The following is a 72,089-nucleotide window of genomic DNA, read 5'->3' as shown; positions in this document are numbered from 1 at the left end:
TGCGTACGTGGTTCTCAAAGTACTAGCTTCAAATTAGAAAAACTAGCTAGCTAGTATTCGGAAACGACTATATAGCAGCCAACACCTTTATGTGTATTGCGACTCTATAATTGATCATCCTTAGTCATTTCAAGGTCAAAACTCATGTCTTAATCTTAACAGAAAATAATTAATGCTGAGACCTACTTGTCCCCATCATGCATGCATGCGTGCGTGCGTGCGTTTTACGCCTGTTACTCAGGACGTTATAAAAACATAGACTTATCTCCGAGCCTTTTCCATGACTTCACGATTTCAATTTAATTTTGCAATAAAATTAACACGAAATAATGAAACAAAATCAGATCGATCGAGGGCCAGAAATGATATCGGGAATTAATTAAGGACGTACGTACGTACCATAAAGGTATCACCAATGTTTATGACTAGGGCATCTGGACGAGGTCGAATTGCTTGCCATCTGTTGTTTGCAAAAACCTCAAGGCCTCCGACTTGGTCCTGATGAAGTATGGTCAAGGAGGTTGGGTCGCAATGAGGACCGGTGCCGAGGGTGAGGCCAGATTTTTTGCAAGGGGGATAGTTGTTACACCTCATTATTGAGCTTCCATCTTCAAAAAACTTTCTGTAGTGTAAACGATCAACACCCAAGCTAACTGCCAAGAGCTCCATAATCACTAGAGAAACTTCCTTCATGGCTTCACAGTATCTTTGGTAAACCCAACTGTAACAAATTAAACACAGTTCATGCTCTCCGTTAGATCATATATATATATATATATAGAGAGAGAGAGAGAGAGAGAGAGAGAGAGAGCTATTTTCAAACTGGAACAAGCTTTATTTTTTTAGCAGTCCGGCCTACTATATATCAAGTCAAAAGGTCGGGCTTTAGTAATTTATTTATATTAATTCGATCGAAGCATCGAGGGAAAAAATGAAAGTCCATGCAAATCCATCAACAGAAGTACTAGTACTACTGGTTTTTGTTCTTAATAATAATAATAATAAGGGTAGTAATTCTAGAAAATGAAATTGCTAGCTAGATTGAACTTGCTAAAAGCTAGGCATGGAACTTAATTATAAAACAGTGCATCACTGTCGATGTCTGGAGTATTAATTAGCTACGTAATCGTCTATGATTATCTCACCCTGTCTGTTCAAAATCTTCTCCTAAGACAGACTTGAAATAGTTAAATACGATGGGCTCGGACTCGTTCCCATGGTACCCAAAAGAAAATGTCTCCTTCCATGGCAACTTAGACGAGTAGCGATCTGCATGGGCGCCGGAATACCCTGAGATGCAGCCGGGCTTCTTGTAAAGGCTGAGCTTCTTGCCGAGAGGCATCTTGAAAATGGCATCGATCTCCTCATATGCGGCACGAATGAGACTGGCATCAACACCATGGTTGGTCACTTGGAAGAAACCATGGTTCAAGCAAGCCGCCCTCACGAGCTCAACTGCGCGAGCAGTTGCCGCATTGTCACCTCGAATGAACCCACCCAGGTCTATCAGAGGTTCTTTAAGCTCTTCTTCATGAGTGTGTACCAAGTCTCGCAGTGGCCAGATAAACGCACTGGGCAAATTTGATTGTTTCTGAAGCAGGGCAGAGTCAAAAACCAAAGTTCCATTCTCATCTTTAAGCTCCATTAATGGACACAGAGGAATGGGTGAAGTGCTAGAGTCCAATGTGAGAGACATTTTAAAGGGCTCTGGAGTAGATGAATTAGCTAGCTGTATATAATTTATAGAGCACAAGGACAGAGAGAGCTATATATAGAACAAAACTGAGAGTATAAATAAATGAATGAGCTAGAGAGCTTAAATTATAAAGAGAGTACTGTATTAGTAAGAGGAAATTAAAGATATATATAGACGAGAGGGGTGAGAAGGAAAAGGCCAAAGGCCGTCCATTGGAAAGGTCGTAGCAAATTTAAGGTTTGGAAGGTTGTAAAGGTGCCAACAACTGAGACGAGTGGGCGTCCTTTAACCCTTTAATCACTTTCTTCAATAAATTAAAATCACTAAAATCTCGCAGCTTCTATTGTCTGTTATAATTTATGGGAAGTAAGTTTAAATGGCTGGATTTAGAGACAAAGATCGATGATATCTGAATTTAGTTCTTTAAATTCCAAATATCTTGTTTAATCTGGTTATATATTAAAATTTGGATTTGCAACTAATTAAGTTTTTATTAAGATTTCCAATTATATTAAAAGGAATGAATTTGAAATCACGTAGTTTTAATTATATCTACTTTTGAAATCTATAAATTCCAACCCAGTTCTTTCTATCCAAACAGTTGTCTAAATTTATTTTGCAAGAGGAAACCAATCAATCCCAAAACCCCACGGATAAGATTAGGTAAATATTTTAACCATAAAAAGATCTCATAAAAGTAAATTTATAACCTAACGTGATTTTAAGTGTTACGCTAGATTGTAAATCTATTTTTATTACAAAATAGATCTAACGTGATTCTAAGTGTTACGCTAGATTGAACTAATAATTACTAGCTGGAATTTTCAAGATTTGTAGGACTCCAGGATATTCTATAATTCGAATTAGTGTATACACACACATATATTTCAAGGTCCCACAAAATAAATCAAATGAAAACTTAGGGTTGGAATATGCATGCATGACATATTTATAGAAGAGTAGTTTTTTTTTTTTTTTTTTGAATAATAGAAGAGTAGTGTTAAATACAAGTTCCGAGCATATATACGGTCTATCATAAAAAATTAGATTAATTTCTTAGATAGATTTTGCTTCTTATCAAAATACTTGTATTAAACTTGAATGCCATAAGCTTGCACAAATCTGCATTAATTTTCCTTAATAAAATATTATATTTCATATATATAATATGGTACAGTCGTGGATCATTTCTCATCTGATCTGATCTTAACACTGATAGCAGTACCATTGCCTATATACATACTATACTCTCTCGGATGTCAGTAAGACATGAAGGGTATCGATTGAATTAATTCAATTTCCAAATTCCAATGTTTTGTCCAGAGCATATATAAGATCAAGACATATTGTCCCCCCCTGATCTCTTTGTCATACAATTGGCCCAAGACAAAAGTCACACACCTCTTTATCTAGCTATTTCCCCCTTACCTTAAACGTATGAAATGGCGATGGTGCCACCGATCGAGTTCCAACTTTTTCTTTCTTTCTTTCTTTCTCAAACACCTCCACCTATAGTACTCGAACTTCCTCTACATTACGAGGACAATGAGATTGTAGATGCCGCATGATAAATCCAAAGAAAAAGCAACCTTATTAACATTGTTTACTATTAATATTGTTATGGATAAGATCAATATTGTTAGTAATATCTTATAGTTGTGAGCTGATGATCATCATCAAAATATTCATTGGATGTATCGATGATTGTGACTTTAGTAAATAGTTGTTTTCTACATTATTATTATATCTAAAGTAGCACTGATCGCCATATTATATATAAAAAATCTTAATTTATATGAACATTATCAATCGGAAATACGAAAAGGAAAGAGATCGATCGAGGTGAATTTGCATTATATCATGTGAAAGCTGCCAATCAAGGAATAACACATTACTGGATGATGCACGAGGAAGAATATTTTGCTAGAGTTAGCATATATACAGTCGATGATCAATATATCATGCATGTTAAATATATCATTTGGGTAAATTAAGAACATGAGTCTATATTATATATATATGCATGTAGGGTATTATATATAGAGTAAACAAGTCCTAAATGTATACGCTTAATTTGTACAAGCTTTTTTGTAAAAATATTTTTGTTTGTTTTTTTTTATTTTTAAAGAGCTTGCGAAAGACTTGAGCTTATGAAAAACTTGAGTTTGTCCAAGTCATGTGTGGTCGTAATATTTGAATCTTTAATAATCCAAGCTTTCTAAGTTTGAACTTTGAAAAAAAGAGAGTTAAATGTTGTGGGGCCCGGCTAATGTTCCCAAAACCTCGTGAAAGTTTGGGTATATGTAAGTAGTACAGACTATAGAGTCCAATACTTTGAATAATTTTTAATTAAGATGAGGTGGTCATGTAAAGTTATAAGGGTTTGATCAACTTATAACATCTACGTATTTTGATATTATTGAAATCGCCTAATCTTAAAAGTTTAAACTTATACTCAGAATATCGTGGAGATTTAATTATTTATAGAATACTTGAAAAAATGCAAACTTTGAGCTTAAATTTGTGATTCCCAAGGTCATGAGGCTACTACGTCCAATCGAACAAGCTAGCTGCGGAAAGAGAGAGAGAGAGAGAGAGAGAGAGAGAGAGAGAGAGAGAGACTAGAGAGGTTAATCCCGTGAAGCATCTAAAATATTTGGTGTAAATGACCCCTTCGAACTCAGGTATAGTCCAATTGTCCCCACCGGTTAGCTAGCTAGGCATGGAAATGGTGAAAGGACATGTGCCATGCATGTCAATACGGTTGAGATCAAGTGGGCCTCAGCCGATCGATTGAGGGCATCTCTCTCTCTCTCTCTCTCTCTATATATATATATATATATATTGATGACAGAAATGTCGTGGTCGTGGACACGTGATGATCACAATGTTTTGGAAGTATTTCATACAGATCGATCGATATCAAGCCTTTTTCTCAACTCTCGAATTCGTTAGTTTGTCACCAAAAACATATCAATCTCAAAGTTGTCAAATTAATTAAGAACGTTGTCATATATAATAGATCAATAACACATGACGCATTAATTGCATGCTTTCATCATTCTTCGCTATCGTCCATGCCGTACTACTTTAACTACCAATTAATAAAGATCGCAATGATATTCGATGAAAGCTGATCATCATTACTGTTTTGCAAAATAATTAACGGGCATATGAAAAATGCTAACTGTACTTAAAAGAAAACTTTACAAATTAAAACTTAAATTTTTAATACACGTGAATTATTGATATATCGAAAATTATAAAATTTAAAATTTAAAATTTAAATTTCAAAAGAAAACTGACAAAATATACTTTGTACATAAAATTATAAGTAAAATTAAAAGTACATGTTATTACTATTTTGCATGATAATTAACATGTTAATTCATGATCACTAAATTAACGGTGTTAACATGCTTCTCTCTCTCTCTCTCTATATATATATATATTGATATGGACTGTCATGACATCATTTGCCGTACAACTCGGCATGCATGGTAAGAAAGCTTCATTAATGCCATCCAAATCAATAATTTGTGGAACGGAAATTCCAGTTTAGAATCTAAAAATAGAGACTGATCCGGAGTTCTGTAGTTGCAGCTGTGGTATCACTTTCATGAACAAACTCGATCGTCTATCAACATCGGATCTCTAGCGGTAGCATCACCATTAATGAGCTCATTAATAATATCTCAATCCATAGATTATGATCGATCAATGAATTATAAGGATCATGACCATGGTAATTTTGTACGTGCATGTGAGAATATTGAAACGATATTTACTTTAATGCATTGTAATCTCTCTCTCTCTTTCTCTCTCTCTCTCTAGAATAACGATGAGTCATACAGTTATAACAATTCTAGCTCTGATATCATTTCTCATTATTGATATCAGATCATTTCAGGTATATTCTTCTTATATACTAAATGTTTAGCTCATTACTTTAGGCATGGCCTGAGCCCTTTTAATGGGCCTGGATTAGGCCCGTGACTTGTACCGGGAAAGCTTAAGGCCTTTCTCGAAATGGTACCAGCCTACCAAATATGAAATTAGGGCGGCCCTTTTTTGTCCATTGCTTGGCCTAGTTCTTTCATTGGAAAGAGTCGAACGACTATACGAGTTCATTATCATTCAAGTTATAATATTTCTTTTACAAATATATATATATATAATATATATTCTTTGATCATGTTATGATAAATGTTAAATTTGAAAAAGAAATATACTATCACAGTAACTAGGGGTGGAAAAAAACTGATAAACTGGACCGGACCGAATTGGTGGGTTTGGTTCGGTCCGATCCGGTACTGGTTACATTTTTCTCAAAACCAGTCAAAATCGATTCGGTTCTGATTTTTCTTTTTTTAACACCAGACCAGACCGGTTCATATATATATATATATATTTTTTATATTGTATAAAATATTTTTTATATGATTTTTATATTATATATAATTATTTTATATATAATATGTATAATTATATATAAAATAATTTTTTATTAGATGATAAATTACTAATTAATATAATTTTAAATTTTAAAATCTTATATAAATAACTATATATTATCATTATAGTCTATTGTATTAGTAGTTATACTACTACTATATCAATATATATTATAATATACTATAATATATCACTATATTATATATTATAATACATCACTATATCCTATAATACAATTATAATATATATTATAATACACTACAATATATCATCACTATTTTATTATATACTATAATATATATACTGTATTATATATAATATATTGAAAAAACCAAACTGAACAAGTAAAACTGAAAGTACCAATTTAGAAATGTAACCGGTGTGGTATCGGTTTTTCAAATTTCAAAACCAGTTCTACCAGTTCAGTTATAAAATATGTATAAAATCAGACCGAATCGAACCGATTACATCCCTAACAATAAGTACTGTTGAATTGTCATTAATCCTCTTGCTAATGAGCCTATGTGCATCCCAAAATTGTAAATCATTTTACTATGCATCCTCTTCAAAAATCTAACAATTCGCAAAATAAATCGCACGACACAATCTTAACATGAGTCGAATCTTAAAGTTAATATATAATAACTTTTTTATAACTCAAGGTGCATGTTATAACCTTTTTTATCATTTGGGATCCGTATAACAGAAATTAAATAGATAATAATTTAGAATGAAAAATGTACTTCCCCATTATTTTTTTCTCATTAAGAGTTTGAGATATTAAAAAGAAAAAAAATTACTATACTTAATTTAGATTTTAGCTACACTTTTGTTATGGAAATATGCCATCCGGAAGAATATTAATTTGGGCGATCCAACGATTATGTCACCGTGGATTTTCTTCTATTGTCTCGTTCTAGTCTAATCTAGTCGAAATTAACCCAATTAAAATTATAAAAAATATAATATCAATATAAAAGAATAGAAATAAGATACTACAAGTCAAGTGTGCCAACCCATTATTTGTTGAATAATGCTTTTATGGCGTCTTATTTTGTCCTCTTATTTTAACTTCTCATATATTTATTTTTTTTTAATTTTTTTCTTTTATTTACTTATTAAGAAAATGACTATTAGTATATTAATGTATTTTTTAAATATGTTTAAAAAATATAAAATAAAAAAATAAAAAGTAAAATTTGTATTAGGAGACATGCTCAGCTGTCAAAGTTGAGCGGCACACTAGCACTTTTTGTTGAGACTCGATATAATTTGATAAAAAAAAAAAATATTCATATTTTTTAATCAATGCATGTGTATTCAATATTGCACCTTCAAAGTATAATTTCTTTCTATAACAAGTAACATGTTATAAATAGATTATTTTATGTCGCTTTTCCAATAATAAATCTAAACTGTCACCGGCACGGCGACGGCAACGGCAAAGTAATCAGTGTGAGCGCATCTGATTGCAGCCCACGTAAAAGTCCTTGATTTTATTTTTCACGTACAAGCGAGAGTTTTGACTGAGCTGTACAAAGTTGACAAGTGCACGCGATAGACGACTACACCAGAAGCCAACGAATGAATAAGATTAAAATAATAATAAAAAAAAAAGACTTGACCCCGAGGGGGATGGAAAAGCCAGCGACTTCACGTCAAATCCCAAAACGTCCACCCTTCAAAGTCACTCTTTTGAAGAGGAACAAGCAAAGCTGTGTTTACGAAACTCTAGAATTAATTTTGAATCTTCTTTCGTCTTGCTCTTTCTCTCCATATTGTTACAGGTATGATTCTCGCTCTCTCTGTTTCTCTTTTAACTTTGTACCTGTTGGAATTTCAGTTCCTGTTTTGAAGTATTGTTAGTTTGATTGCAATTTTTTGCTACTGAAACTGGGCTTGTCAAATCTTTTGTGACGTGCGTCCTAATTTGTAAATTGTGGGTACCTTGAGTTCGATGTTATGGATAAGTTTATATGCTTTCTGGGAAAACTGACAACATTTTGATAAGATATTACATTTATGAGTTACGGGTTTGGAGAAAACTGGTCATCGATCACCATGTGAAACCAAGAATTTGTTAGAATATTTGTTTGCTGGAAACTGGATCATTCTATCAGCATTCAGCATAATGCTCCCTCTGTTCATGAAGAATTCGGTTGAATCGTATAAAAATCTGAGTGTTGACTTTATTTTTTTACATGGATGCGCTTATCTGATGGGAGAAATCGGATGATATAAATAATGCTAACTTTCAATAGTTAATGGTTGGGAATCAACTTACATTTCTGTTTAAGAATTTAGAGGTTATCTCCTGGAAGTAGAAACTATTCATATCTGTTCAGCCCTTTGAGCTACGCTAAGTTTGTCACCTCAGTGGTGCAGGGTTTAGTCTTCGGCTTGGTTAAGGTGTCTTAATTTGGGCCACAACTTCGAACTTTGTGTAGGGTCTAGTAAGTCTTATCCTTACTTATTGCTCTGGGAATTTTAATTACTCTCAATACTATCAAGGTTGCTGATATGCATTACTTTCTAGTATCAGTTACCAGGAATACAATAAAGCATGCAAGGCTGTGATCTTTGAGAAAACATATATGCTTATATATATCGTTCCTGACAAAAACAATTCACAGCAGATGCTCCATAATTTGTTGGAAAATGCTGTTCGTTGCACTTCTAAGCTAGTTTCTTTACTTTAATGTACTTTATGTATTTTAGAACCTTTTTCAGAAGAAACCCATCTGCCTTGTTGTATTAAGGTAATACTTTTCTTGATATAGGTCGGTGATATCCAGATATGGGAAACGGGGAATCAACATATGATGATTCTCATGATGAATATCAGCGGCATCCACCTTCTTTTGTAGGAAGTTCAATGAATACTTACAATCAACCACATGATGATCCTCGTGATGACTTTCAGCATCATCCAACTCATGTGGGAAGTTCAATGGATACTTACCATCGACATAAGCAGCACCCTACACACATAGCTGATAATTTCAACTCTTTAGAGAAGGTCTACACTGTTACTTGACTTGTTGATGGATTTGTGACATTATTGACTACCGATTTTTTTGAGGGTGTTTGTTCATTAGTATCTGAGTGCTTTTCTTTTTTATGACAAACATATAAGGTGCCACTTTACTTATTGACCAACATGGAGCATCATACAATTCAAATAAGATAACTAGTATCATTGTGGAAGCAGGGCAACCATCTGAAACAATGACAGTCAACTCAGTAGGATCATTGATATTGACTATCCAGTTAGATGAAAAAATATTTTGAAATTGTTTGGTTCTTATTTTCTTCTATATGTACTACTAATAAAGATCTTATTTTCTTCTTTTCTCTATTACTAATAAAGCAAATCCTCCAAGAGTTTTACATCGTAAGTCTGCAGGGAATGTCTTGAAAAGTATACCCTTTTTATTAACAAAGCCAAACACTAAGACTAATGTAACTTGGTTGTCAACAAAATGATCATAACCTCTTTCTTAACTGACTCGAATCCCATGTTACTCACTCTTTCCCTCTCTCCTTTCTGCTATCAATTTCTTCACTCGTTGGTCCAATCTACCTACATTTTCTCTTTCCTTTTTCTCAACAAAACCTTGAAGATGCATGTAGTCATTCGCAAAGAGGCTATTACAAATCTAAGCTGACAACCAAACAAGCATTACCACCAAAGCATTACACTATGGAATGTAACTTTCTTTCTTTTTTTTTTATTGTTTTTTGTTTTATTTACAGAATGCAGCTTGTTTCAGGTTAAATTGGCTTAATCAAACCCAGCTTGCTCCTTGTTTTTCAAGTGCCTTGAACCTGTCCCGTCTTAAGCAATAAACCTAGACCAAGTGACCCAATCCCAGTTTTAACTAAAAACAAGTGTACAATGGGCAATCTCTCGAATTGTACAAAAAAACTCGTCTGGTCTGAGGAGATGTAATCCATGAGTCTAAATAACTGGAATTTAAAAATAATATTGATGATGCACTTGCTCTTTTCAGCTGTGAGTTTTTATCAGCATGACATATCCTTGATTTCTTGTATATCCTCCTTCACCAAATGACGAATATGCCAGTCAATTTATAAGATTACAACAAATAACCAATAATGTGATTGAGCCTTCAAAAATAATGTATGCTCTTAATGCTAGAGGGTACAAGTCTAAATTAGTTAAGAAACACTTGGTTTAAGTATGTTAGTCCTCCTACACACTTTCTTGAGTTCTTCAGTCCTCTATATCAGTGGCTAATAGGTGGAATTGTAAGTGTTAAAGTCCTTTGGAATCAAACTGGGAGGCTTATCAGTCTTATCCAGTGAAATGGAAATTTATTTTATTACAAGGATGGCACTTTCCAATGTACATAGGTTTTGTTTGGCAATCGGCTGAGAATGTTTTAATGAAAAAGATTGGTATACGAAGAGTTAGTCTGACCTTTATGATGATGCAAAGATGGGGATTTCTGGAACTCGATTTGCAGTTCTGTATGATAGAGTGATCCTGAATGAGGAGTTTATAAAGCTTGGAATGCAAATCCTGTGATGGACTTCATTGATTCAAACTGCTTCATTTAGTATGGTTGGGTTGCTGTTTTTCTTCTTATTTTTTTCTAGTCTCATAGGCATTGGTGGCAGAAGAAAATTCAAAAGTTATTCTACCATTGTATTTGCAATTCAGCTGTCTTCTAAGAAAAGCAGCTCTATATATTTTAAGTGGCTATCATTCTACTTGAGAAAAAGATATAATATAGTAATTGAAAATGAAGAGTAGAGCAATTATCTTTATAAAAAAACACTTGCTCATATTTTTTTCCCAAATAGCTAGCCTGGAGATGGGTTTTGTACGTGTCAATAATCATGCTTATTATTTGAAAATGAAGAGTAGAGCAATTATCTTTATCAAAAAACACTTGCTCATATTTTTTTCCCAAATAGCTAGCCTGGAGATGGGTTTTGTACGTGTCAATAATCATGCTTATTATTATGTCCAAATGGAAGTGGCACAATAATGTGGTGTGGCACCCAAATTTTCAGGTTATCTCTTCATTAAGAGAAGCTGGCCTTGAATCATCAAATTTGATACTTGGTATTGACTTCACAAAGAGCAATGAGTGGACAGGTGATTTTTTTTTTTTTTAAATGTTATCTGTGCTGTTAATATTCTAAGTCAATGTAAAAGTCACATTCAATGATCGCAGGCAAGTATTCATTCAACAGGAAAAGCCTTCATGCAATCAGTAGCACACCTAATCCCTACGAGCAAGCAATCTCTATAATTGGCCGCACTTTGTCTCCTTTCGATGAAGATAATTTGATACCTTGTTTTGGGTTTGGCGACGGTTAGTATCTATTTATCTCTGCTTTTAGTAGAAGATGTAAAGATATTTCTCCATGGACAAGTTGTTCTGATTTTGTCTCTATCTCTCTTTTTTTTAAAGCAACAACACATGATAGACATGTGTTCAGCTTTTATCCTGATCATCGACAGTGTAATGGTTTTGAGGAAGCTCTTGCACGTTATAGACAGATTGTTCCGCACTTAAAGCTGGCAGGTATTTTTAATGAGCTTTCCCTTCTGACTTCTTTTTTGTATTTTCTTTTGCCTTTCAGCCAATGAAGTTTTGTTCATGCATATCTTTTTCCTCTCATCTAGTCTGCTGAATAGATGTTTTCTTTCACATCTTAATTTTCGTTCTTTCTGGCTGCTAATACAAAACACCTCATGCAAAAGTAGTTTTGATGGTGAGAGATGGATGATTCCTTATTGAGAATTCAGGAATTTTGTTTTTAGTTTTTCCAGGATCAAGTTTTTTTTTTTTTTTTTTTCTTTTTCGTAATCAAGAAAAGTATTTTCTTGGTAAATTTTCTGCCTTCCTCTACAAACAAATCTCCTTTTACTCCCTCATATTACTTATAGGCTACATTGATATTAAGCAAATTCCAACACATTTTGGCTTTCCATTTAATCAGTGACCTCGTCTTCCATGACGTACTTATAAGGTGAAGAAGTGTAGCCCATTACAACACAAGTTTAATTTGAATGTTCTCAATTGAGATGTACACGTGTGAATCAAAAGTAGGGGTTGAATAAAATTAAAATGTTTCAAGATAATAGAAACCTCATTTGGAGAGAGAGGGGGGGGGGGGGGGGGGGGAGGAGTTTCCTATCTCTGATTATGATAGTTTCCCCTGCTCTTGTTTATAGGTCCAACCTCATTTGCCCCAATAATTGATGCGGCAATTGACATTGTGGAGAGAACCAATGGGCAATATCATGTTCTAGTCATTGTTGCAGATGGACAGGTCTGTGAAACATGTTTTTATCCCGTGTGTTATTTATTCTTATCTGAGGTTCTATTTTCTTCTTTTAATTTGCTTACGGTCTGGGATTTTACATAGGTGACCAGAAGTCCTGATACACCACCTGGAAGGTTCAGTCCACAAGAAAAAGCTACTGTAGAATCCATAGTTGCTGCTAGGTAAGGCAATTCCATTTGTATTCTTGATTTCTTATGTTGTGTTGTTCTTGTTTAAAGTGGAATTCTCATAAACAGCCAATATCCTCTCTCAATTATTTTGGTTGGAGTTGGGGATGGACCCTGGGATGCAATGCAGCAATTCGATGATAACATTCCTCAGCGCACATTTGACAATTTCCAGGTATTTGGTAAATGTACGATTACATGTTGATTTTTGCTTTCCTTATATGTATCTTTACAACTAGGTCAGCTCTGGCCAAAGGATTGAATTGTGATGGGTGGTTAGATACTTGGATATATAGTGAATTTGTTTAACCAATGAAGCACGGTTCCTTTCCTGTCCTTCTTTTCCTGCCTTCATCTTGTGTAAGCTTTGACTATAAAAAGGTTGAAAAGTAAACTCATCAAAGACAGCATGCATGCTCAAAGTTAACTATAAAATTGGTCGCTGGTCATTAAATTGTTGCTAAGTCCTTGTTCAGACTTGTCGGATCGTTCTGCTGCATGTTGGAGCCCTCCTTTTTAGTTAAGTTGGGGGGTACAGTCAGTGGATGCTGTCTTTTGAACTCTTTACATTTTTGTCAGTTTTGATCCTCACAAGGATATTATTTGTTGGGACTCTCTAAAAGTAAGGAGATTCAGTTTAGATCTTTTTGTAAGGCATTTTGAGCAACTACAGATGGTATATTCCCTTGGGAGAGTAATTTGCCTGTGCTGCTCCTTGCAAGGTGGTTTGGACTGCGGCTTTAAGTTGTGTTATATGAGAATTTTATGATGTGAAGAAGGCACTTACATTGGCTTGTGTCACATGTGTACGAGGATGGTGAGACTTAGATTTGGTCAACTCTTATGCTTTAAGGTTCCAAGAGAGGCCTGCCCTTTATTTACTTATTTCGGATGTTTTTGGCTATGCCTAATTCAGTGGTTTGTCTTGTTGCCTGTTTGGAAAGGAGCTTATCAAGTTGCTACTTCAGATTTACAAATTTTGTACTGTAGTCTCACTAATAAAGAGAGGTTATGAAGACAATCAAGAGGGATTGAACCTGGTATTTGGGATTGTTAGAAATCAGTGGAAGTTTTGAGGTTCACGGTAAAGAAATTCAGTGATATATCCACAATATGAAAAATATTGAACCCAAAGATGCTCTTCTATAAGGATCGAGATATTTTGGCTAATACCTGGGCCACAAGATTCTTTTTTTAAGTTTTTTTTACCTTTTTTTTGTGAACTTCTTCCATGTCTTTGTTAATTACTTCAAGTACTTGCTAATATGTTGAAAAGAGAGAGCACAATCTGAATGGCTTCACTGAATTTATTTATTTTTTTCTTTATCTTGTGGTTATATATGGTAGTTCATGTCCCATACATAGAAAGAAGAAGTGTCCAAAAACTTGGTTGAAAAATTAAATCTTCTATCCCTTACTATCCTTTATTTCTATATTAGGAAAACTAAATTTTAATAATAATTAGTAATCCAATTAAATAAACTAACTTTTGTTTAATACTTTATTTTATTAGGCATTTAATAGGACATACTAATATTTATTTTACAAGTTTAACTTAATGATATATTATTTAATTTTATTTGATGATAACACAAATGAGTGGATAATGTGGTTTTATAATAGTAGTTGTCATTTAATATTAATATAGTGGGATAGTTGATGATATGATTCCATAGGAACAAAGATTCATTCTTTGAAATTATATGGGATAGAGATTTTTAATAGGAGCAAAGCTCTATTCTTTTGAAAATTATATTGTATATAGTTTTTTCAAACTTGATTTAATATTATTATTACTCAAGTCAAACATTATGCGTTTTACTTTGCATTTTATCTATGGTGTAACATACGGGTCCAATTCCGGGCTTAAAACTAGTATTATATATTTTTTATTTATTTTATTTATTTTGACTTTTATTATCATCTTAGGAAATATGCTAACAGATAGATTAAATTAGTGATTCCTTCCCTATCAAAACCTTCGTATAGTTTATCCATTAGGTTCCCATAGTAGATTTGGTTCCTAGTTTGAGATTAACTCCAACTCAAACTCTTCAAAAAACCCCCTCCTTAATCCATATCCTCGTAGGAATAATTTCCTAAGTGTAGCCAACTTCAAACACTAGCATACCTCCTGAGGACTCATGCCACTCCCCTCCCCTCCCCATCATCTATAAAATCCCACGAAAACCCTCTGTTTTAAACACACAAAAAAAAATATGAAGAACTCCCTTTCGCATAAGCCATATATACTCTGCCCAGCCACCGCCTACCACCCTAGGACGTCAGAGCACTACCCCAGCTGCCCAGAAATTGCCGACCAGCCCAACCCCATTGAACCCACTCCTTTCCAGTAAGTCCCCGACGGGATCTCTCTCTCTCCCCGTGATTTTCACTTCTCGGTCTAACTCTCTCACTCTCTCTCTCCTGCATTGCACCACTGCCTAGAGGACCCAATCACGTCGCCGGTCGCTTCCAACCACCCCAGAGTCGTCGTCGCCTCAGCCTCCTTCTCTCGGTGAGCATCGTACAACCACTCCCTTTGTTCTTAGTCTTGCCCCTCTGTTACGCAATGAGAGCCTTTCCATCGTAAGTTTATATCTTCCTTTATATCCAGTTTTCCCAAAATACCCATGCCCATTAGGATGATTTCCCAAAATACCCTTAAAACGATAGCTGGTTTTATAGGCTTCTGTAAACCCTCTTGATGAAACCTTGTTCTTTTAAAGTGGATTGTTTTCCCCAATTGGCCTTGGGCCTTCCTATATTTTAATACAATTATTAAGTTATATTATGGGTCTTGAATAATATTAATATGTAGTAATTTTTAATTGAATATGTATTATATTATCTCTACGGTATGATTTTAAGTAGTTAGAACACTAGACTAGTTCACTAAGAAATTAGTAACATTTAGTACCTCGTATAGGTAACGCGCTACAAGTTGGAAATCAGGAAGCAGCGCTAAGAGGTAAATAGTATGATTATATAAATGCATGCATACTGTGAATATTATTGTTTTGTATGAAAATATGATGTGCTTATGATGGTTATCTACGCTACGCTAAGAGACAAGTCAAGGTTAGGTTCCTTTCACGATCTTTGATGAAATATGAGATTATGCTTAACTGAATGAATTTGTTGTTTGATTGATTGAATGTTAACTAAAATCATATGAAAGCCATGGGATGTTCATGTAGTAATTCAAGTCAAGTATGCCATGTAATAGAATAGCCAGATTATGCAAGCCATGTTCATGTAGTATTTAGATTATGTATGCCATGTTCATGTAGTACTTAGATCATGCATGCCTTGTTCATGTAGTACTTAGATCATGTATGCCATGGAATGTCATAAAATGTTCAGATCATGTTATGTTATGTCATGTTATTCTATGCCATGTACAAGAAAATGTCATGTTAGGCTATGCCATGTACAAGAATATGAATATGTCATGTTATGTTTTGTCATGAACAAGAATATGCCATGTTAGAAAAGTTTATGAAGCCTAATAAATTCTCATGCATTAAGAAAGATAAGAAGTTTTAAGACAGTGCCACGGACTCAAGCGTGGTGAACCACAAGTTAAGTGAAACATGGACTCAAGCGTGTTTCACTCCAGGTTATGCAAGTTAGGTGAAATACAGACTTAAGCGTATTTCACTTCATGTTATGCCAATTAGGTGAAACACGGACTCAAGCGTGTTTCACTCCATGTTATGCAAGATAAGTGAAACACAGACTCTAGCGTATTTCACTCCATGTTATGCCAGTTAAGTGAAACACAGACTCATGCGTGTTTCACTCCATGTAATGCCAGTTAAGTGAAACACTGACTCAAGTGTGTTTCACTCCATGTTAAAACAAGATAAACAAGTTATTATGCATTCACGTTATATGTTTGTCATGATTATGTATGTTTCCGCTCATGTTAATGATGAATACGTATGCTATATGAATCAATGACGATATATGTAAGTAAAGTTTTTTTCAGAAAGTTATGTTACATGTATGATTGTAAATCTGTGATGCTGTATGTATGTTATGAAGAGTCTTCAGAAATTAAGTCCATGCTAGGCCAAATTATATTTTACGGTATGATGTGCTATTTACTGAGTATTCGACTCATTTTTGTTTGTCTTCTTGTTTTCTTCCATGTTTAATTCTCTTAGATGGTGATTATGATGATGCCGAGCTGAATGGCCAGGAATAGATCTAGTGATATTCACACAAGAATTAGATTTCTTTTATGTCATTCATAAGATTAGTTTATGTTCTTTTATTTTATGTTCAGTTTTCGAAACAATCATGTTCAATTCAGTTTTAATATTTTGATGCTTTTTAATAAATGAGGTATTTCAAGATATGAATCTCTTTACCGGGCATTATGTTAGTAATATCTCTATCCTACAGGAAGGGGGTGTTACAATTTGTCACCTTGCATTTGGGTTAAAGAGATCTAGGAGATACAACTAAAAAACAGTCATGCTGTATGAAGACTTTGGTTTGAGATGGTCTCTTTTGGGGTTGAGATAGTCTCTTTTGGGGTTTAGAGGATGACTGACTTACCGACTTCAGTATCCTTTTAGAAGAAAAATCATTTCATTGGCATGTCAGTTGGTTATTACCAACTCTAAACTCAACTGCCTTAATCCTACCTTGTATGAAACTAACACCGCAAAAGCTTTTCACATGCAGAGTACTCCCTCTGGAGAATGGATATTGGATTCCATTTTGCCTATTGAATTATTCCTTTTTCATTGTGGACAAAAATATGACACCTTCTTTTTTTCAATTTTATTTTTTACTCCCTCGTGCAGTTTGTCGACTTCACAAAAGTCATGTCTGAAAACACAGACGCATTAAAAAAGGAAGCAGCCTTTGCACTTGCTGCCCTCATGGAAATTCCATTTCAGTTCAGGGCAACCCAAAGACTAGTCAAGTAAGGCCAAGAGTTGTAGTCTTTAGTAAGTATCATCCAATTTAGGCATTTTTGAAAATATCAAGAAATTCAACTTTGCAGTCGAGAATCAGGAGCTGCTCCACGTACAAGACCTCTTCCGCCCCCACGTAATGTGATTGACCATGATAATGCAGTCAAATCAGTCCCACCTGTGACAGACTTTAAAACAGTTGAGGCAACAGCTCAAGTGGAACTGGTAATTCCTATCCCCCCTGATTCTACCTCTTCACATTCATGTTTAAATCAGAATGGTTTTGAGAATATGTTTTCTTGTTCAAGGTCTGCCCTATTTGCCTGACAAACCCTAAGGACATGGCTTTTGGATGCGGTCATTTGGTAAGTTCAAGCAAATTGTGTTTTCTTGTGTGGTATGAATATTGCAGTATGGTCTAGCATGTGAATTTGCTTTCCTGTGGTAAATTTCTGAAATTTTTTTTAGCAAGGCATGGAAAATAATTTTAGCTTTTATTTGGGTTTCTTAGCATTGGGAAGTCACAAAATGTTGCTTTTATACTATTTTCTCTTAATCACAGAAAAAGAAAGTATAAGGAGGGATTATGGAGAAGAAGATAATCATCCATAATACCCCCTCCCCCCTTTGTTAAACCGAAGAGAAGTCATACTGTACCCTTTCATATAAAATTATTATTTGCATGAAAATCTTGTAAAAATCAAACTCTGTAGTGTGTTTAGTCGTACAATTAGCAAAATGGAGTGATCCTCACTGGTGACTTTACATTTCTTTACCCAAGGCCATTGTCAAATCTTTCTTTTTTCTTTGTTAAAGTGAATTTAACAATGCACAGTTTTAGCCATGTGAGTCTGACCTGCCTTCCAACATTTGCCTCGTATTTATCCTATTGTTTTTTCTTGCTCAAGATGTGCAAGGATTGCAGTGCGAACCTAACATCGTGTCCTATCTGCCGGGAGCCGATAACAACACGCCTGAGACTCTATTGCTGATCATCGCATCCTCAATATTAAGAACTTTATGAGGACTTAATCAGAGTTCAAAAGCAGCATTACCATTGTTCTATGATTCATATTATGCCAATATAAATTTTTTCTATGTTCAAATAGACAAGGAACAATCTGTACAAAAGGTTATCTGTTAGTGGGCTTTAATTTTGTACATATCTTAATAATTCTTGCCTAGATGTTATCTGTTAATGTGTGCAAGTATTTCGTTAATGTTTGAAGGTGAGGAGTATAATGTTTCTCTAACTATGTGAAAGAGTTGTAGCACAGCCGGTGCTTTGCAGTTGATAGGAAGATGTAATGTGGATAGAAAGATGGCTAACTTTTTTGATATGTTGATTCTTAGCAAGTACAATATTGGTCTTGTTGCTGTAGTTTCCTTGCTTGTTGAAGCTTCAGCTCTGAGCAAAGACATTTAGGCATTTATTACCAACAAAAAAGAGGGCCTTTTCCTTCAACTTTTGTTAGGAGCTTCGGATCCTCCCTTCCCTCTACTCCAACAGTCTCCTCAAATGTCGATGATTTTTTCAGCTCTCTCTATCTTGTCCAATAACACATTCTTGTACCTAAATGCTCCACGTGTTTCTCATCTCGCCCTCTCTTATCCCGTCGATCATTGATATGCAACTTTCAACCTCATGCGACATCTCTTGTGCTGCCCGTGGGGATCAAACGTCGTCACCCCAAAACATGCACCTTTGTTGTAGTTTTTTGTATCATATCTTTTGTCAATAACCCTATGCTTTGTCTACCAGAAACTTGCGATGACTCCTAAATGAACGCTTTGCTTCGGTCTTCTTCAATGCATACAGCTTGCTTATTACGACCTTGTAGTCTTCTAAGAGTACCAGTGGCTCACAACAGCCTATGATCTATTTGATTGTAGAAAAACCTTCTTAATGGTAGTAATTTCTTGGTCTTTGTCTTTAGTCAACAAAATGTAGGATCAAACCAGATTTATTAATATCGTTTTTGGTTGGGTTTTTGCTCCTTTGGCATTTGTCCCACATTGGTGGGAAATGAACGAGGAGCAAGGCCCAATGCCTATCAAATGAGTTAGCCTCATTGACTTAGTGCACTAGTCAAAAGTAGTAACTTTTGATTTTGGTAAAATTTCTTTGTTGTCCTTTTTTATAAAAGAGGAAGATGTTTGAGTTAAAGTTTTGCTAATGGAGAAGTTTTGTGGGTGTCTTTTAAAGTAAGGAGAAAAATTGTGTAATCGTAACAATTTTTCACATAGTGAATTTTTTCCTATTTTGGGAGTTTTTCACTTAAATTTTTGTGTTATTATTACTTCTCAATTTTCTTGATATTCTTGCAAAGAGTAGATTCTAGAGAGTGAATTTGGGAGGTCCAAATTCCCAGTATCAGAGCTACTAGGTTCTTTTGGTAGGTGTAGTTTTGGTGTGGTAGTGTGGATACGTACTGTTTAAGGAGGTTCTGTCTAGGAGATTGGAATTTAAGAGGGACCATTGTAACCCTCCAATCTTTTATAAGAATTTACTTAGTGAGTACTATTTATTTATACGGTAAAATTCATCAAGGAATGTCAGGAAGTAGGGCTTCAAATCCTATCAGATTTGAGGTGGATAAATTTGATGGGAGAATCAATTTTAGCTTGTGGCAAGTGCAAGTCAATAATGTTTTGATTCTATTATGATTACACGAGGCGTTGAAGAGCAGACCAATCCCTAGAGTTAGTAGTGATACTAGCGACTAGTGAAACGGCTAGTACAAGGAGCAGATTCAGCAAGTGGCTTCAAATCAATAAATGGAGATACTAGTAATGAAGTTAACTTTGTGTCTCTATCTATGGAAGACGATGTCTTTTGAAAAAAGACATGTACATCCTCATGACATGCCGTTAATTCTCAAAGTTGTCATCATAGAGGATGTGTTAATGTTAACAGATCCACAAGTTTACACACAGGTATTGGTTTGGCATTGATGCAAAGTGTGTGATAGAAATTCATGTCGATGGCTGATGAACTTCCAGGAAAGCCAAACATGAAAGTTACAACATAATTTTCAGCAAGGTTGTTTTCGACATAGGCTGAAGTGAAATGCTTGGAATTGGTTTATTTTGAGTGAGTATGCTTTTATGGTGGAGCATGATAGCATAAGCTATGAAGATATTCATTGAGGTGGAATGTGGCTGTAGGACCAGCCAAAGTCGCAAGGTGGAGATTGTTGAGTTTTTGCTCCTTTGACATTTGTCCCACATTGGTGGGAAATGAATGAGGAGCAAGGTCCAAGACCTAGTAACTTTTGACTTTAGTAAAATTCGTCTCCTAGCCTTTTTTGTAAAAGTGGAAGATGTGCGAATTGAAGTTTTGTTAGTGAGGAAGCTTTGTGGATGTATTTTGGGGTAAGGAGAAAAAATGTGTGATTGTAACAATTTTTCACATAGTGGATTTTCTTTTCTGGGTCTGGTGGTTTTTCTCCTATTTTAAGAGTTTTTCACTTAAATTCTTGTGTTGTTATTATTTCTCATTTTTCTTAATATTCCTGCAAAGAGAAGATCTTAGGAGGTGAATTTGAAAGGTTCAAATTTCCAGTATTTTTTATTTTTCTCATACTTAGGACACCAACACAAAAATTCGTATATGGTTAATATATTAATAAATACTTATCTAGATAAAATACATTTACAAGTAATCGCGCATATAATCATTTTTATAATCTTTTATATAATAATATTTTGTAAAATACTAAGTGTCAAAATATCTCTCATTTAAAACATAATTGTATAAAAACTTGTAAAAAAGGTTGTGTCTGTCATTTTCCTTACTTGAAAAGTTGTACAGTTCAAATCTCACATTAGATAGGGCACACCGTTTAACTTTCTAAAACGTTTTTAAGAAACCTTGTGATTGTCTTAAATAGAATATGACTTCAATAGAAAATAGAAAAGCTGGACCTACTCAAATTCGTAATATATATATATACACACACACACTATGTCTATTGTAATTAAACTTGTAGAATCTCATAACCAACAACCTATATAATGCATTCTTATTGTCTTGATGTTATCGTGTTGATACAGAATTATTGTAAAATTATTAATAAAAATTAATATTATTTAATTATCGACGAATCAGCATAATACCATATATAAGAATTGGACCATAAGTTAAAAATAAGAATAATAATTTATATAAGTTTTAAATAGACAAACATTATGAAGTTTGTTTAAAAGAAAGTGGATTCCACTTAAAAAATAATAATAAAATAATTAAAAAAATATTACTTTTTAAATGGGACACATTTTTAACAAAAAGAAACCTACGTAACTTATCTATTTAATATTTATACCCAAAGCCTTGCACCTGACATTGAGGGGTCGACCCATCCAAGTGGCAATTTCCTCGCTACAGATTGAGGGGTCGGCTTGTCCAAGTGGATATTTTCTATAAATGCTCTAATTAGTATGTCAATTGATTAGCTAAAGTTAAAAGAAAATTTTTAATGAATATAAGATAAATTTAATTTTTGATTATTCCATTCATATAAGTTTTTATATTTTTTATTATATAATAGTAAAATAATATAAGATAAATTTAGTTTTGACTATTCATATCAAATTTCTATATTAAATTATTCATTTATTGATTATATAATAATGAGTAGTTAATAATTAAAAAAATATATTTAATTTTTTTAATTATTAATTTATTTTATTTTATCAAATTAGTAAAACCTACGGCAATGTTGCAGCTCCACATTAGGAAAGAACTTTCTGGTTTTGAGAGGAAAGTGGCAATTGTGAGAAAGAAGAAAGATAAATCAATGATAAAATATGTATTTGGTCTATCTATAGTAACATTTAAGCTTGGAAAATATTTTGGAAGTCACTGAAATTTAGTTAATCTATTGTGATGATATTTTGGAGTCTAATAGCTAAATATGTGATTGATTTAGTTTTTAACTAATACATTGAGAATGCTCTAAGTGTTCACGAAATCTGGGAGCACTATTTTGACGAGAACGTGATTCTTTTTTACTCACGAGCTCGGTTCGATACAGTAGTTTGGGTAGTGATGCAGTTTCATGATCCTATTATCATTTATTGGTTGTTGATTATTGCTTGGGGCGTATGGAAGTTAAGAGTGCAAATCGATCGGTTCGGACTAGTAATGGACAGTTTCTTAATTGATAGAATATTAACAAGTGTTAATAAAATATTTAAAATTTTATATTCTTAATGGTGATAGGTTATAGAAAATTACATAATAAATTGTACAATTATTATATAAATAATATATATAAAATATATTTTTTATTTTTCATTCGGTCCAATCTGAGGTGGAAAAATCCTAGACTGGGATCGGACTGAAACCTTTCGATCCTCTAAAATATGGACTGAGACCGACTTCGGTCTTGGTCCGATCCAGTCCGGACTAAAACGACCAGTCTAGTCGATTTCTCCGGTCCAAACCAATTGTTTATCACCCCTAATGGAAGTTTTGGAACTCAAAAGATGTTCCAGCAAACAGATCTCACTATTAGTACTATTGTTGATAATTATTTTTGCTTATGTTGAGGATTATCAATTGGTCCACATACACCAAAAAGTCTATAAACATCCATCTTCATTGTGTAGGCAACATCCTCCATGTAAGACGTGGAAGCTTAATTTTGACGGAGCTATTTTCTGTTCATTTAATTAATATGGGGTGGGTGCAATCTTGAGGGATGCAAGAGGTGATATGATTATGGCCATATCTAAGAAAGAAGAGGGTATTTATGTGGTGGATGATAGTGCGGCCCTTGCTGCTTTGCGGGGTCTACAGATGATTTATCATATGGAGATTTTACATTTGGTTCTTGAGGGAAATTCACTTGTTATTGTGGAGGCTAATCGTTCCACTCAAAAACAATTGTTCAGTTATAGTCCCTTGATCAAAGAGATTCAAATGTTGTCATATTCTTTCCATTCTATAGATATTTTACATGTTGGTAGACAAGGAAATGATATTTTTTTGCGTGACATGCACGTTTTGTAGATGACACTGTCTCATTTTCCATACACCACACCATTATCTTACTTTCATTCTACTATGTAAGATGTGACACATTTATCACTATTTGATGATAAAAAACCATCCAATAAAGAATTATCTAATAGTGATAAATATGCCAAATCTTATATAATGGGATAAAAGTGAAATGGTAGTGTGGTGTATAGAATGTTCATTTGTTTAATTATATGAATGAGCATTAATGTTTATTCTAAAAAAACACAAAGAAAGAAAAAGAAAAAGAAAAAGAAAAAAGAAAAAAATCTTAAGATCAGTCACTGTTTGGCTACATCCTATCGCACACCTTACGTGTCGATTAAAGATTGTGTTTCCCTCTCTCAGACTCAATTCACAACAGACAACAATTACTTGATAGGAATATTGTCTTCCATTGAACCCAAAGAGCCCAATCCTGCTCCCTTGAAATTGCTCAGAATCTCCTTTGATAAAACGCAATCGTCTCCTTCGTCTTTGTTATCATATGAAGCTTCGATCGAGAAAGAACTCTCTGAAGATTCTCCGTTTGCCTCCCGACCTTTCCCCCGCCCACTGATACTGAATGCCAACTCGACGCCATCTCCGGTCCCATTGATGTCGTCCTCCAGGAATAGATAAGAAGACACACTACACTGATCAGCAACGCTCGGGATGTCGCTGCTCCCATCCCTAATGTCGATGCCGAAGGTTGGACCCACAAGAACCTCCATTTTAATTTCGAGATGGTCTTGATCGAGAACTTTCATCGTTGTTTTTCTTTCTTTTTCCCCCAGTGTTACCGTTTCTACCTCAGACCTCACCTCCTTTTGAGCACCCTGAACACGGGGCTACTTGTCATCAATCGATGACTACTCTGGTTGGTAAAAGACATAGAGCCAAATGATGGTTAGAAGCATGGGATAAGATAAGAAGAGTCGTGTTGGGTGCAAGTCAAGCGTTTGTAAAAAAGACAAACATGTATAAGGATCAGCAAGTTGGTCTCTCGTTGTCTATTCTAGAGATAGAGAGAGAGAAAGAGTGCGTACGGGTGCTTTTTTTTTGGATAGATATTACAAAAAGAAAAAATCTTAAGATCAGCAACGGAGGAACATCGCTTGATGTCGCTGGATAGAGAAACAGCATTGTCGGTGGCTGTGGGTTGAGGAAGGTGACACGACGCAAGCAAGGGAGGAGGTTTTTTGCGGGGCAAATTCGAATTGGAGAAGAAAACACTATTGACCAACAAAACGCACGTTTTGCAATTTATTAAAAAAAAAAAAAAAAAAAAAAAAAAAAAAAAAAAAAAAAAAAAGGCCGCTTTGGTGTTCAATGTGTGCACTGCTCCCTAGTTTTACTCAACCCGCAAAACTGGCGGGAATCTCAGAACAAGCTGTTAGTCCTTTCCCTCCAAATACTTATTTCTCTCTCTTCCTCTTCATCAGACGTAGACTCACGCTCCCCAGACGCACCCAAAATCCCAGATTCCCAATTACTCTAAGCCATGAGCAAGAACGGCAACACCCGGAAACGCCCGCCCCCGCCGCCCCAGCCCTCGCAGGCCCAAACTCCTAAGCACCACGCGGCATCCCAAGAGGACGACTTCCTGGACGAGGACGTCTTCCTCGACGAAACCCTCTTACTCGAGGACGAGGAGATTCTCCGAGACATCGAGGACCGCCGGGCCCTCGCGGCCCGACTTTCCAAGTGGTCCCGCCCGCCCCTCTCCGACGCCTACGTTTCTCAGTCTCGGAGCATCCGTGAGTGACCGACCGACTACTCTACTCCCTGGAATTTTTACTGCGCTAGGGTTTCTGTAATTGTTTTCATTTTGGTGTCTTAGTTTTTCAGCAACTGGAGATTGATTATGTTATCGGGGAGAGTCACAAAGAACTGTTGCCCAATTCAGCTGGACCCGCCGCCATTATCAGAATTTTCGGTGTTACTAGGGAAGGTTAGTAACTCATCATAGTTCTTTTCAACTCTCGTTTTGCTTAATTTTCGAACTGAAAGTCACGACAAAAATTTTAAAAAGAAATTAACTTATTTATGTTCGGAAAATAGATTACCAGCAAAAGGCGAATTACTGCTTATTTAATCATTTAAAGAGTGACCTTTTACTCAGCTGCATTCCCAAGTTGTCACGATTGCCGAGCTTTCACATATTCACTCAATTTTTCACAAAGTAAACTAGCATTCGCATTTTTTTTTTTTCCAAACCAAGTCGAACTGATAGAAATTAGTACATTTTTTTTTTCAAAAATCTTTCCCCGAGTAATTCATAAATTCAGACTCCAACCATTCGGTTACCAAATCCAGATTAGAAAATAGTTTAGATCATTAGTTGCAATTTTTTATTTTATTTTATTTTATAGTTGCAAAATTTATAGTGTTTTATGTTTATAAGAAGTAATGAGCACTGAAAGATACCCTTCACTGTGGTAGTTTCTTCTAAAACATTCTCCATCAATATAATAAAATCTTTTCCTTTTTTTGGCAATCTGCTAGGGCATAGCGTTTGTTGCCATGTTCATGGGTTTGAGCCATATTTTTACATCAGCTGCCTGCCTGGAATGGGCCCTGATGATATCTCTCGGTTTCATCAAACTCTTGAGGTATTCATTCGTCACTTACAGGGAAATTATATACATTAAATTGCCGTAATTCCACTGATTGAAAGAGAAAAAAAAAAGCATCAAGTCATCATGATACACTTGTATTGTTTGGTGATGCTTCAGGCAAGGATGAAAGAGGTGAATCGGAATGGTAAGGTACCCAAATATATCCGTCGTATTGAATTAGTGGAGAAAAAGAGTATTATGTACTACCAGCAGCAGACTTCTCATCCTTTTCTCAAAATCGTCGTTGCATTACCAACAATGGTGACCAGCTGCCGAGGTATAAATTTAGATTTACAAACATAAGGATCACAAACTTGTGAAAATTATATATATATATATATATATATTTTTTGGCTTAATGAATTGCATGGGAAATGCATTCATGGATGGATAATGACAAAAATCATCTTTGAGATTAGTTTTTCATTCTCTTTCATTTTCTCTTTTTGTATTATTTTTCTTTCCTATATTCTATTGATACGGGTTTTATTCAGCATAATCTTGTCCTCATGTAGCTAATAGAGTAATTTATATAATTATGCAGTTGCTTTTAAGGTTTAAAACAAGAGGCTTATTCTTAATAGAAATTTACTTGTTAGTGATATGATTTCTTGTCAACATGCTAAAACATTGACAGGTATTCTTGATAGAGGCATACATATTGATGGTTTGGGCACGAAAAGCTTCATTACATATGAAAGCAATGTTCTTTTTGCTCTTCGTTTTATGATTGACCGGAACATTGTTGGTGGGAATTGGATTGAAGTTCCTGCTGGAAAATATAAGAAGACAGCAAAGAATTTGTCATACTCTCAATTAGAGTTTGATTGCCTGTATCCTCAAGGATGATAGGTATTTGTATCACTTAGGAGAAGGGTCCAGTTATGTTTCTTATTGAGACTTTTTCTTCCTATGAAGAACCTTCCTTAACAACTTATCTAGGTATTCAGAGCTGATCAGCCATTCCCCAGAAGGGGAATTCTCAAAGATGGCTCCGTTTCGCGTACTTAGTTTTGACATAGAGTGTGCTGGTCGTAAAGGTCATTTTCCTGAGCCTACCCATGATCCCGTTATCCAGGTTCTTCTTTGTCATCTATTTGATTTATTTGAGGAAGAGAATTTACTTGCTTTATAATATCATTTTGTTTTATGGTTTTTGAAGTGAAATTGCTCATTTCTTTTTAGGTGGCCAATCTAGTAACTTTGCAGGGAGAGAACCAGCCATTTATTCGGAATGTGATGACCCTTAACTCTTGCTCTTCAATAGTTGGTGTTGACGTGATGCCTTTTTATACAGAGAGAGATGTTTTGTTAGCTTGGAGAGTATGGTCTTTATCTATACACAGTTAAATTAACTGTAAGATTTTGTACAGTTAATTTTTACTTATAAAAAATAACTGTACAAAATTTGTTTGCCCTTGGCCTTGATCTTTGCATTGATTGTTTGAATTATATGTGAATGTGAGTCCCATATTCTTAAAACTAGCTATATCATATGCAATGGTGTGTTGTGTCTTGCATTGTCCAAGAGTGCTTATGGATTTCTGTTACCACTTCTATGATGATTACCACTTCTATGATGACGGCATTCTAGTTTTAAGTTTTAAGTTTTATTTTTATTGATATTAGATTCTTTAAGCTATCAGTCTATCTTCGTCATTGAAACTTTGAATTTTACATTTTACTTTTTAATTGACCTTTTAATTTGAAGACAAGGGAAATTGTCAAAATTGAGAGAGTAATATGCTTTGTGAGTGTAGTTGTGAACTTGTAGTCACCAAACTGTTTTGTAGCATACCATCAATTCCTCATTGTGTTGCCATGTTTATCATGCTCATCAAATATCAAGATCATTGGAGATAAAAACCTCTTTCGGGAAAAACTTAATCTATTTAAAATATACTGGGTATGTAATTTTCGTATTGGATAGAGACTGACATCCAATCAACACAATTTTTATTCATTATAAGTTCGTGGGTGATATTTAACCCAACAGCAGTTTAAAAAAATATTAATCAGATAAATAGCTACGAATGGCACCATATTACAGAATGCTACATTGTGTGTAACTTAAATTTAACATATGGTTCTATGCTGTATAAAAAAATGAACTCCAAAAACGAAAATTAATGGAGTGTTAAAATTTTTATTATTATAGCTTAAAAAGAGGATACAGTCACTATATTTGCTATACCCAATTAGATTAATAATACCAATTAGGAAAACATCAAAAACACTAATAATCTATGATGGAATTCATAGATCAAGCTAACTTAGCTCTCTTTTGGACAGGGTATCGAAATAAAGCCCATTAAATTATGATTAACCGTGCATATGAATTGTTGACAGAGTGAAGAAAAATTCTTTATGTAATGGTGTCGATTATCGTCTCTATTGTGTATTGATGGATTAGTTTTGATAGAAAGGTAGTAAGTAGTGAAAGATGTATCGTTTTTACTTTCCCTTCAATTTTTTATGAAACTTCTTTTCCATAGAAATGTAGCCAAGCCTATTTCCATTAATAAAATTTATTATTTACTGATAAAAAATGTAGCCAATGTATAGTAGAACTTAAATGTATTAAAGGTCTATCTATGCATGTTTATAGTCTAATAAGTAGGTTTTCTTGCAGGACTTTATCCGTGAAGTGGACCCTGATATCATAATTGGATATAACATTTGCAAATTTGATTTGTCATATCTCATTGAGGTAATTGATGTATTGGACTTTCTGAGTGTTGATGCAGATTTTTCATTGTAAATTTCCTCTACATTGTCTTAGTATCCTTATCGCTGTATCTTTCATTACAATTTACATCTTTTAATGCCAAGTTTCCAAGACATTCTCTAAATTACAGCTAATCTCACAATCCTGTTTTTATGGTCTTCAGAGGGCTGAGACCTTGGGAATTGCAGAATTTCCAATATTGGGCCGCATCAGGAATAGCAGAGTTCGGGTCAAAGATACAACATTTTCTTCAAGGTAAACCCATTCCAATTGAATTAATTATTATTTTTGCACATAAAAAATGAAGTTAATGGTATAGGTGACTTGATGTAGGGGTTTTGTTTTGCTAAACTTGTTGCTTCTTTGCTAAACTTTTCATGTAAAAATAGTTTTTTGGCATTATTTTCTGCCATTTTAGAATTCTTGTTGACTTCTAGGAACATTTTTCTGATATTTGTTGGTTTCACAGACAGATGGGAACCAGGGAAAGTAAAGAAGTGACAGTAGAAGGGAGGGTTCAGTTTGATTTGCTCCAGGTTTTGTCCTAAGCCTTTGTTTGCTTAAGATGGTGTGCTTCATCTATCATATACGATATAGACTAACAACAAATAATTTATTTTGTTATCTTTTATTGCAGGCTGTGCAACGGGATTATAAATTAAGTTCTTACTCGTTGAATTCTGTTTCTGCACACTTCCTTTCTGAGCAGGTAAATTTTGTTTTTCGATTTTAAGTTTGCATCATCCCCTTTGTTATTTGTTTGTATTAGTTGTAAATATATAACAGTAGATATGCAGGAAAAAAAATTGACGGATTCAGGTAAAACTAACATGGGATGAGCATTGTGCACTTTCTTGCAGTTGGAGATTACTTTAATAAACTCTAGTTCAGTTTGTGTGGCCCTAAACAATGCTTTAGAGACGGTTGTATGAAACTAATGCTTTCTTAGTTCTGTATATCTGTACATGCACCATTCCATGGTATTTTATATTGCATCTTTGGTATATGGATTTTTCTATTTAATCAATCTCATTGCCTTCTTGGTTGGGAAAGGCAAAAGAAATATCTCTCGTTGGTGCATAGTTACATTTTATTGTCTGTATTTTCTAACATTTACATTTTATCATCTGAAGGTCAAATTGATGAATCCCATGCTAATTAGTTATGTGATATTCTTTTCGGTTGATTTGTTTGAATTAAATATGGAGCCCTTCTTTCCATGGGATGCTATCATCATCATGAAGGTTTATGTTCATTGTTGATTGACCGACAGTAAATCTGTGAGCTTATGGCTCCATAATTAGAATTTCAGTGTGATTAATAAGATTGTTGGCATGCTGAAGCCTATTATTTTGCTAAAGGTGAGGTCAAATTAGGATTACTTTTTTTTCAGGTATATTATGGGCCTCCTTCACTGTTCAGTCATATTGCGGACCTCCATCATCATGTTGGCAATCGATTTTTGTTATCTGCTTCTCTTTCCTCTTCTTTATTAAATAAAAAGTTTTATAACTTCTTGTTAAGCATTGAGAATTTTATCTCTGAAATTTTAGCATCTAGTACCTTTTATAGCATGATCCCAATCATAACGCCTGACTGGTTGGGTCTAGCGGTCCTGGGAAGTCTGCTCATATTTCCTTTCTCTTTGTCGCTTTTGACAGATTGCTTGTTGTTTGTTGTGCTTACATATGAGGTTGTGTTCATAATGCCATTGGCAGGCATTTATTGCTGCTTGTGCTTATGTTTATGATTGGGGCCCTAAAAGCATGGATTGATATGCGAAAAAATAACTTTCTTGCCTGTGGCATGTGTGTGTATGTGTGCATATATGAGGTTTTACTTCTGTTTTGCTTAACCAATCTCTTGCGTCTGTCACTATAATCCATGAATCTTCTAATTCCTCTTTAACCGTCTTTTGTATCCTTTTGTTTGATTTTTGCCTTACCTCAAAGTACTCATCAATACCTAGTGTTGATATTGCTGTTGCCATATTCCTTGTGTGCAGAAAGAGGATGTACACCATTCAATAATCTCTGATCTTCAGAATGGAAATGCTGAAACCAGGAGACGGCTTGCTGTATATTGTTTGAAGGTGCATATTCTAGTTTCTCTATATTGTGATTTCTTTCCCATCCCACCTTTTGCTTTGTGTATGCTTCTTTGCCTTTTGCATTGTGTATGCTTCTTTGCCTTATTTAAGTGCTGCCTTTGCTTAACATAATTGAGCAAATACCTTATTGCCATGTATCTTCAGTGCAAACATATTTCTTTAATGTTTAGCTCTCCCCACTTTTTAATGAAGGGTAATAGGTTACCAATGGAAGGAATGTGTAATCCATACAGTGCTGTGTTTTATTTTTAAGTGGGGAAATGTCATGCCATCATGCCTTTATCGCAGTTATCATTAAGTTCTCTGTGATCTATATCGGTTTTCACTGAAGCAAGGGACTATATAAAATAATTATGGAGACCATCAACTGGATCTAAGTTTTGCTTTTCAGTTCGTTCTTTGTATGTACAAGATGCTGTATAGGCCTAATGGGGTACACTCTTTTCCTTGGAAGAGTTTTTGGAAGAGCAAGGTGCCTTCAAAGGTTGCATTCTTTGGCTGGCCTGCTTCTTTAGGGAAGATTTTGACTTTGGACAATCTCAGGAAACGTGGATTAATTGTTATGGATTTGTGTTTCTTATGCAAGGAATCTGGTGAATCGGTGGATCATTTATTATTACATTGTGAGGGTGACTAGGGTGTTATGGGATGAAGTGTTTAATAGGAGTGGAATGGTTTGGGTGATGCCTAGGAGGGTGGTGGATCATTTTGGTTGCTGGAGAGGTTGAAGGGTTAATTCGCAAATTGCTGCTGTTTGGAATATGATCCCTTCATGCCTTGTGTGGTCTATTTGGGTTGAGAGGAATGGTTGATGCTTTAAAGATAACGAACACTCAATGGATGAACTTAGATGTTTTTCTTTAATTCCTTATTTCAGTGGGCTTCGGCCATTGTTTTTAATGGAACCAGTGTCCATGATTTTCTTGTTTCTTTTTCTAGTTCCTGACTTGTAACTATGTTTAGTATTTGTATATACTTGGCTTTGCCTTGTTTCTTGTCTCAATAAAATTTTCTTATTCATAAAAAAAAAAAAAAAAAAAAAAAAAGTTTTTCTCCTGACATTGGAAGGTAAATTTTGGTGGTATAGTTATCTTAGACGTCCATTTGTTTAACCATTTATTCCTTGTCTTTTTGTGGAGAGGTTTGCGATACAAATTTAACTTGTGAAGACGCCTTAGATTTTATAGGAATAATCGAGGATGCCTCCCTCTCTGTAATAATTTTCTCTGTTAATTATTTCATCACACTACATTTCACTATAATTTGTGCCTCACATCCACTATACAGTTCACATACTTGAAAGAAAAATCAATCACAAAATGCTTATGCAATGCAACTCAATGAACAATCCTATATTTTTTTATTGTAGGATGCTTATCTCCCACAGCGGCTTTTGGACAAATTGATGTTCATCTACAACTACGTGGAGATGGCTCGAGTAACAGGTGTTCCTATCTCTTTTCTGCTTTCAAGAGGACAGAGCATCAAGGTTAGTATGATAAACTCCTCAGCTTATGAGTTTCCCATATATACACAGAATGGTGAAAGTTGCCCAACTGTAGAATATGAACCCTTTCTTTTTCAGGTACTTTCTCAACTTCTTCGGAAGGCAAAGCAAAAGGGCCTTGTGATTCCAAATGTCAAACATGCAGGATCTGAACAAGGAACTTATGAAGGTGCTACTGTAAGTCAACATTCTAATTTACAGTAATTTCATGTGCTGCAATTAATTTAGCTGGCATCATCATGTTTGGGATGTAAATTCATAATGCTTGCATTATTAAGCAACAATTATGCAGTGATTTTATTGGGGTTGCATCTTTTGTGAACTTGACCGATCATGTTTATGATTTAGAATGGAAGTGTACAAGGATTATCAAGTCCTAATCAGGTTGACTTACGGTAAATTTCACAAATATAACAATATTAAGTGCAAGTTCCAAAGCTTTAGATTACATAGATAGGAACTCTATAAAACATTCCAGTAAATAAGAAATATTTTTTGTAAAATGCTTTAATTGGCCTTGTTTGTTTTATGCATTTTGACTATTATCAATTGTAGTCATGAATTGGCTCTCTTTTTCAGATTTCTTTTTTAAGAAAAGCTTGGAAGATTAATTTTTTTCTGAGTTTGGACATGCTATTTTTAATCAGTAAACATTTTCTTTGCTTTTATAGGTACTTTCCCCCTTTTTCAGAGTATTGACTTATGAATACATGAAACAGATCCTTTTAGTCTCTCTCTCTCTCTCTCTCTCTCTCTCTCTCTCTCTCTCTCATTAAAGTTGGTATTTCTGCTTATTTTATTCGTTTACTTTTGGATAAGTATAATGAGGTGACTGATGCATAAATGGACGCAACAAGAGAAGTATGATGATTGTATGCCATGCTACAGGTGCACTGGGAATAGAATGTAACATGGACCTTTTATTTGTTTATTTATTTTTTGTATAATAAATAAGTGTTACTATGGAAACTACCTCTATTATTTCTGAGAATGATCTTACAGCGAAGAACTTTAATGGAGTATCAAATGATTGGGGTTGTGGCCCTCTAAGAAACTACCTAGAGGCATGGCATATGCCTTCAACTACAGATAATGGTTTTGTACATTACTTTTATTGTTCTGTTTTGGTTGTACATGTGAAGATGTTCTTTACATAACCGGATCCGCACACCCCATTGCTGTCCCCCTGCCCCTGTGCAATTATCTTCGTTTTACTTTGGTTCTGCAGTATTTGTATTTTCTGTATCAAAATCTTGACTTTCATGGTGAAGAGGTATATAAGCCTGTGGAATATTAGAGAGTGGATGCTTAAAGAGCTTTGTATGCTTGCTGATTTCATTTTAGTTTGCAAAAGTTAGTTGAAATACCACCAAGGGTGCTGGCTCCATGGTCTTTAGGTTACTCCCAAGTGGTTTGGCATGTATTAGATCATGGCTTCAAATCTGAATAGGATTCACCTTAGACTATTGGTATTAGCTGCCTAAGGATTCATTGAATTCCCTAGAAGGGTTGGGGTCTAAGCTATAGCTCAAACCTGACTTAAGGGAACGCCTACGTCTTCCTGCAGTCTAGGCCCATATTGTTCGGTTCCCTGCAGGTAGGATGCTACTATGATCATGCCCAGTTTGGGAAATCTCCTTTGGTTGCCCCCTCCTAACCTTTTTGCCTATAATTTTTTTTTGAAAAAATAATATTTCTTCCTCTCTCTCTTGTCCCAATCAAACTTCAATACTAGGCAACCAAAGGGGGAAAGACTTAGGGCTTGTTTGGGAAAGTCATCTCATCTCATCTTATAATTTCTCATATTTTTATTCCCAAACATCACTCAAACACACTTTTTAATTTAAAATCTTTTAACTTTTTCATCTAATCATTACCTAATCATTACAACTTTTCCAAACTTCCAAACAAAACACAAAAAATAATACTACTTTTTAAAATTTTAAAACAAAAATAATATTAAAAAATTATATTCTAACAATATTTTTAACTTTATAGTACTTTTATTCAATGTTTTCTCCTTTTCGAAAACTCAATAAAACATCTTAACTCAAACAATTTCACTACTATTTACAAACCATTTCATATTCACAAAATTCTCATCCCATCTCATTCCCCAAGCATCCCCTTAGCAATCAAGCTTTGTGGTGTCTAGGGTGAAAAATCATAAACTTCTGAATGCATACGATTTAATATAATAAAAACGCTGGTACACACAATAATAAGAATATTGTTTTACTTTGAGAGTTCTGATATTTACATAAAAATGTTTCTGACATGAACTTGCATTGTGCTGCCGCAGCCCCCCCCCCCCCCCCCCCCCCCCCCCCCCCCCCCCCCCCCCCCTCTTTCCCACTTTTTTTGTTGACATGTCTTCATTTAAAACGCCTATTGAAAATCATATCATATGTTAATGTGCTTTGATATTTGGGATGTACAAAATGCAGGTTTTGGAGGCAAGGGCAGGATTTTATGAGAAGCCGATTGCAACCTTGGACTTTGCATCCTTGTATCCATCTATTATGATGGCATATAATTTATGTTACTGCACTCTGGTGATTGTTCTGGCTATCATTTCTGTTTGCTACCAGGATTTTTTTGCTTGGAAACTATCCTATTATTTGACATGAATTAAGTTATAATGTAGAAGCTTTTATTGGAGCAAAACCTAATTCCTAATGGTCTTCGTGAAGGTGACACCAGAGGATGTTCGCAAACTTAACCTTCCCCCAGAATGTGTCAACAAAACTCCATCTGGTGAAACATTTATTAAATCAAATTTACAAAAGGCGAGTTTTTTAAAACTCTATTATATATATGAACATTATGGTAGACATGAGCGAATGATTGAATTTAATTAGTTTGTATACAAGTTTATGTCCATTATAATGATATAATGATCATGCACGATGATAATATCTCAGGGAATGGTTTTTGTCCTGAAACTACTATAATAGTTCATTTAGGAGACGTTTGGATTTGAAGATGACTTGAGATGAGTTGAGATGAATTGTGAATAATAATGAGATGAGTTGTGAATAGTAGTGAGATTTGTGAGTTAAAGTTGTTGAATAGTAATGAATAGTAGTGAAATGAGTTGAGATGAACTGAGATGAGCTGAGATGAGTTGCGAATCCAAACGTCTCCTTAGTCATCGATCACTTTTTGCTAGCATGAGTTGAATTTTAGACTAGGCGTTTAGGATGTCAAACTCTAGGCGTTTGAAGGTGGAATCGAAGACCTTCATTTTTTCGAAGGAGGGAGGAAATTATATTAGCATTTATGAGATGAGCAGAAGAGTGGTTAAGTTTGTTTCTCTTAGAGTGCCGGTGTTGTCATGGGTGGCAAAGGTGTTGGAGGATTGCTTGGCACACCCTTGGCGTGATGGGTTCTTCAGAAAGTTGCAAGAGGGTAATGGAGTTGTGATTATTCAGCGTCATGCTAATTCGAGGGGTCTTTTTTGTCATTGGATGAGTATGGGAATGGGAGCAAAAGGGGCTCTTTGTTTATTCCCGGAGGTTTACATGGTAGAGGTTGGGAAGAATTCACGTTTTTCATGCGTTCGATCGCTGGCTTTGAAGTCTTTGTTTGGGAAAAGGAAAACAGAGTCCAATATGCTCAGGCTATTGATGTTCAGGAACGGCATGGGAAGGGGCGAAGTGGCATGTGAAGGGGCAAAGCAGCATGTCGTCAGCGGGAAGGGTCTTCCTCCCAAACGGTGCATCATTTGCGTCGATCTTGAAGAAACCGGTATGTCCTCCAGCAAGTAATAGTTTTAATGGTATGGAGGGTGATGGTCAAAGGAAGGGGAAGGTGATTGGTGGTGAAGTTCAAATGAATGACAATTCTCTTCACATGCTGACAAATGGCATCATAAGGAGGCTTGTGGGGTTGGCTGTTAGCATTCTGTGTATCTCGTCAGTGGGGGAAGTTGAGGGGATGCTGTGGGCAACTAGAGCTGAGTTGTCGTGTGTTCTGGAAAAGATCAATGACTTGATGAATAAAATTGATTCAGGCTTGGGCTTGGTTATGGGCTTAAGCAGTGTTTTGAAGGGCCCTAGTCACTTAAGTTCCTCTAAAGTATATTGGCCTCAGGTTGCAGCTGGTAGGGGCGATGGGTTGGGTTTGAAAGACAATGTTGGAGGCAATGGTCTGGGCTTGAAGCCTGCTTCTCTATGATGGTGGGTCAAAGCCCACTCCGGGTCCTCTCGTTGGACTCAATCGCAAATACGGCTCAGACATCGCCGACGATTGCTTAGGGGACCCCCCGTTGTCACAAAACTTGTCACCTGCAGCTGGAAACCCTCTTCCTTTTCAGCGCCGATGGTCAATGTTCATCTTGGTGCCTCTTCCTCGGGCACGAATGCGTATTTGACTTGGACGTCGTCGGTGGTTGCTCAAGGGACCCCTCCGTCGTCACAGAACTTGTCGTCGGCAGCCCTTGACTCTACCTATGCCAACACCGAAGGTCAATGCTCATCCTGGTGCCTCTTCCTGTTGTCATGGATGATGATTCTGAGAGTGTCTACTCAGATTATCGATGAGGAGGATTTCTCTAGGGTTTTGTGTACAAATGAGGACGTAGATTTGGTGATTTCGGATGTTGAGTCTGATTATGAGCATGATTTGCAGTTGGTATGCAAGGGGTCTAGGGTGGGTGTTTCTATTAATGGAGTGGAAGATATGGGGGATGAGCCTAGTCCCATTTGCTCTTTGCCTCCGACTCACTCTCGGGTTGGTTTACATTCTGATTGGATTTTACAGAAGGTGGATGAAATCCGTGACTGTGTAGGGATTTCTTGTGAGGATTTTGAAGAACAACTCAAAGCTCTTCTCATTGCTATTGAGGCGGGACAATCACTTTTGGCTAGATCATTTTCAAAAAAAGAAAGAGAGCTGAAGAGATTGTCATGCACTATCAATTATGATGTAAGGGATGGTAGTGCAAGCAGAGGTAGGCAAAAAGACAGGGCAATCAGCAGTGATTTATGAAGCCGAAGATCCTCTCTTGGAATGTATGGGGTTTGAACAAACCGTGAGCGTCTTCGCGGAAGAAATCTGATTCAGGAATGGAAAGTAGACATCATTTGTTTGCAGGAAACCAAATTGAAGTTCATTGATAGAAACATTATTAGAACTTTGTGGGGATGTTCATATGTTGGATGGGTCTCGCTGGCCTCTCAGGGGGCTTCGGGGTGTATTATTTTGATGTGGGACAAGAGATTTGTAACTCTGGTGGATGAGTATGTTGGAGAATTTATTGTGGCTTGCTCTTTCTTGAATGTAAATGATGGTTTTGGGTGGGCTTTTGCTGGTGTGTATAGGCCCAATGTTGACAGAGACAGGAGGTTCCTTTGGGATGAGATTGCTGGTTTGTGAAGTTGGTGGGAGGGCCCGTGGTGTATTGGAGGGGATTTTAACATCACTCGGTTTCCGAGTGAAAGGTCAGGGATTCCAACATTGTTCCGGCCATGGTTGATTTTTCAGATTTAACCTTTGATCTGGGCTTGGTTGATTTACCTTTGGCATGGGGTGATTTCACTTGGTTGAATGGAAGGGCTGGACAGATTTCTTGTTTCTCCCTCTTGGGAGGCGCATTTTCCTGAATTATGTCAAAAACGCTTGCCTAGATTATGCTCTGATCATTTTTCCATCTTTCTTGATTGTGGGGGTATTCATAAGGGGCATAGATATTTTAAATTCGAGAACATGTGGCTCAAAGTTGATGGTTTTGTAGATAAGGTGAGAGTGGTGGTGGTTCTCTTATCAGTTGTCGGGTACACCCAGCTTTGTCTTAGCTTTGAAGAATGACTTAAAGAAATGGAATTAAGGAGGTGCTTGGGAACATTGGGGATCAAAGAAAGTCTCTTTTCGAGCAGTTGCAAAGATTTGATGAAAAAGAGGATGTAGGGGTTCTTTCGATTGATGAGAATGTAAGGAAACTCAGTGTTGCTTCTGATCTGGAAAAAATTACTCTTATGGAGGAGATTTCATGGTGACAAAAGTCTAGGGCTCTTTGGTTGAAGGAAGGACACAAGTGCATCAAATTCTCTATAGAGTTGCTAATTCTCATAGAAGAAATAATGCAATTGAGGTGCTCCACTCGGATGGTAGTGTTCTTATGGGTCATTCAACTATTAAAGATCACATTATCCTTTTTATGAAAAAATTCTTACGGAGCAGTTTTCTTGGAGACCCAAAGTTGATGGGCTTGTGTTTGATTCGATTGACCAGCCTAGTGCAGTTTGGTTGGAGAGAGTGATTGAAGAGGAGGTGTTTAATATGATAAGAGGTTTGAACAAAGATAAAGCGCCGAGACCCAACGGCTTTTCCATGGCATTTTTTCAGGCATGTTAGGACATCGTCAGGGAGGATATCGTGAAGGTTGAATTTCACTCTTTTTATGAAATTTTAGAGTAGCCTTGATGCTACATTCATTGCACGTATCCCTAAAAAAGTTGGGTTCGTAGAGGGGAAGGACTTTCAACCCATCAGTCTTGTTAGTGGTGTGTACAAGATTAACTCGAAGGTGCTCACTAACCGTTTGAGTTTGGTTATGGGGAAGATCATCACAAAATCTCAAAATGCCTTTGTCAAGGGTAGACAAATCCTTGACTCCGTTCTCATTGCTAATGAATGCTTGAAGAGTAGAATTAGAGATGGAGTTCATTGCTAATGAATGCTTGGAGAGTAGAATTAGAGATGGAGTCCAGGCATCCTTTGCAAATTGGATATGGAGAAGGCTTTTGACTGAGAACACTTTTGACCATGTCCATTAGGATTTTTAGATATATATCCTTGGTAGGTATGGTTTTGGGGGAAAATGGTGTAAGCGGATCAAGTATTACATTTCTTCAACTAGATTTTCAGTTTGGTTAATGTCACTCCAGTTGGTTTTTTTAACAACTCTCGAGGAATGAGACAAGGGATCCTTTGTCCCCCTTTCTCTTTGTTTTAGTTATGGATGTGTTAAGTAGAATGTTGAAGGCGGCAGTGGATAGGGGTTTTATCTCGGGCTTCTCGGTGGGTAGTTCCGTCCATGACAGCAGTAAGGTCTCTCACTTACTCTTTGCGGATGATACCTTGATCCTGTGTGAGCCAAATTCTGATCAGATCCGTTCTTTGAGGGCTGTTTTGTTATGTTTTGAAGTTGCATCTGGTTTAAAAGTCAATTTGTCCAAATCTGAAATGGTCCCCATAGGTTTGGTCAATAATCTAGGGGATTTGGCTGATATATTGGGATGTAAGGTGTCTTTTTTGCCTATGAAATATCTGGGTCTTCCCTTGGGGGAACCTTTTAAATCTTAAGGCAATTCGGGATGGGGTTTGAGAGAATTGGAAGTAGGTTGGCTGGCTTGAAAAGGATCTACTTGTCCAAGGGTGGTAGAATCATGTTAATCAAGAGTACTTTATCAAATATCCCAACCTATTTCCTATCTTTATTCCCTTTGCCTGCAGGAGTGACTAATAGAATAGAAATGATATTCTGTGACTTCTTGCGGGGTGGATTGGAGGATGAGAAGAAATTCCACTTGCTCAAGTAGGATAAGATTTGCTCTCCTTTATATTTGGGAGGTTTGGGGATTAGAAAGCTGAAAACTTTCAATAAGGCACTTTTAGGGAAATGGTTGTGAAGGTATCATCAAGAAGGGGATGCTCTTTGGAGGATTGTTATTGATGCCAAATATGGGAGTATTTGGGAGTTTGGTGCTCAAATGAGGTTAGAGGGGCATATGGAGTGGGAGTGTGGAAATTCATTCGCAATGGATGGGGGGAGTTCTTCAGAAATTTCAGATTTGAAGTGGGTAGTGGTAATCGAATCAGTTTCTGGCATGACTTATGGTGTGGTAATGTGGCCTTGAAGTTTGCTTTCCCTTCCCTCTTTAGAATTGCTTTGGATAAAGGCGCCTCTGTAGCTGATTGCATGAGCAACACTGCTGGTCTTTTTCAGTGGTCGGTAAGTTTAATTAGAGATGCCCAAGATTGGGAGGTGGGGGTTATCACTGATTTTTACAGTTTGCTCTCTGACTTAAATTTAAAATCTGGAGGGGAGGACAGATTAATCTGGAATCAGCTTGGTAATTAGAATTTTTTGGTTAGATCTCTGTACAAAGTCTTGGTGCCACATTTTTTCCCTTGGAAAAATATTTGGAGATGCAAGGTGCCTCTCAAGGTCCGATTCTTCTGGTGGCTGGCTGTTCATGGGAAAATACTTACTATTGATAAGCTGAGAAAGCGTGGAATCATTGTAATGGATTGGTGTTTTATGTGTAAAAGGTGTGGAGAATCGGTGGATCACCTTCTTCTTCGTTGTGATGTGTTGAGGGCTTTGTGGGATGAGGTCTTTGTCAAGTCTGGAATTTCTTGGGTGATGCCTAAGAGTGTAGGGAATCTTTTGGCCTGTTGGAGAGGGATTCAAGAAAATCGCCAAATATCGGCTGTTTGGAAGATGATTCCTCTGTCTTATGTGGTGTATTTGGAATGAGAGGAATGGACGCTGTTTTGATAATAGAGAACACTCGGTGGATGGGATTATAGGGCTTTCTTTTTTCATACTTTGTTGCTTTGGGCTTCGGTTTTGTAATAGATGGATTTAGTTTCATTGACTTTCGTGCTGTTTTTCAGCTTTAGTTTGTAATTAGATGTTTTCTCTTGTATACTTCCTGTGTACTTGGGCTATACCTAATTACGTGGTTTTTAATAAATTTCTTACTTACAAGAAAAAATATATCTCAGGGAATACTTCCTGAAATTCTTGAAGAACTGATTACAGCTCGTAAGAGAGCAAAGGCAGATTTGAAGGTAATAACCTTTTACTTGTGTTTTTGCTGCCATTATATAAACTTTAGCATGCATTGCGATCAAGCTGTTTTCTTGGCGTTTTGTGCATGTAAATGATGTCCACTTTTATTATAGGAAGCAAAAGATCCACTTGAGAAGGCTGTGCTAGATGGTCGACAGCTGGCCTTGAAGGTGAGCTTTGCATTTTTAATTTATTGAAGTTCTGTGGTAGTTTCGTGTGCTTTCATGTGCTCACCATTCAAGAATAGTCAGTTACCATGCATTTTAAGTTCTCTGATGTCTTCTTTTTGTTTTCAGATAAGTGCAAATTCTGTATATGGATTCACTGGAGCTACTGTCGGTCAGTTACCTTGCTTAGAGATATCTTCAAGTGTTACAAGCTATGGTACAGTTAAAAACTGGTTATTCTCTGCATGAGCTAAAATGCTAATAATTTCGAGTTCTAATTGTTTGCATGGTTTGGCTGCTGTGTAAAGGTCGACAAATGATTGAGCACACCAAAAAACTTGTCGAAGATAAATTTACAATGCTTGGGGGCTATGAACACAATGCTGAGGTATTTTGTGTAGACTTTTCTTTTCTAATGTTGAATAATACTCCAATCAAGGGCTATGCATGGTACGTTTGTCGTTGTGGTGGCCTGGATTTCAGGTGTCTTATATGTTTTAATTCACTTTTTTCTGGGGATGATAATTCACAAAAAGTTTATACCTTTCTAGGAGATGTTCTAATATTACACGCAGAATCCATTCTTGTTATCTTATGGAGAATCAGTACGAGATAGTAAATAAATATTGAAGTAGAATGGTTCTGGTGGCATTATGGTTTGGGATTGATGAAAACGCTTGTATTTTTTGTTTAGAAGTACTATTCTATGGAGAATCAGTATGAGGACGTGGAACCCATATCAGCTTGAAGAAAGTTTTGGTCTTTCTTAGGCTTTATTGCTGCTTTCTATTCACTCTTGAGTGGTTTTAGGCTGCCTTGTCCTGTTTCTGACTTCATATGCACGATGAACTGCAACTGCTGCACATTGTATTTGCCTTCATTTTGGGAATTGAACTTTTGCATTAGGAATGCACGATGCACGTCATCGTTCTCTCTGTACATATATGGATGGAATTAGTAGTCTGATTTTGTTAATGCCCATGGTCTTTCCATTTATTTTTATTCTTGTTTTCTTTAATACCTTAGTCTCTTCAAACATGGATTGAATTGGTAATTGTATGATATCAGGTTATATATGGGGACACAGATTCAGTTATGGTACAATTCGGGGTTGACACTGTGGAGGCTGCCATGAACTTGGGGAGAGAAGCTGCTGAATATATTAGTGGAACTTTCATTAAAGTAAAGAATTTATAATAATTCCATTATTCTTGATTCTTCGTTTATCTCACATAGCAGCTTTCCAATTGACATCACACCAAGTCTTTGGTATTGGTTCAGAATATGATTCCAATGAGATATAAGAAAGAGTCTGCCTTGCTCAAAAATTTCTCACTTTGCCTTTATCTTTGTGTGGAATAGAAGATTTTCAATTCAGTATTTAAAATAAATCTCAACAAATCCTTATCAAGCTACAACAACTTAGTTGTTTGTGCAGGATCCTTTAATTTGGCCAAATGCTATGACTCTGTTGACTTTGACGAGGATAGTGCTCTAGCTGATTAATATTTACTTGTCAATACATATGTGGATATAGTGAACGGTACTGTTCATTCACCTGGATGCAACTTTCTGGGACATCCATGTTGTTAATTTAGTTTATTGGACTTCTTTGGAAAGGGAAATTTTCAAAGCAAAGCAATTAATGCATTTATCCCATATATTTTAGTTACAAACTTCCAGAATTGCCCTAAAACAAGTTTGATGGAGAATCAGCAAGGGTTACGTGGAATATTAGAAAAATGCTTTGACTTCTCTGGGATGGACATAATGTAAAGCAAACAATTTATTGTGGTCCACATGGAGTAAAAAAACTTATGTGGTTCCAATTTTCTTGTATGCTTATTCTTATAATGGATTCTCTGTTTTTGTTTTCTTTGATGTTTCGGTTTGTGAAGCCAATCAAACTGGAGTTTGAAAAGGTTTATTATCCATATCTCTTGATTAGCAAGAAAAGATATGCCGGTTTGCTATGGACAAATCCAGACAAGTTTGACAAAATGGACACCAAAGGTAAATGTAGGAGTTCCTCAAGTTTGTGCTTCTCTATGTTTTTTTAATGTCAATTTTCAAGCTCCCCTTTTTGTGACAGGTATTGAAACTGTTCGAAGAGACAATTGTTTGTTAGTCAAAAACCTGGTAAATGAGTGCCTACACAAAATTCTTATTGACCAGGACATTCCTGGGGCAGTCCAGTATGTGAAGAATACCATTGCAGATCTTCTTATGAACCGCATGGATTTGTCACTTTTGGTTATCACTAAGGTGGGAAAAATATTTGGCTAACATTGTTCTGATGTTCATTGTGTGCCCCCTTGCATTTCTTTTTAGATAGTTTTCAATATGCTGGTTGTAGTTCCATTTTAGCGTGATATGAACATATTTGCTTTGTACCCTCTACTAACATACTCATTGAGCAGGGTCTTACAAAGACAGGAGATGATTACGAAGTCAAGGCTGCTCATGTTGAACTTGCCGAGCGTATGCGCAAGGTTTGATGGTGCCTTGTTGACTTCATTGCCTACTTCGTAATTGCTTATATGGAATTGTCACATATACCATGTTCCTCTGGACCATAAAATAACTATTTCACATTGTTACTTACAGCGAGATGCTGCTACTGCTCCAAATGTTGGGGATCGTGTACCCTATGTCATTATTAAAGCTGCAAAAGGAGCCAAGGTATCTCTTTTCTTTTCTTTCTTCCTCTTTTTTTTTTTTTTTTTGGGGGGGTGGGGGGGGGGGGGGGGGGGGGGGGGAATAATTATATTTATGGTGATCAAAACTAACTGATAAATTACCATCAGGCTTATGAGAAGTCAGAGGATCCCATCTATGTCCTTGAGAATAACATACCAATAGACCCTCATTACTATCTTGAAAATCAAATTAGCAAGGTTAGTTTTGTATTGGGCTTTGTGCTTTGCAGATGCTTCCCTGTTTATGATGCTTGTTTTCATACTTTTTAATATTATTATTCATGTTACAGCCACTTCTAAGAATATTTGAGCCGATTTTGAAGAATGCTAGCAGGGAACTTCTTCATGGAAGTCATACAAGATCTATCTCTATCTCTACTCCCTCTAACAGTGGTATAATGAAATTTGCAAAGAAGCAACTCAGTTGCATTGGCTGCAAAGCTCTAATTAGGTATGATTCTATTGCTTCACCTTGTACCTTTTATCATTTTTGTTAACGTTGAACTTCTGTTGGTAAATGCAATATACTGACTATATTGCAGACTGGTTAAGGTGCTATTATTGATAGTTGCACTCGAGTTTTACAGACGTTATTTCCTGCATTTACGTGCTAAGTGCTGATTGGCAAGCCTACAAGTTGTCTGGGAACTTTCCTCAGATACAAATAGATCATGAAACCTCTATTAGGAAGAATCATAGGGACACTTGAGAAATGGCTTTCATAATGCATACTTGCAGAGGAAAAAGACGACCATTGAGAAATGAGATTAGTAATTGTGAAATATTTTTGTCGACCATACAATCTTGTGTGGCACTGGACATGAAGTATTATAACAGGGAAAACTGATAGCCTTTAGCACGTTAACATCGCCTGTTTTTCTTCATTATTTTGTTTACAGTCTAATACTATACTATTTGGTGTGTTCTGAACCAGCAATAATGATCGTATTCTCTGCTCACACTGTAAGGGGAGAGAAGCCGAACTTTACTGCAAAACAGTGGCTCATGGTAAGCACTTTTAATATTTCTTTTTATATCTTTCTCCAGTTTGAACATGTTTATTTGTATAATGGAGGAACGAAGGGACTTTCTATTAGAAACAATGAACTATTGAGTGATTGCAGTATCTGAGCTGGAGATGCTTTTTGGGAGGTTGTGGACACAATGCCAAGAGTGTCAAGGTTCTCTTCACCAGGATGTGCTCTGCACGAGGTATTCATATTTGTTTGCTTGTATGCAGTAGTAAGTTTTTTCCCCGTAGGGATTTTTTGGGAAGTAAAATGCATGGGTTGGCTTATGTTTCCCAGTACGCTATCTTTTTGTCTAACTTACACATTTGTTCAGTCGGGATTGTCCAATATTTTATCGGAGAAAGAAGGCACAGAAAGACATGGCTGAAGCCAAGCTGCAATTAGAGCGGTGGAACTTCTAAAGTTCTTCCAAGGTTGGCATATTGTTCCCCTTCCCCGAATTGGTTTACTAAATTCGATCTCCTGATTGATAGCACGTGCATATGGAGGTCTGCACAATTTCTCAAATGATATAGTCAAGGGGGATGAGAACTTGACGAAAAGTGTGAGTTTTGAAAATTCGGGTTCAAGAGTTGAACGTTGGTGTTTTTTGCATGAGAAACTGAAGGGAATGGAAGTTCTCAGTAATTGTAAAATTAAGGGGCCAGTTTCTGTTGGTGATATTTTGCTCGGTCGTCCTTTTACCAATATGTCAAGAATCGGCTTCAGGGTGCTTTGCTCTACTAGTAAAAATCTGCAGTCATTCTTGACCTTTCTGCTAGAAGTTAGAGAGGAGGAGGGATGAGTTTCTAAATTGGCTGGTGAATTGGATATGTGGTTTTGGTAGTTGAGACATTTACTAATTTGTAGACTCTTAACGATTCCTAACGTGTAAGCCCGCAACCGTTTAAACTAGCTCCATGCCCTGCCTAGATCTTGGAGGGCATTTTGATAGATTGACAGTAGTGTGTTAATATTGTAGATGAGTTCCCTGAAGTATGGATGAGTTTTGTAATGTTATATTTTTCTTTGCCAATTTGTCCAACATCAAGATTTTGTTTATAATTATCCTATTTGTTAAACAGGATTTGGAAGTTATATGAGATCTTAATATTTGTTGTACACTACTTTCTGAGAACAAATTTGTCATTGATGCCAATGATCTCCTTTGCAGGAAATGATGCAACTTATATGGCAGCCTCAGTCAGGTCTGCGTTTTTTGCTTGACCACTTTTTAGTTGAAACTTTTTTGTTACTGTTGCCGTAAAAGTAGCAAAATTAAACATAACTCCCAAGAAATTACAAATGCAGAAAACTTGATAGAGAGCTATCATGATCATCTTCAAATTTGTCATTCTGAATTAAACTATTTATTCATGCGGTAAATTATAAGTATATTTATAAGTTAACCATTTAGATGAATCATATATAGAAATCAAGAATGAAAAGTAGTATTGTCTATATATGTATAGAATGAAAAGTAGGTAGTATGTTTTTAAGTAAGCCTTGGTTTGGTTTGAGATATAGTTGAGATCTTGTACGGTAAAATCATCTTCCATCTTCAATCCAAACGGCAATTATTTCATTTTCAGAGATGTTTTCACATGGGTTCACTAATGACAAAAGGGGTGTTTTGCTTTTCACTTTTCAGTCTGATTTTACTTTTGCAAATGAAAGAGAAAACTCATCTAGATGATAGAGAAAGGCTTCCTACTTGATCATAGTGACGATTTCGTTAAAAAAAAAATTTGATATAGAATCAAATTAAAGTTAAATAAAAATATTAATATTTTGAGTTAAAAATATTAATATTTTGAGTTAAAAATATTTTTATTTTTATTTTTATTTTTACTTTTATGTTAAAAATTTGAGTTAGTAATATTTTTTATATAATTTGATTTTATAAAAATATTTTCATCTTATAATATTATTATGAATTATATTATAAAAAAATGGGTATGTAATTTAAAAAATTATTATTGCTTATTTATAAATATATTTATAAATAAAATAAAACTATTATATACTATGCAATCATTTGTGAAACCCACATCTATCTCTTCTCAAACAACTTAAAATCATCTCATCTCACTTTCAATTCAAACACAAAATTTTCAAAAATTATCTCAACTCATCCTAACTCACAAATCTTATTACTATTCACAAACCATCTCAACTCATATCATCTCATCTCTCAATCCAAACACAAAAAAGAAATCACACACTCAAAATATGGGTCAAGCAAGATTGTTAGCAAAATATGTGCCCATTGCTATGAAATATTGTTAGAACGTTGCTTCACTTGTTATAACAAGCACGCCAATTGCTACGTTGCCTCTTAAGAGTCGTTATAAAATCTTGCTCTAACTAATAAAATGCATAGAATTCTAGGATTAAGGAGTGGTTTTGAAAGAGAGATGCTTCTATTTGATTTCATCTTATTTCATTTCAATATCCAGATATCACAAACATAAATATTTTTCAATTTTAAGTTTTTAATTTTTTAATTTTGTTCATCTTAATCATTATCTAATTATTATAATTTTTCCAAACTTTCAAACAAAACACAAAAAATATTAATTAAAATTTTAAAAATTTTAAAATAAAAAATTATATTTTAACAATATTTTAATTTAATAATATTTTTATGAGAAAATATATTTACAATCGTGAATAGTGCAACCGCCGCGTAATCATTTTGAAAAAAGTGAATAAAACATGAGATCTACATAAAAAAAATTAATTTTTTAATAGTAGTCCATATTTTTTTCAAAATGATTATGCGATATTTACACACTTTACAATTGTACTTAGAATTACTCTTAATGTATTGTTAAAATTTAGGTTCAATTCGCACGGGCAAAGCTCCACTAACATAAGCTCAATATATATATATAAGAAAAGATATTTGTAATCGTGAATTGTGCAATCGCTGCGTAATCGTTTTGAAAAAAATAAATAAAATATAAGATCTATGAAAAAAATTAATTTTTTATTAATAAATCTTATTCTTTTTTAAAATAATTATATAACGTTTACACACTTTACGATTGTATATAGAATTATTATATATATATATATATAATTTGAATTCTGCCTTAATTCAGGGATAAGGTTTTCCTTTTATAGTATAAAGAGTTCTTGTTTATAATTATTAAAATAAAACAGTAAATCAATCCGTAAGTGAACAATAGGTACTGTTTAATCACGGGCTCAGGGTGTCATCATTGTATCTTTCCAGCTGTCTTAGTGGGCGATTGCTTTTGGCACAAAGTGACAAAATAGAATTCGGTCGTCTCTTTGCCCTCCAGCTGTCTCTGAAGACGGCTGCTTTGGACATAAGGCGATAAATACTTCAAAAGAGATTTAGTCAGTCTTTTTTAAACTCAAGTAGTATATATATATATATATATATAAAGAGAAGAGCACCATGTTTTGTAAAACAAGAGTAGTGTCCTGGTTTTGGAGGGTAGTCGGTCGTTTCGATTCCAAGAATCTGGCCGTCTACTTTCCGCAGTTGGGCACGTTCAAGGCCATTAGCCAGTAGCCCGATTGTCAGCAAAATTGAGGTCACGATTGGACAAATAACTCTGTTTCACTTCTTTTTATCTTCATAGTAATTATCTTAATCCTCCTGAGCAGCATGAGATAGATGACTAGAGTTTGATGAGATTTTGAGCTGATGATAAATCATGGATGATGATGTTTTGGGGGTACAGAATCAATTATCTTTAATCCACACTACTGCTTCTTCGTACGTATTTGGTAAATATATATTGAACATCAAGATCAGTTAAAAATATAGAAGGAAAAATTTAATCGCAAGCAATTCTATGCATCAATACGCGTATTCATTCGATACGATTGGTTAGAAAGTAAATTTTATTAAAATTCGTATAATTTTAAATTTAGAAGATAAAGATAACAATATTAATATGTAGATTAATACACAAACTTACTTACCCTAATAAAACTCAAAATAGAAACAACTCGAGTCTCAAAATGTATACACATGAACTGAACAATATTATAGGTACCTTGATCACCAGAAAACAAAGCACAACGTACAAACAAAGGTTCACATGATGAGAAAGCGTACAAGTCTAAGCAAACTAGCTAGCTAGCCAGCTCCTGATGATCTGATATCTACCTTAATCTCTCAAACTCTATTATGGTTTGGAGATCATTCTAAAAGGTATATATAGAATGATCATCTGCTCGTATCAGCAGTGGCCGGCACGCGCGCGCGCACATATATATATATATATATATCACTGCGACATTAAAAAGCAACACACACCTCGGCAAATGGGGAGATCCTCATCAATTATTTTTGGAAGAGGTGGGCTTGGAACCCCATTTAAAGATACTAGCCGTGACCTTGCCTCGCTGTGGAGGTTGGTTTCCAAATGAAGGGGCCGGGTGGAGCACTTTCTTTTGGCCGGAATCTTGGTTGCCGCCATTCCCACTCATGTTGAAAGCACTATCTCTCTCTCTCTCTGTTTTCAGCTTCTGAAGGGTTTGAGTGCCGCCATTTTCACTGGACAGAGAGGCAGATCTTATAGGGTTGGAAAAGGTAATTTGCCTAGGTAGGACCCAATCTGACGTAGCAGCCTCGTGGTTTCCCACGCAATGGGGTATACCGTCATGCCTTGCGTCAAGGATGAAGAGGTTTACGCCGTTTGAAGTAGTAACGGTGAGATGAGAGGAGGTAAAATTAATATAAAAATTAAATAAAATATTTTTTTTAATAATATTATTATTTTTGTATTTTAAAAGATTGAATTATTTATTATATTTTATATAGAAATTTAAAAAAATTATAATGATAAAATAAAATGAGATAAAATATTTTTATTATTCAAACCAACCTAATTATAGACAAATTTTTCACATCGAAATAAAATTCGAAACATCTAAAAATATTACTGTCATATAATTTACAGACTTATTAGCTTGATAAATGTAGCAAATAATTGAAATTGTAGAACAAAAAAAAAATACCATATTTAAAAATCTGAAAATATGAATTTTTATTTTCTCAAGAATTAACTTGTTTGATAAAATTCTATTTTAATTTCTTGGTGGATTTTCTAAAATATCAATTAATTTCCAGATGAACTAATTTATTTAATTCTTCAAGTAGTACTGATCTATATATAATTAAAATATCAAAACATCATTAACTATTTCTTCGTTGCATGAATTAAAATTGTCAATATATAATTAATGATCATCATATTGATATTAAAATATTTATTTCTTTCTTAAAACCCCCACCAAAATTAGTACTATATATTGAGTACTGTAAATATCATTTTTAAAGTTACATAGAATGATATTTATCAAAATATTTATTTCTTTCAAATGTTTATGAGTGAATATTATTAAAAAAAGGGAAAACAAAAGGGCAAACAGATTGGCCTGGAATTACGGTGATCAGACAGCGACATCTCATCTAACTGCTGAGGCCTCTCGATCGTTATTTATTCGTGGATCCGGCTTGCGTCCTCTGCAAAAATTAACTTACAAAGATCACATGTTGATCAACAACTCGAATCACTAAAATATCTTTCTATTTATTTATTATTTTCTTTTCTCCACAGTGGGCCAGTGCCACGCCATGCCACTCATTTTAGTCAAATTAAAATCCTCCACGCTGCCACTTCAGATTGGAAATTCCTCTCGTAATTATTTATTATTATTTATAAATTTCAAGTCATAAATTTTACTATTATTTATAAATTATCTCAACTTATCTCATCTCATTTTATATCTGAATTTAAATTTTCTCCAAACACATTTCATCAACTGTGACGTTTTCAATAAAAATAAATTTTATTTATCCATTAAACACACTAATAATAAAAAAAAAAATTCATCTATTTAACCATTGAATATGATAACTAGTATCAAAGACATTTATATTTCTTTGTTTTTTAATATCTATAATAAATAATATATTACATATCATCGCGTAGTACAAGGCATTCTCTTTAAATTTATTTTTAATAAAACTTTGACAAAAAATTTATACGAGTAATATTAAATACAGTCTTAAAATATTCAAGTCTCGCATATTTCTTTTTAAAAAATTATATTTTACTATTATAAATATAATTTTTTTATGTGAGTCCTAAATTTATCCTTTTTTTTTAAAAAAAATTATTTAAAATTTATACACCTTATAATTAAGGCTATAAATATCATTTTTGAAGTTAGGATGAAATATTTTGGACACGAGAGTAAAATTATTGTAAGTGAAAGCGTGGAGGATTTGATTGAAATGAGTTGAATGCATGGTACACCGCAGTGGGGGAGTTCAAAAGATGACAAGATATTTTGAAAAAATTATACTGATGAGATGAAAAAAAATATTTTTACTATTCAAATAAGACCTAATCATAGATAAATTTTTCATATTGAAATAAAATACGAACAATCTAAAATATTAGTGTTATATAATTTATAGACTTATTAGTTTAATAATTGTAGCAAATAATTGAAATTGTAGAACAAAAAAATACCATTAAAAATCTGAAAATATGAATTTTTATTTTCTAAAGAATTAACCTGTTTGATAAAATTCTCTTTTAATTTCTTGGTGGATTTTCTAAAATATCAATTAATTTCCAGATGAACTAATTTATTTAATTCTTCAAGTGGTATTGATGATCTATGACATGGCCTGGATCATATATATTAATATATGATTTGTATCCACAAAAATTTGGATATATATACTTATCAAAAAGAAAAAATTTGGATATGACTCTCAACCTAAGAAAATGACCGAAATGCCCGCTGACCATGATCTGAATAATTCAAAATTTCAAACCAAACCCCAAAATTCCAAAGAAAATCATTGCCGGCGGCCACTAACAAGTTCCAAAAAAAATCGAAACTTCCTTTGTGAAGAAGAAGAAATTCAAGGAGTACCACCCATTGGGTCCAAATCATTGATTTCTTTTTTATAATATCTATAAATATATAATATCATGGGTGTGTAACCAAAGCTCAAAAGTACCTTACAGTCAAAAAAAAAAAAAAAGTACCTTGAGAAAATTCATATTGTGACCAATTTATAATTTGACCATGTAGATTTTTTAAGAAGTGATAATTCTAAAAATTATTCTATTGAAAATTAAAAAAAAAACGAAGTTCTTATCAAAATTAGTGTTGAGTTTAGTAATTTTTTTCTTGGTTTTTATTTGTTGTAAAATTTTCATTCATATATGAAATCTTAACCTTTTAGGACTTGTTTGGATACTAATTAAGAATATCTCAAAATATCTATAAATATTAATGAAATAATTTGTAAATAATTTGATTTTATAAAAATTTTTTCATCTTATAATATTATTATGAATTATATTATAAAAAATGGGTATGTAATTTAAAAAATTATTATTGCTTATTTATAAATAAAAAAAAATTATTATATACTATACAATCATTTGTGGAACTTACATCTATCTCTTCTCAAACAACTTAAAACTATCTCATCTCACTTTCAATCCTAACACAAAAATTTTTTAAAAATCATTTCAACTAATCTCAACTCTCAAATCTTATTACTATTTATAAACTATCTTAACTCATATCATCTTATCTCTCAATCCAAACGCAAAATAGAAATCATACACTCAAAATATGGGTCAAGCAAGATTGTTAGCAAAATATGTGCCCATTGCTTTGAAATATTGTTACAACGTTGCTTCACTTGTTATAACAAGCACGCCCATTGCTATGTTGCCTCTTAAGAGTCGTTATAAAATCTTCTCTAACTAATAAAATGCATAGAATCCTAGGAGTGGTTTCAGGTTTGAATAGAGAGATCATTCTATTTTATCTCATCTTATCTTAATATCTAGACATCATAAACACAAATGCTTTTTCATTTCAAATTTTAAAATAAAAATTATATTAAAAAATTATATTCTAACAATATTTTAATTTTATAATATTTTTATACAACTTTTTTCTCTTTTCTTTTTCAAAACTCCATAAAATATTTTAACTTAAATTATTTCTAACTTATTTTATATTAACTTAATATTTTACTATTATTCACAAATTATTTTAACTCATTTTAACTTATTTACACTCACTATTCAAAATATTTAAATAATAGTTTTTAGCGAGTAGTCATGATGTTACTCTATTTCAGACTTGACAAATTAATGTATTGTTAAATTTTAGGTTAAAGAGTTCGCACGGACAAATGTCCACTAAGAGCATTCTTATTGATTTGGTTAAATTCATCTTTAAAATTTAGTTAATATCATTATTTTTTATATTTTTCTATTCTATTTAAATTCAACCCTCACATTAGATTATTCATTCACTCTCTATATAATAATAAAATATTATTAATTTAATAATTTTTTTATTTAATTTATTTTTATCACATTTTGTATCTCTACCAATTAAATGTTAATAATAATTATATTGTAATTAAATTAATATTAAAAAAATCATATTTTCAAAAATCATTTAATGCTAATAATTTTTTTTATTAAACTCATTTAAAATTCTATCAAAATTTTTTGATTATAAATCAAATAGTATTTTTACTTAGAGTGAGAAACTAATTCTTTAATGTTTATTTAGAGTGAGAAATTAATATTTTAATATTTGGTAAATCAATTGTGATTCTTTATATTTGGCCAATTACTATAGTAAAAGTCTAAATTATTTTAGATTTATCTAATTCAATATAGAATATTTTTTACATCAATTATATAAATTTTAATAAACATTCTCATTTGATCAAATCATAAAGATGCTCTAAGCTATATATTTATTCCATCAAATTGGGATTTCTATTTTCTTCACGTTTTGTCAAAATGTTAATCATTCACGGCGTGACAAGAGAAAATTCCATCAAATTGGGATTCGAGATGTCCGACCTTAAAAAAAAATAACAATTATAGTCATTATGGTCTTATATTTTCGTCTGAACGTGCCCCACGTTTTTTTATTAATGGCTTTGCAAGTTGCAGATTCCGGAACATAACATTGATTAAAATATATATATATATATATATATATAAAGAGAAGAGCACCCTGTTTTGTAAAAACAAGATTAATGTTCTGGTTTTGGAGGGTGGTCTCGTTTTCATTCCATGAATCTGGCCGTCTACTTTTTGTAGTTTGGCACGTGCAAGGCCAGTAGCCACTACCCCGATTGTCAGCAAACATGCGGTCACAATTAGACATATAAACTCTGTTTCGCTGCTTTTTATCTTCATAGTAATTATCTCAAAAGAACGCTACTTTCACATTTTGTTTTGATATTTTATGTTTTTTTATTTTTTTAATAATTAAAAAAATAATTATTAATGTTTTGATATTTTTTATTTATTAAAAATATTTAAAAATGATAAAAAAAATTTAAAATTAATTTTGACAAGATATGAAGGACAAAATAGTACCGCTCGTTATCTTAATCCTCCTGAGCAGAATGAGATGACTAGAGTTTGACGAGATTTTGAGCAGAAGAATCATGGACATTGATAATGTTTTGGGGTTACAGAATGAATTATCTTTAATCCACAGTACTTCTTCTTCGTACAATTTGCGCAATCCGACCCACTCATGTATTAAGTTAGTTTTAACACACAAATAAAGCTGGGAACGAAGAAGTAGTTTGTCCCTGTAACTCGTGCGGCTAGCTTATACATATCATCATCTACCACCACCCATTCCTTTAATTTTCTTCCACTGGAAGAACCTCCAACCCTTCTTCTCATCGGTCCTAAATTTGAAGCACTCTCTCTCTCTCGATAAATGTCAGGTGCCATATCTGTGATCCGGTGTGCTAAAACTGTACTGGGCGGGCTTGTATATATATAGAACAACTCGAGTCTCAAAATGTTAATTAGCGGCCATAGGGAAGAAGATATAAAATGGAGATTAAATACATAATTAACATCTGCTCATGATATCATCTTAATCATCAGTATACACAGGAACTGAACAATATATATATATATATATAGATATGTTGATTACCAGAAAACAAAGCACACGTGCAAACTAGCTAGCTGATCCTGCTGATCTGATATCTACCTTAATTTCTCAAACTCTATTATGGTTTGGAGATCCTTAATTAAGGTATATATAGAATGATCATCTGCTCGATCGTATCAGCAGTGGCCCACACACACACATACACACACTCACACACATGCATATATATATATATATTTACATCACTACGACATTAAAAAGCAACACATGACACCCATGATAACATCCATCATATTAACATCCCCATGAACCCTAAATTAACCCAGAACGTACACCTCAGCAAATGGGGAGATCCCCGTCAATTATTTTTGGAAGATGAACCAGGAGAAGTTAGCTTGGAAACAATGTTTTGAATGCCGTATCGGACGTCGTACCAGTCAAGGTACTGGAACGAAATATTTCGATACCGGTACCGTTTTAGGATAGTATTTCGGGACAACGTTTCGGAATAGTCGATATATGAATAAATTATATATATATAAATTATATTTCAAAATAATAGTCTATATATAAATAAATTATATATAAATACATATATATAAAAATTATAAATAGTCTAGTCTGAATTGAGGGTTAAAAAATAAGCTTGTAGTTTGAAAAAATGAAAAAAAAAAAATACAGGCTGAAATATCGACCGGTACCGGCCGAAATATAGGCCAGTATAGGCCGAAATTCAGTCTAGTACGACCGTTACCGGCAGGTATTTTGTCGGTACGGAACAGATATAGTACCTGTACTGGTCGGATAGTCGAAACGAAAAATTTTGACCGTACCAACCAATACGGTACAAAATTTAAAACACTACTTGAAACACCCATTAAACACCCATTAATGATACCATTCAGGATCTTGCCTCGCGTTGGTGGCTGCTTTCCAAACGAAGGGGCCGGGTGGAGCACCTTCTTTTGGTCGGAATTTTGATCGTCGCCATTCCCACTCATGTTGAAAGTACTCTTTGTATCTGTTTTCAGCTTCTGAAGGGTTTGAGTACCGCCATTTCACAGGACACAGGCAGATCTTATAGGCCTGTTTGTTTCAGAGGTGAGAATAAAATATTATTAAAAAATATTTTTATTTTTAAATTTAAAAAAATTAAAATTTTTTTTATTTTACATAAAAATTTAGGAAATTATAATGATAAAATGAAGTAAAAGCAAGAATAGGGTATTCAACTGCTCAGAGTGGTCCGCTCAAGTTGACCGATCTTGTACTTTTGGTTTTTATTTTATTTTATTTTATTTTATTTTTTAAATATTTTAAAAAAATAAATATAAAATTTTAATATATATAAAATCACATTCTTAACAATTAATTAAAAAAAATATATTTATCAATGGATAAAATGGAACCGTACATTAGGGAGGTAAAGTAGAGCAAACCAGCCCCAGTGTTGAAATAGGTCATTTTGCAGTCTAGGTAGGTCGCAATCATGTGACGCAATAAGCTGGCATAATCAGATTTGCGTCGTGCCTTTCGATCAGGTTTGGGTGCCGTTTGACGTCAGATTGGATGAGATAAATGGCAAAAAATAAAGTTAAATAAAATATTATTTTATAATAATATTATTATTTTAAAATTAAAAAAAATTAAATTATTTATTATATTTTATATAAAAATTAAAAAAAATTATACTGATAAAATGGAATGAAACGAAACATTTTTACTGCCTAAACAGTACCTAATCAACATAGACAAATTTTTCATATTGAAATAAAATAGGAACAATCTATAAATATTATTGTCATATAATTCACAGACTTATTAGCTTGATAATTGTAGCAAATAATTGAAATTGTAGAACAAAAAAAATACCATATTTAAAAATCTGAAAATATGAATTTTTATTTTCTCAAGAATTAACCTGTTTGATAAAATTCTAGTTTAATTTCTTGGTGGATTTTCTAAATTATCAATTAATTTCAAGATGAAAAAAAAAAATCAAGATGAACTAATTTATTTAATTCAAGTAGTATTGATGATCTATGACATGGCCCGGATAATACATATTAATATATGATTTGTATCCACAAAAATTTGGATATGACTCTCATCCTAAGAAAATGATCGAAATTCCCGCTGACCATGATCTGAATAATTCAAACCAAACCCCAAAATTCCAAAGAAAATCATTGCCGGCGGCCACTAACAAGTTCAAAAAAATCGAAACTTTCTTTGTGAAGAAGAAGAAATTCTAAGAGTACCACCCATTGGGTCCAAATCATTGATGTCTTTTTAATAATATCCGTGAGTACATAAAATCATCAACCATGTGGTGCGTCACCAAAGCTTAAAAGTACCTTGATCTAGAAAGTTCAATAGGTCAAGCAGCAGCCTCATGTATTATTTAATTATCATAAGTTATTATCATATTGTGACCAATTTATAATTTGAGCATGTGGATATGTGCTAGTTCTTATTTGACCACTATACGAAATCTTAACCTTTTAGGATTTGTTTAGATACTAATTAAGAATATCTCATAATATCTATAAATAGTAATAAAATAGTTTGTGAATAATAATAAAATAATTTAAAAATATATAAGAATACCTAAGAACAATTATGATCTCAAACATGGCCTTAGTTTTAATCAAACTAACAACATACACAATGTAATTCCAAGACTAAGGATATAGGTATATGTTAAAGAGAAATGATATTTACAATACTTAACATGTAAATCCCGTGCGCTTTTAAAAAAAATATAGTTAAATATTTAGAACCCACATAAAAAGAATTATTTTTTTTAATGGTGAACTCTATTTTTTTTAAATGAATGCACATGACTTACACATTTTTAACTGTATGTAATATTAATCTATGCCAAAACATCATTAATTATTCCTCCGTTGCATGAATTAAAATTGTCAATATATAATTAATGATCATTATATTGATATTCAAATATTTATTTCTTTCTTAAATCCCGCACCAAAATTAGTACTATACATTGAGGACTGTAAATATCATTTTTAAAGTTACATAGATTGATATTTACCAAAGTATTTATGAGTGAATATTATTAAAAAAAGGGAAAACAAAAAGGCAAACAGATTGGCCTGGAATTAAGGTGATCAGACAGCGACATCTCATCTAACATGCGTGCTGAGGCCTCTCGATCGTTATTTATTCGTGGATCCGGCTTGCGTCCTCTGCAAGAGTAACTTACAAAGATCAATACAAAGATCAAGCCAATATATCACATGTTGATCAACAACACGAATCACTAAAATATCTTTCTATTTATTTATTATTTTCTTTTCTCCACAGTGGGCCAGTGCCACGCCATGCCACTCATTTTAGCCAAATTAAAATCCTCCACGTTGCCACTTCAGATTGGAAATTCCTCTCTAATTATTTATAAATTTCAACTCATGAATTTTATTATTATTTATAAATTATTTCAACTCATCTCATTTTATTTTTTAATTTAAATTTTCTCTAAACACATTTTATCAACTCTGACGTTTTCAATAAAAAAATAATTTTTTTATCCATTAAACACACTAATAATTAAAAAAAAAAAATCTATTTACCCATTAAATATGATAACTAGTATCAAGGACATTTATATTTCTTTATATTTTAATATTTATAATAAATAATATATTACATATCATCACGTAGATAACATAACAAATGCAAGACATTCTCTTTAAATTTATTTTTAATAAAACTTTGATAAAAAATTTATATGAATAATGTTAAATATAGTCTTAAAATATTCAAATTTCCTATATATTTAAAAAAAAAGTATGTTTTACTATTATAAATATAACTTTTTTATTTGAGTCCTAAATTAACATCCCCATGAACCAATTAACCCAGAACGTACACATCAGCAAATGGGGGAATTAGAAGTGGACTTGGAAACCCCATTAACGATACCAGCCAGGATCTTGCCTCGTTGTGGTGGCTGGTTTCCGAATGCAGGGGATGGGTGGAGCACTTTCTTTTGGCCGGACTTTTGGTTGCCGCCATTCTCACTCATGTTGAAAGTACTCTTTCTATCTGTTTTCAGCTTCTGAAGGGTTTGAGTGCTGCCATTTTCACCGGACACAGAGGCAGATCTTATAGGGTTGGAAAAGGTAATTTTGCAGTCTAGGTAGGACGCAATGTGCGCAAATAAGGCATGACTTACGAGACGATAAATGTTGAAAATTAAATAAATTATTATTATTATTTTAAAATTTAAAAAAATTAAATTATTTATTATATTTTGTATAGTAATTCGAAAAAAGTTATACTAATGAGATGAGAAGAAATATTTTCACTGTCCAGAACCTAATCATAGACAAATTTTTCATATTGAAATAAAATATGAACAATCTAAAATATTTCTGTCATATAATTTACAGACTTATTAGCTTGATAATTGTAGCAAATAATTGAAATTGTAGAACAAAAAAATACCATTAAAAATCTGAAAATCTGAATTTTTATTTTCTAAAGAATTAACCTGTTTGATAAAATTCTCTTTGGATTTTCTAAAATATCAATTAATTTCCAGATGAACTAATTTATTTAATTCAAGTAGTATTGATGATCCATGACATGGCCCGGATAATACATATTAATATATGATTTGTATCCACAAAAAATTTGGATATGACTCTCAACCTAAGAAAATGACCGAAATGCCCGCCGACCATGATCTGAATAATTCAAACCAAACCCCAAAATTCCAAAGAAAATCATTGCCGGCGGCCACTAACAAGTTCAAAAAAATCGAAACTTTCTTTGTGAAGAAGAAGAAATTCAAGGAGTACCACCCAAATCATTGATTTCTTTTTTATAATATCCATAAATATATATAATATCATGGGTGTGTAACCAAAACTCAAAAGTACCTTACAGTCAAAAAAAAAAAAAAAAAGAGTACCTTGAGAAAATTCAATATACTTGAGAAAATTCATATTGTGACCAATTTATAATTTGACCATGTGGATTTATACTAGTTCTTATTTGACCACTATCTTTTCTTCTACAATATATTAGATTTTTTAGGAAGTGATAATTCTAAAAATTATTCTATTGAAAATTAAAAAAAAAAAAAACGAAGTTCTTATCAAAATTAGTGTTGAGTTTAGTAATTTTTTTCTTGGTTTTTATTTGTAGTAAGATTTTCATTCATATATGAAATCTTAATTTTTTAGGACTTGTTTGGATACTAATTAAGAATATCTCAGAATATTTATAAATATTAATAAAATAATTTATAAATAGTAATAAAATAGTTTGAAAATATATAAAAATACCTTATAAGAACAGTTATTTTCTCAAACATGCCTTTAATTTTAATCAAACTAACAACATACACACAATGTAATTCCATGCAAGACACCGATCTTTGCTGACGTGCCACCTAAACTTGTGGTAAAAACAGTGGGACTTTTACTATGATACAGTAGTACTATAACTCATATTATATGATCTCTAGCTCTCTTCAAATTATAAAAAGAACACAGACTTGCATTTTGATCATACACATTTTCTTTTATAACAAAGGAGTTGATAACATGGAAGATAACCTTTTAACTAAAATGATTGACTTAATCGGAACGATGATATCATCGTGATCATTATTTATGACTTTCGTTGGCTCGTAGTCATAAGTGCTCTTTGAATAAAAGGATCACTTATATGTAAAAGAGAAATAATATTTACAATATTAGAATGTGTAAATTCTGTATATTTTTTTTTTAAATATTTAAATTTAAGACCCATATAAAAAAAATAATTTTATTAATAGTAGACTCTATTTTTTTTTTTTTTTAAAAAAATAAATGCACGTGACTTGCATGTTTTAGTACTATATGGAACATTACTGTATGTTGAAACATCATTAACTATTCCTTTGTTGCATGACTTAACATTTTCAATATATAATTAATGATCCTTAGATTGATATTCAAATATTTGTTTCTTTGTTAAATTATCACATGATTTATGATACATTATTAATTGATAATATATATTATTTTATATTTTATATAGTCAATAATAGATAAATTAAATAAAAATTACATCATTAACTTATATAATTACTATATAAAAATCATATATTAAATTATTAAAAATATTTTAAATATACATAATTTGGTTTGTTCGGTCCCAAATTATATACCTGAGACCAGACCAAATTTTTTCTGTATACAATTTTTGGGATTGAGATCGTTCCCTCTAATATTTAGTCCGATTTGATCCAGATCGAAATTTTTAGTTCAGTTGATTTTTTCGATTCGGACTGAATCTTGTACGCCCAAAACACGAGGATCTATCGATCATTGAGTGCTTAGAGCATTAACATTGGATTGACCATCCTATTCTTCAAATTTTGACCAATATATAGCTTTTTTACTTTTAACTAATCATTCAAAATTTAAAGTCTACATTAGATTAGTCATCACACTCTCTATAATAATAAAATATTATTATTATTTATTTTTATATTTTTATATTTTTTAATTATTTTTTATTTTTAATTACTTGTTTATTTTATTTTCATAATCTTCAATAACCTCCAACAATCATATTCATTTTCATTTTTACAATCTAACAATCTATAATATAATAATCTCATATGTATATAGATGGTAAAATCTTATATGTAAATAAAGATATCATATCTATAATATAATAATCTCAAAAAATACTTTTATACTTGCTATAGTTTTTTTCATATTTGAAAAGAAGAATGAATTTACTGTAACTTATATTTTGGATGAAAACAATTTAGCTAATTCAATGTGAAGCAAATATGGATGATATTTGTTAAATTTGAATATGAAAAGGTATTTGGCTAATCTTTAGAGCATTAGCAATGGCTTATTCATCTTTATTTTCATCTTCATATTTGCATAATATGTCTTTAAATTCATTTATATTGACTTATGCATCTTTAAATTTTTACATGGCTATGAATAGTATTTCTTTAAGTTTAAAGAAGTACTATTCACTCTCCAAATATTATTTTTAATATTTTTTCTCTCTCCTACCCATTAAAATCAACTTTGTAGAGTTTATATCAAGATGATTTTGATATATGAAATTTGTATTAAGTTGACGATACAAAATATTTTTTAGTATATATTGATATTTATTAATAAAATTGGTTATTTTGATATATGAAATTGATAATATTTAAATATATAGAATTTATATTTTTGAGCACATGATGCTAATTGTAAAATATATAAAAAATAATAAGTTTAAGAAAAAAATTTAAATTAATAATATTTTATTATTATTTAGTTCAAAAATGTATAATTCAATGTAAATATTTTTCTTGATATAAAATTAATTTTTAAAATATATAATTTTCAAGATGTTTGTAGAAAAATCAATACTCTTACTAGAAAAATATAAAGTATTTTTAATATTTATCAGTGAATATTATTAAAAAACGGAAAACAAAAAGGCCAAGAGATTGGCCTGGATTTACGGTGATCGCGACATCTCAACTAACTTACAAAGATCAAGCCAATATTACGTGTCGATCAACAACTCGAATTCCTAAAATATTTTTCTATTATTTTCTTTTCTCTACAGTAAACAAGTGGCACGCCATGCCACTCATTTTAGTCAATTAAAATCCTCCACGCTGCCACATTGGATTGATAACTATCTCGTAATTATTTATTATTATTTATAAATCATCTCAATTTATTTTATCTTATCTTTAAAATTCAATTTATATTCATAAGTCATCTCAACTTATTTTAACTCATCTCAACTCATCTCACTACTATTCATTATTACTCATTAACTTTAACTCATAAATCTCATTACTATTTATAACTTATCTTACTACTATTTATAACTCATCTCAACTCATCTTCGAATCTAAATTATACTCAAATATAAAGGAGTCTTATTTTCTCAAAACACATTTAATCAACTGTGACGTTTTCAATAAAATATAATAATTAAAAAAAAAAAGAGCGCATTGGTGTCGGATTAGGTGAAAATTAGAGTTTTACATCATCCAATTATAGTTTGACACGTATGAGTTTTAGAAAATATAAAATATAATTGATTGTAGAAAAAAATGGAATTATTTGTAGTTTCTCCCCTATTCCCGTGTCTCCCCTCCCCACTGCATCCCCTTCTCCCCCCCCCTCCTCTTTCACCTCTCTCTCTCTCTCTCTCTCTCCTCAGGCCGAAGTGAGGAACCTCAACCTTCAATCAATCTCCCTCGCGGCCTTCACTGAATCATAGGTACATGCATTGAGCCTAGCCATGGCTGCCAGATGCTGCAACCTATGCTCATGGAACACATCTTTGTGCATATATATCAAAAAAATGCGAACTGAGAAAGGGTTAAGAAAATAAGTTTTAAGTGTTCATTTAGACTGAAATTCACGGGGACCCATGTCGCCTAACAACAAATTATTTCTGAACAATGGAGCTTGACTTCATTGAAAAGCACCAACAATTTAAGATTTTACAGAGATGAATTAGTTCAGAATTAATAATTTTGTCTCACTTGAGAAGCTTTTTTATGGACTTGATAGCCTTGGTTTGATGACATATATATGTAGATTCATGAACCGATTACATCGACCGGAGAGAGAACGAAAGATGGGCTGGAGAGAGAGAGAGAGAGAGAGAGAAACCCTAAAGAAAGGAATGCAGAGAGAACTGTGGAGAATGAGACAGAGGGTTATAGTCTACAGTCGCACTCACGGTAAACAAAATAAAAAGTTTACGTATTCTCTTTCCATTGAATAGTGTAAATTTCTAATTTACACCTTAACCGGTTTGAAGTTTTTTCTTAAAAAAATATCTATTTATCCATTAAATATGATAACTAGTATCAAAGATATTTATATTTCTTTGTTTTTTAATATTTATAATAAATAATATATTACATATCATCACGTAGATAACATAACCAATGCAAAGACAGTCTTGTTGGTCTCTTTAAATTTATTTTTAATAAAATTTTGGCAAAAAATTTATATAAGTAATATTAAATACAATCCTAAAATATTTAAGTCTCGCATATTTCTTTCTAAAAAAAGTATATTTTATTATTATAAATATAACTTTTTTTATGTACGTCCTAAATTTATCTTTTTTTAAAAAAAAATTACTTAAAATTTATACAACTTATAATTAAGGCTGTAAATATCATTTTTGAAGTTACATAAGGGTGGATGAAATATTTATATTTTGGACAAGAGATTAAAGTTAGTGTAAGTGAAAGCGTGGAAGGATTTTTGATTGAAATGAGTTGAATGCGCGGTGGGGAAGATCAAAAGATGACAAAATTAAGAGGTACGGTTTGTCAAGAAGCAATACTGGCCATTAAATTCTATAACAGGAGATGTCCCACCGGACGATATGATCCATTATTCGTTACTTGTTCATATATAGACCACTCATCTTATCCATCTATCGAATCTTCACACGCGCGCACACACACACAGAGACACATGTCATAATTATATATCCTTCGAATATATTTTATTCACATGATTCGACTCTTCCAAGTACGATCCAAAGTCTACAAACTAAAACACCCTCCAAATTTTTCTCCCTTTTTTTTTTTTCCTTTTAAAAATAAATGTGAGAAAAATATGAAAGAAAACATTTTGATTTATAGAGAATGGGTCCATCCTGCAATGCCATGACCGTGCCAGTATTAATACCAACTATAAAACTCAATAACAATCATACTAACTATTAGTTGGAGGGGCGCCCACGTGAGGCTGACCCCTCCTGCTAGGTAACGAGCTATACGTTACTTGTAACGTATCTTGTGTAACGAAAGCCATGCATTACACAAGACAATTGAAGGCTGGCCTTTAAGGCCAGTCGTGCAGAGGAGGACTATATATAGTCCTCCTCAATTGTGTTTTTTGGTACCTATCTAAAAAAATAGAAAAAGACTCTCTCTCTTTTTGTTCTCTCTTGATAAAATATTTAGGCTGTAGATTTGTAAGTGTTACTCTAGTTTCATACTACGTAGTACACTTTCGCCACTAAGAGGAAACGCTTGGAGTTTATCAATCTGGAAAAACTTGTGGAGCAATTCTTTAAACTGAGCTTGAGGTACTTTTCCGCTGTGCACTCTAACATTGGTATCAGAGCCATTTTTTGAATTGCTTCCAGTTTTATTTTATTTTTTTTTCCATTATGTTATATTACATGTGATCTTTTATTTAATTTGTTATATTAAATGTGATAACATGTATATGTGAATTGAACATGTGGATATGTAATTATTTTTATCATCTATGAATGTTAGGCTTGAATGTTTATACGTTAGTCTTTATTGATAAATAAAATAGGAAAATTCTCACTAAGTAGTCTTAGTTAGAAATGTCAGTGTAGATGATAGACTGAAAAAAAAATTACAGTGACCCCAGTAAGAACTGTAAATGCACTGTATAGCCAAAAGACCACAGTGACCCCAGTAAGAACTGTAAATGCACTGATGGAACAAGAAAAATGGACTGTAATGGTCTTATATGAACCATCTTTGTAGACTGGCCCAACAGGTTACTGTGGTTGAAGTAGCTGTCCTTGTAGACTGGCCCAAAAGGTTACTGCGATTTTAGTAGGTTATGTCTTTACATGTGACTAGGACTAGATGACTACTTAAGATAGTGGGAGTATGGTTGAGAATTATGATTAATTCTCCCATATTTTTTTTTTCGAATTTGCGCGGGAATTAGGTTAGAAATTTAATAATTAGATATTGTAGCGTAAGAGATGATTCTGAAGCCTAGCGATTTTTCGATCTTGCGACATGTCTAAATTATTTTTTTTTCTAACTTGGATGGACGCGGCAGATTTCTTAGGTGTGTGTGTAATATCCCTTCTTTGCGTATTGTAGTGAAATGGCATCCAAAAGTATAGTTGCCGATTTAAACAAAGGGGAGAAATTGGATGGGGAGAACTACGACATTTGGCATCGCAAGATCCAATATGTTTTAGATGAGCAAGAGGTCTTGGAGGCCTTATCTCACTCCCTTACTGAGCCCGGGGAAGGGACCTCGGAACAACACAAAATAGATCAACTAGCCTATACTCAATGGGCTAAGAAAAGTTGGTGCGCGCACATAATAATGTTAAGCAGCATGCACAATGATCTAATGTGTGAGTTCGAGATCTATGACACTGCCCAAAGCATGTGGGAGGCTTTGAAGTTGAAGTTTGGTGGAACTTCAGCCACTAGGTTGCGTGGGTTAACCATGAGGTTTGACTCCTATAAGATGCGCTCTGACCACACGATGAAGCAGCATCTTAGGGCTATGTCAACCATGATCCGCGAACTTAAGTCGGCAGGAAACAACCTGACTGATGAACAGCAAGTCCAGGCAGTGATAAGATCACTGCCTAATTCTTGGGAGAATATGAGCCAGAACCTGACGCATAACGAGAATATCAAAGACTTTGATAATGTCTCGCGTCACTTGGAATTGGAGGCTGAGCGCCTAGAGGCTGCCAAGCCCAATCACACGGCCTATGTGGCTGATTCTGGTTCGCGTAAGGCATCAAGGCCTAAGCGCAAGAAGTCTAAGAATGGAGTAGCTTCTGGACAAATTAAGAAGGTGTCAGGAACTTCTCAGCGCAGCAAGAGGGGCAAGCGCATGAAGAACAAGTCGAAATTAGAGTGCTTCAACTGTGGAAAGAATGGCCACTTCGCTCGTGACTGCACTGAGCCGAAGAAGGTACACTCTGACTTTTCTCGCATTGTTTTTGTAACTAGCCATGTGATGGTTGCTCACTCCTATCCTGTGTGGACTGTTGATTCAGGAGCGACCGAACACATAGCGCGAGATAGAATTGGATTTGTTGAGTATCGCCGGATTCCAGCTAGGAGTCGTGATATCAAGGTGGGGAATGGAGCTAGCGTTGAGGTACTGGGACTTGGTACCTACAAGCTAGACTTGCGGGGTGGCCGCACTCTTTTCCTTCACAATGTGCTATACGCTCCCGAGATCCGACGAAACTTACTTTCTGTAGTCACTCTATTAAGACTTGGTTTTCGTATTGTATTTGAAAACAATTATGTTTCCTTTTATTTGGGCCATGTGTTTTATGGCAATGCTTTTCTACAAGACGGTTTTATGATATTGAATTTAGATTATTCAAATATAAATGAGTCAATTGCTTTTCTTTCTACATCTGATAATTTGGATTCATATAAATGGCATGCTAGGCTTGGCTATATAGGGCAAGATAGAATGACTAGGTTAGCTAGAGAAGGCCTTATAGACAATCTCGCTAAGGTCATCTTACCCACATGTGAACATTGTCTAATGGGAAAAGCTAAGAGAAAACCGTTTGGAAAAGCCACAAGGGCATCTTTTCCACTGCAATTAGTCCACTCAGACATCTGTGGTCCAATGAGTGTGAGGGCAAGACACGGAGGTGTCTACTTCATCACATTTATAGATGATTTTTCACGTTACGGTCATGTCTACTTAATCTCCCATAAGTCTGAAGCATTGGAATGCTTTAGGCGATATCTAAGAATGGTTGAGAATCAGTTAGACAAGAGTTTAAAAGCTCTAAGAACTGACCGAGGACGAGAATATCTTTCTGAGCAATTCAAAAGGCTCTGTGATGAAAAAGGAATCAAAAGACAGTTGACGATGCCGAATACGCCCCAGCAAAATGGCGTGGCGGAAAGGAGAAATCGAACACTGCTTGAGATGGTTAGGTCAATGATGGCGCAAGCAAACCTACCAATTTCTTTTTGGGGGGATGCACTTTTGACTGCTGCCTACATTCTTAACCGAGTGCCCTCCAAATCAGTAACTTCCACCCCATATGAACTATGGACCGGCGAGAAACCCAATTTGAGTAACTTGCGGCCATGGGGTTCAACGGGTTTTGTTCACAATCTTTCTCATAAGTATGGGAAGTTAGGCCCTAGAGGGAAGAAGTGTATCTTTATAAGGTACTCAGAACACTCTAAAGGGTATGTATTAATAGGTGAACAATCTGATGGAAGTGTGACTGAGATTGAGTCACGAGATGTGGATTTCATTGAAGATGAGTTTCCAAGTAGAGGTGAGGTTGATAGGAGTTTAGAACTTCATGAGATTGTAGAACAAGAAGAAAGTGCTCCAAGGAATTTAGTTGAGAATGAGGAAGAAATTCTTCAAGCTCCTACAAATTATTTGAATCCGAGTGGGAGCACATCACTTGTCAATCAATCACAACAACCTCAGCCGCGTAGAAGCACACGCGAAAGTATTCCCCGTCGTCGTTTTGAGATTGAAGGGGAAGCTTTTATGGTAGCTCCGCATGATGATGACGAGCCTAGGACAATTTATGAGGCTATCTCATCTTCTACAAAAGATGAGTGGATGAAAGCTCTTAATGATGAGATTGAGTCTATGAAGATTAACCAGGTCTGGGATCTGGTTGATCTACCAATAGGACGTAAGACTATTGGGAACAAATGGGTTCTTAAGGTCAAACGCAAGTCGGATGGATCAATAGATAAGTACAAAGCTCGCTTAGTGGCGAAAGGATATACCCAACAGGAAGGTATAGACTATGAGGAGACTTTTTCACCAGTGGTGAGGTTTGCCTCAATTCGCCTGATTCTAGCTATAGTAGCAAACATGGATTTGGAACTCTACCAGATGGACGTTAAGACAGCATTTCTCAATGGAGAACTAGATGATGAGATCTATATGGATCAACCAACTGGTTTTGTGGTCAAAGGTCAAGAGCGCAAAGTGTGCAAGCTCAAACGATCTATATATGGCCTAAAGCAATCATCTAGACAATGGTACCTCAGATTCCATCGAGCCATTCTCTCGAATGGGTTTACGATGATCACAGAGGATCATTGTGTTTATGTCAAAAGGTCTAAGAAGAGTTTCATTATGTTGTCATTATATGTTGACGACATACTACTAGCTGGAAATAATAAAGGGTTGACAGTCGCCACAAAAGAGTGGTTATCCTTCAATTTTGAGATGAAGGATATGGGTGAAGCAGAATACATTTTGGGAGTTAAGATCTACAGAGATCGCTCAAAGAGACTTTTGTGTTTGTCTCAACAGACTTACATAAAGAAAGTCCTCGAGCGCTTCCTAATGAATGGATGTAAACCCATTGACACCCCTGTTGCAAGGAGCGAGAACTTGTCTAAAGTGATGTGTCCTAAGACTCAAAAAGAAAAGGAAAAGATGGCTCGTGTCCCTTATGCTAATGCTGTGGGTAGTCTGATGTACGCAATGATGTGTACTCGACCTGACATATGCTATGCAGTTGGATTAGTGAGTAGATTCCAATCAAACCCCGGACTAGCTCACTGGAAAGCGGTCAAAAGGATTATGCGATATCTCAAGGGAACTGCGGACTATGTGGTGTGCTATCAGGGTTCAGATTTGCAGCTAAGAGGTTACAGTGATGCCGATTGGGGCAGCGACCTTGATGAGCGCAAATCAACCACTGGGTATGTCTTTCTGCTCAACCAAGGCGCCATTACGTGGAGCAGCAAGAAACAACCCTGTATAGCTTTATCCACCATGGAGGCAGAATACATAGCTTGTTCTACAGCAGTTCAAGAAGCTGTTTGGTTACGGAGGTTCCTCAAGCATTTAGACATTGGCACGGATACTTCAGATCCGGTGACAATATTCTGTGACAGCATGGCAGCTCTCGCATATGCTAAGGACTCAAAGTATCATGGAAGAACCAAACACATAGATATCAGATATCACTACATCAGAGACATGATAGCGCAAAAGGAAGTGGTTCTGAAACATCTTTCTACGAGTCGCATGGTTGCTGATCCCTTAACGAAGCCTATAGCAAGAGATGTCTTCGAGGCTCATGTTAGGAATCTAGGACTGCGTAGACTATAAATGTAATTTGTGTTTCAAATGACATAAAGATGTAACATTTCCTTTGGGATATTAATACAATATGATTCAGTTCTTGTCTTTATCGTATTGTTTTTAATACACATACACAAGATATGTCAACAGGCTTAGATCGGCTCACTCACACGAGCGATCGCCTCTAGCGCTTAAGTAGCGAGTAGAGATGAGACATTGTGTCCCTAGGTACTTGTCTAAAGGGATAAGTTGGTTGACACAAAGTTATGTCGCCTTAGTGGGAGCTAAGATGAGGTCCATTGATAGGACCATGCATGGGTTACCCCACCATCCATGTAACCTGTAGTAAGCCAGATGCGAATTCCTCTTTGACGCCTTGGAGACGTGCAAATTGAGGAATTCGGGTTAGACGCTTAAGGAGCGGCTAGACTAAGATCTGTACGGTGTTGATATAGACATATGCTCTTTGAGAAAGAGAAATCCACCGTAGCATGTGTTTCATACTATATGTGCTTATACGACTATATGAGTAAGTGAGTAAAATATTTCCCTCTTTCTCACTGTGCGAGTCTCATTTCTTAAAAAATGTCCTTTACTTTTGACTATGTCACGAGATGGAGGTTGTGATGTTTGCTACTTTGACATGCTGTCTATGGCCATGATTGATACGGTCTAAAGAGGCATTGTTGGGAAAGCAGTTCGACCAAAATTGAGTGATATGAGTGTAAAGGGAAGACTATTCGATATCGTATCTTCGATAGTGTTTGCTGACGTCATACAAATGACGCTACATCTTGGTAGCGGCTAAAGGTAGTGAACACATTGAAATATATGGAGGTAGTCAAGCATTGTTCTGAGTTTTTTTTAAAAAAAAAAAAAAAAAAAAAAAAAAAAAAAAAAAAAAAAAACTCAAGAGGGTTCGAAAATGCTTGATCTTGATGCGATCGAATAAGTCTAGGACATGACCAGACACTTTAGGGATGTTACTATGCTGGTCTTCTCTGGGAGAGATTTGGTGTATGTACTCCCTCCTTTCTACAATTGTGCTTGGTGGTCGCACGGCCTATTTATTTGTATGAACAAGATTGAGAACATTAGAGAGATGCTGACCTGGGGTCATGCCCACTGTGTGCGAGTGGGAGATATTAGTTGGAGGGGCGCCCACGTGGGGCTGACCCCTCCTGCTAGGTAACGCATGGCTTTTAAGCCATGCGTTACTTGTAACGTATCTTGTGTAACGCATGGCTTAAAGCCATGCGTTACACAAGACAATTGAAGGCTGGCCTTTAAGGCCAGCCGTGCATAGGAGGACTATATATAGTCCTCCTCAATTGTGTTTTTTTGGTACCCATCTAAAAAAATAGAAAAAGACTCTCTCTCTTTTTGTTCTCTCTTGATAAAATATTTAGGTTGTGGATTTGTAAGTGTTACTCTAGTTCCATACTACGTAGTACACTTTCGCCACTAAGAGGAAACGCTTGGAGTTTATCAATCTGGAAAAACTTGTGGAGCAATTCTTTAAGCTGAGCTTGAGGTACTTTTCCGCTGTGCACTCTAACACTAACAATAAAAGATAATTCATGCCAAAAACCAGATAGTCTATTTTTTAAATGAAAAATTTGGATTCTAACCTCCATCTAAATATGAAACAATTTTTTAGGAAAAATTCCCTTCATTTATCCCTTTTCATTTTTTTTTATTTCTTAGTTTTTTTTATATAGTGATTAAGAAAATATTTAAATATTTTTTTTCATATTATTTTTTTAACATTTTTAAATATTTTGTTTCAAAAAGATTTATAATATTATTAAATAATATTTTTTTAATCACTACATTAAAAAAATAGAAAAGAAAATAAACGGGATCCTTAACGGATTCCGAGCAACTGCATGCGCATCTTTCCCAGCTACTGTCTTTAGCTACTGTTGTCGGTTGGTCCATGTTTAAGAAAAAAAAAAAAAAAAAGGTCGTGTGCATAGCCCTATTTTACCCCAGTGAAAGAGGAGT

General features: G+C 34.2%; 3 protein-coding genes and 1 long non-coding RNA gene across 5 annotated transcripts in view; 2 read left to right on the top strand and 2 right to left on the bottom strand.

Moving 5' to 3' along the window:
- The window catches only part of LOC121250102 (gibberellin 20 oxidase 1-B-like), a 3,080-nt gene extending 1,245 nt beyond the window's left edge, over window positions 1–1,835 (bottom strand). The window contains exons 1-2 of the mRNA XM_041149040.1: window positions 1,146–1,835; window positions 400–721 (exon numbers count right to left, since the gene is read on the bottom strand). Coding sequence (XP_041004974.1) covers window positions 400–721; window positions 1,146–1,696 — 873 coding nt within the window. The 5' untranslated portion in view covers window positions 1,697–1,835. The remainder of the gene's footprint in view (window positions 1–399; window positions 722–1,145) is intronic.
- Window positions 1,836–7,761: 5,926 nt separating this feature from the next.
- LOC121250101 (E3 ubiquitin-protein ligase RGLG3-like) lies at window positions 7,762–18,835 on the top strand. Its single transcript, XM_041149039.1, has 12 exons — window positions 7,762–7,938; window positions 8,932–9,170; window positions 11,195–11,279; window positions 11,359–11,499; window positions 11,599–11,712; window positions 12,366–12,463; window positions 12,560–12,639; window positions 12,715–12,820; window positions 17,466–17,587; window positions 17,669–17,804; window positions 17,888–17,944; window positions 18,488–18,835. Exons 2-12 carry the CDS (start codon window positions 8,949–8,951, stop codon window positions 18,569–18,571), a joined length of 1,245 nt encoding a protein of 414 aa, XP_041004973.1. The 5' UTR covers window positions 7,762–7,938; window positions 8,932–8,948; the 3' UTR covers window positions 18,572–18,835.
- A 6,045-nt stretch (window positions 18,836–24,880) lies between these two features.
- Window positions 24,881–46,350, top strand: LOC121250041 (DNA polymerase delta catalytic subunit). 2 transcript variants are annotated; one of them, XM_041148955.1, is made up of 30 exons: window positions 24,881–25,343; window positions 25,427–25,537; window positions 26,092–26,198; window positions 26,322–26,481; window positions 26,842–27,037; window positions 27,147–27,282; window positions 27,390–27,527; window positions 28,837–28,914; window positions 29,096–29,187; window positions 29,402–29,468; window positions 29,570–29,641; window positions 30,938–31,024; window positions 32,412–32,531; window positions 32,628–32,726; window positions 34,997–35,104; window positions 35,243–35,338; window positions 41,286–41,351; window positions 41,466–41,522; window positions 41,649–41,736; window positions 41,828–41,907; window positions 42,588–42,701; window positions 43,418–43,532; window positions 43,612–43,784; window positions 43,940–44,011; window positions 44,127–44,201; window positions 44,327–44,416; window positions 44,509–44,669; window positions 45,153–45,226; window positions 45,343–45,430; window positions 45,563–46,350. In XM_041148955.1, exons 1-30 carry the CDS (start codon window positions 25,088–25,090, stop codon window positions 45,648–45,650), a joined length of 3,264 nt encoding a protein of 1,087 aa, XP_041004889.1. In that variant the 5' UTR covers window positions 24,881–25,087; the 3' UTR covers window positions 45,651–46,350. The 2 variants fall into 2 exon arrangements, with proteins under 2 accessions (XP_041004889.1, XP_041004890.1); XM_041148956.1 differs by lacking the exon at window positions 27,390–27,527.
- A 2,886-nt stretch (window positions 46,351–49,236) lies between these two features.
- LOC121250042 lies at window positions 49,237–55,577 on the bottom strand. Its single transcript, XR_005937697.1, has 2 exons — window positions 55,303–55,577; window positions 49,237–49,378 (listed from the first exon to the last, which is right to left on the bottom strand). It is a non-coding gene; the product is annotated as an uncharacterized LOC121250042 (long non-coding RNA).
- Between the last annotated feature and the right edge of the window lie 16,512 nt (window positions 55,578–72,089).

This window comes from Juglans microcarpa x Juglans regia, chromosome 2D (genome assembly GCF_004785595.1).
Source record: "Juglans microcarpa x Juglans regia isolate MS1-56 chromosome 2D, Jm3101_v1.0, whole genome shotgun sequence".
In the NCBI taxonomy this organism is placed as follows: domain Eukaryota; kingdom Viridiplantae; phylum Streptophyta; class Magnoliopsida; order Fagales; family Juglandaceae; genus Juglans; species Juglans microcarpa x Juglans regia.
This window is presented reverse-complemented; position numbering and strand designations above follow the sequence as displayed.

Coding starts and splice junctions, on each gene's coding strand:
- LOC121250101 (XM_041149039.1), top strand. CDS start 8,949: ATGGGAAACGGGGAATCAACATATGATGATTCTCATGATGAATATCAG. Junction 12,821..17,465: donor GCACATTTGACAATTTCCAG/GTATTTGGTAAA, acceptor TCCCTCGTGCAG/TTTGTCGACTTCACAAAAGT. Junction 17,945..18,487: donor CTTTTGGATGCGGTCATTTG/GTAAGTTCAAGC, acceptor TTCTTGCTCAAG/ATGTGCAAGGATTGCAGTGC.
- LOC121250041 (XM_041148955.1), top strand. CDS start 25,088: ATGAGCAAGAACGGCAACACCCGGAAACGCCCGCCCCCGCCGCCCCAG. Junction 27,038..27,146: donor CAATTAGAGTTTGATTGCCT/GTATCCTCAAGG, acceptor CAACTTATCTAG/GTATTCAGAGCTGATCAGCC. Junction 27,283..27,389: donor CCCATGATCCCGTTATCCAG/GTTCTTCTTTGT, acceptor ATTTCTTTTTAG/GTGGCCAATCTAGTAACTTT.